The sequence below is a fragment of the Gossypium hirsutum genome, chromosome D06 (assembly GCF_007990345.1).
Source record: "Gossypium hirsutum isolate 1008001.06 chromosome D06, Gossypium_hirsutum_v2.1, whole genome shotgun sequence".
NCBI classification, from domain to species: Eukaryota; Viridiplantae; Streptophyta; class Magnoliopsida; order Malvales; family Malvaceae; genus Gossypium; species Gossypium hirsutum.
Window position 1 is genome coordinate 23,340,328 of NC_053442.1, and position 72,089 is coordinate 23,412,416.

General features: G+C 31.4%; 4 protein-coding genes across 11 annotated transcripts; 1 reads left to right on the forward strand and 3 right to left on the reverse strand.

The window, feature by feature from the left end:
• The first annotated feature begins 18,879 nt into the window (after nt 1-18,879).
• Nucleotides 18,880-24,422, forward strand: LOC107900351 (uncharacterized). Its single transcript, XM_016825980.2, has 3 exons — nt 18,880-19,490; nt 19,894-20,066; nt 24,031-24,422. Exons 1-3 carry the CDS (start codon nt 19,065-19,067, stop codon nt 24,206-24,208), a joined length of 777 nt encoding a protein of 258 aa, XP_016681469.1. The 5' UTR covers nt 18,880-19,064; the 3' UTR covers nt 24,209-24,422.
• Nucleotides 24,423-28,241: 3,819 nt separating this feature from the next.
• On the reverse strand, nt 28,242-32,760 carry LOC107901611 (protein WVD2-like 6). Its single transcript, XM_041095385.1, has 9 exons — nt 32,652-32,760; nt 31,712-31,954; nt 31,203-31,448; nt 31,049-31,089; nt 30,773-30,841; nt 30,525-30,624; nt 30,364-30,435; nt 30,174-30,284; nt 28,242-29,084 (listed from the first exon to the last, which is right to left on the reverse strand). Exons 1-9 carry the CDS (start codon nt 32,724-32,726, stop codon nt 28,587-28,589), a joined length of 1,455 nt encoding a protein of 484 aa, XP_040951319.1. The 5' UTR covers nt 32,727-32,760; the 3' UTR covers nt 28,242-28,586.
• Nucleotides 32,761-47,329: 14,569 nt separating this feature from the next.
• Nucleotides 47,330-50,778, reverse strand: LOC107900057 (putative L-ascorbate peroxidase 6). 7 transcript variants are annotated; one of them, XR_005914558.1, is made up of 11 exons: nt 50,547-50,771; nt 50,339-50,453; nt 49,727-49,860; nt 49,505-49,596; nt 49,392-49,434; nt 49,196-49,292; nt 48,832-48,915; nt 48,519-48,664; nt 48,119-48,185; nt 47,681-47,885; nt 47,330-47,578 (listed from the first exon to the last, which is right to left on the reverse strand). XR_005914558.1 is itself a non-coding variant. In XM_041095388.1 (10 exons), exons 1-10 carry the CDS (start codon nt 50,713-50,715, stop codon nt 47,738-47,740), a joined length of 1,050 nt encoding a protein of 349 aa, XP_040951322.1. In that variant the 5' UTR covers nt 50,716-50,778; the 3' UTR covers nt 47,626-47,737. The 7 variants fall into 7 exon arrangements, 6 of the variants coding, with proteins under 6 accessions (XP_040951322.1, XP_040951321.1, XP_040951323.1 ...); XM_041095388.1 differs by lacking the exon at nt 47,330-47,578 and having other exon boundaries at nt 47,626-47,885; nt 48,519-48,640; nt 49,526-49,596; nt 50,547-50,778; XM_041095387.1 differs by lacking the exon at nt 47,330-47,578 and having other exon boundaries at nt 47,626-47,885; nt 49,526-49,596; nt 50,547-50,778.
• Nucleotides 50,779-61,131: 10,353 nt separating this feature from the next.
• LOC107901613 (uncharacterized) lies at nt 61,132-62,965 on the reverse strand. Of its 2 annotated transcripts, none has more exons than XM_016827684.2 (4): nt 62,701-62,965; nt 62,478-62,592; nt 62,248-62,362; nt 61,132-62,132 (listed from the first exon to the last, which is right to left on the reverse strand). In XM_016827684.2, exons 1-4 carry the CDS (start codon nt 62,799-62,801, stop codon nt 61,312-61,314), a joined length of 1,152 nt encoding a protein of 383 aa, XP_016683173.1. In that variant the 5' UTR covers nt 62,802-62,965; the 3' UTR covers nt 61,132-61,311. The 2 variants fall into 2 exon arrangements, with proteins under 2 accessions (XP_016683173.1, XP_016683172.1); XM_016827683.2 differs by having other exon boundaries at nt 61,132-62,147.
• Nucleotides 62,966-72,089: the final 9,124 nt, after the last annotated feature.

A 72,089-nucleotide genomic window follows, 5' to 3' on the forward strand; every position in this document is an offset into this window, starting at 1 on the left:
CAGGGTTACAGATTATTATTGAAGTTTACAATTTAAACAAACGAAAAATTCAAAAATTTCATAACATATAGCATTCATGTTAGAAACCAATCATAATCATGCATATTGTCCCTAATACGAGCCCTTGAGGCCCAAACTACACCTTAGAAACAAATCGGGCCTAAATCAGAAATTTAAAGAATTTTTCGGAAACTTATAAAATTTTCAAAACTATAGCGACACAAGGCCTTGTCCCAGCCGGTGTCCGTGCCTGTGTAACTCACTGATTTGGGTCACACGACCAAGCCACACACTTATGTGCCAGGCCATGTGAGCATACTGACTTGCATTCTTTAAATGATACAGGGGATACACGACCGTGTCACCTAGCCGTGTGTCACACACGGTTGAGACACACGCCCGTGTCTCAGCCCGTGTGGATGAAAATAGGTCATTTTCCAAGCCACATTTCTCACCCAATTTGGTACCAACCTAAACACACAATTTGCATATAACCAAGTCATAAATAGGCATCCAAAACCAGCTAAAATCAAGCTTAAAACATGTAATATCATCACATACAACCAATATTCCCTTAGGCACCTTAAATGACAACTTATCATATGAATTTTCATGTATTCAATATATTCAAATGTATAACTCACTTATATGCATATTTGCATCCAAAGTTTATCAAGTAAATTTACATCATTTCTTACCCAATTACTTACCTTTCAAAACAAATCATTTGGTGCCAAAATGTATTTCACATACCAAGATATTTAACTTATATGCCTTACATATCAAGACACCAATTCATGATCAATTCTTCACATTCCAAAACACATATATGAAATGCACATTAGGCTACCTTTTTACCACTCTTCATTCAATCATAAACCAAACCACACATCAACCATAATAAGCAAAATATGCACATATCCAAAATTCCATAACACTAACCAAACAAGTGGCTAATCTCAACAAAACACATATAAGCCAACATTGGCCAAATTAACCTATACATTCCATTATAACCGAAATTAAACAACCGAATGTACCAAAAGAGCCGATGGATAGTGTGATATAGCTACGACAAGCTTCCAACCTGAACGAGCTTCCAAATCACTATAAACACAAAAAATAATACAGGGTAAGCATTTAAGCTTCGTAAGTTCGTATAACATAGAATTTAACTTACCATTTAGTCACATTTAAGGTAAGCATACAAATCATATCCAAACTCAATTTGGCCAAAAGCCTAAACACATATCCTCATCAACCATGTTAGTCATGTAATTCATATAAATATCAAAAAACATGAATGAGCTCAACAATAATCAAACTTCCATGTACATATAATTTCCACATCATGTATCTATATATCATGTACAAATCATTTTCATATATCTCATGTAAATACCTGTAATAGTTTGTATTGAACTCATGTAACCTCGTAACAGAACATTGCCCATTGAACCATTTAGAATATTGTTGGATACGCGGGTAGTACACACAAGGTGTACTGAACTGTAATCCGTCAATTCATGTACATGTATCCTCATACGAGTTGTAAACGGTAAGCTCCTCCGAGCTAAATAACGGTAAGCTCATACAACCTGAGTATCGGTAAGCTCAGAAGAATTGAAATTGGTAACCCTAATGACATGTCATTTGTATTCTACGAATTCCTAAGGTTCAAACGAGGCTCGGTCATCGTCGTACGTTGCCGGATATGTGATTGATATTCATATATGATCATAACGCAAATAACATACATCTAATTCAATCAAAGCATATAATTACACAATTTAATTACACGAACTTACCTCGACGAGTGTACGTAGATAAAAAGGCGACTAATCTGATATTTTTCCTTTGCCCCGGTCTAACTCCGTACAAGGTCCAACCGGATCTATACAAATGAATTTAAATCAATTCAATATAATTCATATTCAATTCAGTCCAACACATTTTCTTGCAAAATTACCATTTTACCCCTATACTTTTAATTCTTTGCAATGTAGTCCTTAGCTTGAAAAATGAAATTCATTCAATTTTATCCCAAGCCTAGCCGAATTATAAACATATTTATAGCAGCCCATATATTTCTTAAATTCACAATTTTACCACACAATTTATCACTTTTTTCAATTTAATCCCTAATTGATAATTTCCTCAAAAATTCCTTTACAAAAGTTGTTTATCTAACAACAACCATTTATTTTCTATAATTAAATTTCAAAACTCTAACATGGTCATCAATGGAAAACACAAATACTTTAAAATTTTCACAAATTAGTCCCCGGGCTAGCTTGATTAAGCTACAACGATCCAGGAAACATAAAAATTATCAAAAACGGGACAAAACACATACCTAATTGATGGAAACAAGCTTGCAAAACCCTAAAGAGAAAAAATGGCCTATTTTTCTTGACTATTCAGTTGACGAAAGAACATAAAAGATTATACTTGGCTTTATTTTACTAAATTTTGTCTTTATTTACTTAATTACTTATTTAACCTTTAAAATTATTTCAATTTACAAGTTTACCAAGCCATGACCTTCCACTAACACATTTACGATTATTTACCATATAAAGACCTCTGCTTTAAATTTCTATAGCGATTTAATACATTTTCATTGAATACTATCATGCTGTAGACCATAAAATAAAAATAAATAAATTTTCTGACTTCAGATTTGTGATCCCAAAACCACTATTCTGATTTCTTTGAAAATGGGTTGTTACAAGGTATATGAAACTTTTGTTATTCATATAAATATGATATTTCTCACCATACAAATAATGTCTCTATTTCTTTGAAGCAGACACCACAACAGCTAGCTCTAAATCGTGCGTAAGGTAATTATGTTCATGCGTTTTCAACTGTCAGGATGCATTCGTAAATACTTTACCATCCTACATTAAGACACAGCCTAAGCCATTCAATAAAGCATCACTGAATATCACAAATTCTTTTCCTGATTCGGGTAAGGCCAAGGTTCAGGTCGAACCATAGTGTCCTTTGTTCTACTTCTATTGACTCTAATTGTGCCTCAAATTCCTGACCATCAGCCTCTCGTAGAAGCAACAACAGGTCTTACATTTTTATTTCTATTCAAATCAGTTCAGTTCGATTAGTTTTTCTTATAATGATCTAAAGATCCACAACCTAAATATGGCTCATCTTTCAATCCACATATCACAGAACGATTCCATCCACAATGGCTACTTTCAAGTATATTTACATTTCTGAAGCTAATCATACCGATTATTGAAGTCATCAGTGGTCTCACATTACTTTGTTCCATTCTATCATTGTCAGACAACCCTGATGGCACTGAAAATAACTACTCGATTCTTTCATTTTCTTCGATAGAGAAACATAAAACACTCTAGATGTATTTCACTTATTGAAGTCGTGAATTTTCATTTCATTCTGTTTTTTGTGGTTGTAAACTTCTTCCATTTTCTAAGCACAATCAGAAAAAATTATGAACTCTCAAATGTCCATTGCACCAATCAACATCTTGGTCTTGTCATTTAATCCATCTTCAAAATGACTACACATTTCTTCATCTGTAGATATAATTTCACAAGCATATTTACTGAGTAGAACAAGCTCACGCCCATTATCTATAACTAATTTATTTCTCTACTTTAACTCAAGGAATTCATTTTTCCTCTTGTCAAGGTATCGTTTGCTAACGTAGTTATTTCGAAACTCAGTTTTGAAATTTTCTAATTAACTCATTCTTTCAGTAAAACCATAACTAGAGTTGACCACCAATTAAAAGCCTCCACTTTTAACAATGACACTAAACATCTCAAACAATCTTCGAGAGGACACAATATTTCATCCAAAACTCTCTGTGTGTTTTCTAACCAATAATTGGCTCTAGTCGGATCATCACTCACTTTACCGCAAAATTCTTTGGCTCTCCACTTTCGAACTTTATCAATAGAAAGTTTATGAATATTTTGTCGTATAGGGCTTTGAGGACGAGAAGGTGGAGACCGTTGAGCCATGAAATTGGATCTCATACACACATTAAACATATCATTCATCATATTAAGAAAGGTATTGTGAGCCTCTTCTCTAGGCTCTTGAAATTCGGGCACATTATGAACAACCCCTAGATCAGTGGTTGGAATATAACTTTTTTCTTCGTCGCAATGTACTCGATTGGATTCAGTTGACATCTTTGATATATAAGGGAACAAGTCAAATTGATTGGGAGTCATCACACTATCATAGGTTATAAAGTGGCATGTATTTCTAGACTCAATACATGCTACATTTAGTCCTAGAATAGAAAAAATCGTAACTCTGATACCACTAAATGTAACACCCTAACCCATCTCTGATGTCGGATTAAGGTTATGGGATATTACGATAGTTAACAAGACCGATAATATAGTAACATAATTCAAAAATTAATTAAAACATCATAAATTAATAAACAATCATCATTTCTAGCATACATTAAAAAACAAGACCTAAATCGAGCATTTGGAACCCTAAAATTAGTTTAGAAATGAATATGGGCTAATCTAAAATAAAACAAAAAATATGGCAAAAACTAAAAATAGGAGTCACACAACCGTGTGGCTCAAAGATATGGTTGTGTGGAAAAACCGTATAATAACTTGTGTCCGTGTAACTTAGGGTCACACAGTTGTGTCACCAGGTTGTGTAACTCTCTAAGACCTTGTGGATGAACCTATACCAAAAATTAATAAGAAACATGGCCATGTGAAGTGACTGTCTGCACCTAAAATAACTTAAAAAATAAGCCATTTCAACAACCATTTCTTAGGTCTCAAGCCAAACAATTTCCAACCATTTTTACCTATTCAAAAAACATTTAAACATACCAAAAACATTCAACCTAAGTCCCTAACCAATATGCTCTCATTGGCACCACAATTCAAATGTTAAAACATAGATCATTCAAGCATAAACCATTAGTTAACCATACCTTCCATTCTACATTGCTAACATAACATCATCCAAACTTTACCAAGTTACCTAAAGCAAAATGACCATTTCATCACCAAAGCACAAGACAAGCATACAAATCAAATATTCCTTATACAAATCAAATATTCCTTACTTATTCAACTATCAAATTTATCATCATAATATCATGTTCACATTCATAAACTAAGTTCACCAAATGACTAAAACTTATACACTTTTCATTACCTAAATAGCATGAATAACACCGAATAGATTTACACCATTACATTCATCAACATAATCATTAAAACTTACAATTTTTTTATTGGTTCATATACCAAAAGGCTCAAAACATAACTATAGCACCCCATACCTGGCTTGGACTCCAAGTCGAATATCAAGATGCCACACCACTGTCTGACATCGCTTTCATTGTAATTATCATAATTGAAATACATGCAGTTTCATTTTAATTTAATTACTCTAGCATTTATGAGAATATCAAGTCATGCAAACTTAGTTTAGCATTTTATCATACTAACATACGACAAACAAACATAAAATGAACATATCTCAAGTCTTGGGACCACCTAGCTAATTTCCCAAAAATGTTACGTAGGTATCAATACTGCCTCTATGGTATCGATATTTCCTTTAAGTGGTATCGATACCACTTGGAAAATCAATACCAAACTAGCATTTTGTTTTTCGCCAAATTTTAAAACATCAAAAAATGTCGATACCTTTCGCAAGGTATCGATAATTACACATTGAGTATCAATACTCAGGCTAAGGTATCGATACTTGGGCCAATGTGCCATTCTATACAGAGTTATCGATATCGAAGATTCTCTCGGCATTAATTCAATAGCAAGCTCAACCTCTCTAATTGGTGGTAACCTTGGTAACAGTTTTGGAAACATATCTGTATACTAACATACTACTGGAACCAGTTTTAGCTTCAATTCTGAAACCCTGGAATCAAATATATAAGCGAGATACGCTTCATAGCCTTTTCTAACATATTTCTGTGCTGACATAGCCGAATAACATTAGATGCACTATCCAGTCTATCTGATTCAATTTGAAGTTTTTCGCCGTTCTGACATTTTAACATAATATGCTTTCATCTACAGTTCACAACAGCATCATGCAGAGTTAATCTGTCCATACCCAGAATCACATCGAATTCATCAAAGGGTAGTAACATCAAATTCGTCGTAAAGTTACAACCTCGAATCATAAAAGGATAGTTTTTACAGGCTTTATCAACTAACACATACTGACCTAAAGGGTTTGCTACTTTAACCGCAAACTTAGTAGACTCTTAAGGTATTTTCTTATCTAACACTAAAGTCATGCATACATATGAATGCATTGACCTCGGGTCAATCAAAGAATTAATATTATTATCAAAGATAGAAAATGTACCGGTGATAACATCAGGCGCTGAAGCTTTCTCTCGAGCACAGATCGTGTAAGCTCTTGCTGGCTCTCGTGCCCCAGATCTCACAGCAGAGACTTTCCTCCCACTATGGCTATTACCCATATTTCCAGTGTTTCGAGGTGGTCTACCTCTCGCAGCTTTATTACTCGGTCGATTAGTCTAAGCTTTTTCTTTCTCAAACCTTTCAGGGCAATCTCCGAGATAATGTTCATACGAACAACATTAAAAACATGATCCGTCTTTCAATCTGCATTCATCGAAGCGTCGTCTATTACATTGTTCATTCGGGATTGTTGTTTTTGACACTGTCCATGCTCACTACAAACGTAGCCTGAGGTTTCAAGCTCATATGTTGTTTACCCTTATCTTTCCCGGAATAACCCATTGAAGCTGATGAACGACCATGATATTCTTTTGACTTCTTTGACGGCGATGAGTATGACTTTCCCACAGGTCAATTTCTCGAGTCACTAACCTCAGAATCGACTTTTCTTTTTGCTTTGCTAAGTTCCTTAGCTTTATACGCTCTGTCAACCAGAACTACAAATTCTTTCAACTCAAGGATCCTGACTAATAGCTTGATGTCTTCGTTTAACCCATCTTCCAACCGAGTGCACATAGCAACCTCTGTCGGCATACATTCTTGGGCATACTTGCTGAGTCAAACAAATTCTCTCTCATATTCAACTACTGTCATACGGCCTTGTTTCAGCTTCAGGAATTCTTTACACTTCTTGTCTAGAAATCTCTAACTCACATATTTCTTTTAGAATTCAGTCTGAAAGAATTCCCAGTTTACCCGATCTCTCGGTACAACCGCAACTAAGGTGTTCCACCACTAATAAGTCGAATCTTTCAACAATGATACAACACATTTCAAGCATTTTGTTGGTGTACATGATAATTCCTCAAAAACTCTAATGGTGTTTTCTAACAAGAATTCAGCTCTTTCAGGATCATTTTCGACTATACCTAGCAACTCTTCAGCCCCATACTTACGAATTTCATCGACTAGAGGCTTGCTTGCTCGTACTAGTTCCAAATGTTGAGGAACTACTAGACTAGTTGAGGTACAGGTGGGGGTAGAGGTTGTTGAGCCATTGGGTTCATTCGCACGAACTCAGAAAACCATTCAAACATCATCTAGAAGAAGGCTTCCTTAGCCTCTCCTCCCCGGCCCTCAAATACGGGTCTACTACCGCTAGACGTTGCTCTGTGAACAGACGCTTGAACATTGTTTTCAACTTCATCAGAATCAGCTCGGTCGGATAACATTTTATCTATATAAAAACATAGTTCAATTTGAGACAAGAGTTATTACACTATTGCAGGTTATATAATGGCATGTATTTCTAGACTCATACATGCTACATTCAGTCTGAGAACCAACTAAATCGTACTCTGATATACCACTAAATATAACACCCTTAACCCTTATTTGTCGCCAAAATAGGGTTACAAAAAATTATCGTACTAACAGAACATTACAATATATACTTCATACATTAATATAAACACAACATCAATCATTCATCTACATACACATCGTCCCTAAATCGATCCCTCAATGCTCTAGAAATACATTAGAAACAATCAGGAATAAATTAGAAACATTTAGAAAGTTTAAGAAAAAGTTTAAAAATTTTGAATGTAGGGGTCACACGGTCGTGTGCCTCACACACGCCCATGTCTCAAGCCGTGTAAAAATCGAAATAGGGACATACAGCTGTGTCCTAGTCCGTGTCCTCACTTGTGTAACTCTCTGAGTTGGGTCACACGGCCGTGTCATACGCCCGTGTGCCAAGCCGTATGTTAGGTCGTGTAACTGCCTGACTTGAATGCAATAAAACCTACAAGGGACACACGACTGTGTCGTTAGGCCGTGTGTCACACACGGCTGAATCACACACCCATGTCTCAGACTGTGGGGACATGAATTTGCCCAAAAACAAGCCTTTTCCTACACCAACTCATGCATTCACCTAAAGACCTTTAGTGTACGTTATCAAAGCATCAAAACCTTACCAAAAAATATATAAATGACCAATTCAGTAGTCCATGATCAATCAACCAATATGCCATACAAGGCACCACAAATGCATTCATTCACAACATACTTAAACATGCATATGTTTGATCACATTTCTGTCATTAAACATAATTCAACTTCTAACAAATCATGCCATAAATATGACCATAAACTCTTCATCACAAACATACTATTTGAGCCATACATTCATGCATTACAAGTGCCCAAAATGACATAATTTGGCAAGCATCAAGAGATACCAAAACCAAAACAACTTATACATGCCAAAATCATCAACTAACATTCAACTAGATACCAATACAAGTCCACGTATACATGCCATTATAACCTTGGCCAAACCATCAAAAACTATTGATATTTATGTTGAATAGTGTGATAGATCTCTAACGATCTTCCAAACTGATAGAGCTTCCGATTATCTATAAAACATAGTAAAAAAACTACGTAAGCACATAATGCTTAGTAAGTTCGTAAAACATGAAACATAACATACCATTTCATTTCATTTAAATAACATAAGTATAAGCATAATGTAATCTAACCATAAGATTGGCACAAGCCTAAGCATCGCCATCAATACACAAGTTAGTGCATTTAAACGTAATTCACTTGAATTAAACATAAGGTAAGTCATTTCCACATAAACATACATCATTGGATCCATTCTTCATTTTCATGAAAATAAGCATCCTTCCATTTGAAACACTACCATTTCAATCTGTTTCATTACCCGTTGAACCATTTAGAATATCTTTGGATACTCGAAAAAGCTCACACTAAGTGTGCTTAAACATATAGCCGTAACCTTTCTTTTACGTCATTGCTCACACGAGCTGTGAAATGGGCATACTCACACGAGATGTGGGTCAAAATGTGAGCTGCACGATACTGTTAACACGAGCTGTGGGTCAAAATGTAAGCTACATGATGCTACTCACATGAGCTATTGAGTATCCACAACAAATGCAGGACCTCATCCATCGGTAGGACATTCAAGACCAGCACCCGAAACATGAAATCTGTAATAACATGTCATTTGTATCCTACAAACTCCTAAGGTTCAAACGGGACTCGATAGCCATCATAGCATTGTCCTGGATGTACATTATATATTCGTAATAACACATAATTGAATAGCATCAATATAATAATTCATTCATACGAACTTACCTCGATGATTAGAGCGTAAAAATGAAGTCGATTAATCTAAGGCTTTATCTTTTCTTCGATCTAAATTCGTACGTGGTCTATCTTTATCTAAATAGAAAAATTCAATCCATTTAATACTTCTATCATTCAATTCAGTCCATATTTCATTTTTGACAAATTACTACTTTTCCCCTAACATTTTAACTTTTCACAATTTATTCATTAAGCTCATAAATTGAAATTTAAACATTTTAAACCTCTTCTCATGCTAGTATAATTCTCTAGGGACCTAATCAATCTATACAAACCATCATTTCAAAAATTTACCATGAAATTTTATAATTTTTACAAATAAGTCCCTAAACACAATCTTCATCAAAATTCATTTTACAAAACTTGTTTATTTATCAATAAGGACTCATAATCTACCATTAAACATCAAGAACCACACAAGAGTATTCATGGAACAACCTGAAATCTTTAAATATTTTGCAGATTGATCCCTGGGATAGCTAGGTTAAGCTACAACGACTTCAAAAACATTAAAAACATTAAAAACGGGATTGGAAAACATACCATGCAAGCAAGAAGAAGTGACCAAATACCCTAGCTATCTTTAATGGTAAAATTTTGGTTGGTTTAACAAATGAAGAATATGATACCATTTTCTTTTCTTTTTGTTTTAACATTAATTTACCTAATTACCATTTTAACCTTTAAAAACTTTAAATATTTCAATAAAACCATGTCCATAAATATCCACTATCACCTTAATTGGTCTAATTACCATCCAAGTCCTTTAGTTTAAAGTTTCATAGCCATTTGACCCCTTTAACTAATAGAACTCTACTTTTATACTTTTTTATAATTTAGTCCTTTTCACTTAATTAAGCATGGAAACATCGAAATTTTTTCACGAAATTTTAATAAAAGCCTTCTAACATCCCGGAAACATTAAAATAATAATTTACTCTTCAGATTTGTGACTCCAAAGCCACTGTTCCGATTTCACTAAAAACGGGTTGTTACGTTAGGTAACAGATGCGAACTAGATGACTCAGCTTGCTTCCCAAAGGCTTGGGCGAGCTTAGTTCTCATGTCTAGGCTCATGGCCTATTCCACCATCTTAATTCGTTCAGTTAGGTTAGCAATTTCTTTTATTCTATGTGAGACTAACTAAACTTTAAACTAATAACACAATCCCCGAAAGAATCGCTTACAACTTTCCTTTTCTATCGGCACTAATTTCGAAGCGTATTTGTCGAGCTGTAAAAATTCACGCTCATAATTTACTACTAATGTGTCTCCTTGTCTCAACATAATAAACTACTACTTCTGATCTTCCAGATATAATTCGTCGACACACTTTTTTAAAAATTTTGAATGAAAGGAAGCCTGATTAATTCGACCAATGACACGTGTCAGGCAACTGTCAACCACCATTGATACGCCTTATTTTTTAGAAGGGATACAATGTATGTAACGCACTAGTGTGAAGTTCAATACTAATGTAGCATCCGATCCGTCGATTCTAACCAAGCCCCGACTAACGAGGGATCAACTCCTTTCAACCATTTAAATTCAGTGGGACCATACTTTTGTAATTCTTGTATCATAGCTAGCTAGGTTGCAGGTACTAAAGATTCTCTTGCCACTCGCTGAAAGGCTTCCGCTATAATGCAAAATAAATTTTTATCTTCCCTAACTTCACGTCGAGTTCCAACAACCCTATCTTGATGAGCACCAGCTAGATTAATACCTGGTGCCTTTATCCCGATTCTATTTTCACTCTAAGTAGAGCAAACAGTACAATAAACATCATCACCAACGTTATTTCTCACTATTATAAACAAAGGAATTTTATAATCAACATCTAAATCTCGAATCAGGCTCAACTTAACTTTGACATGTACCTCTAAACTCAATTTTGAGCTCGATTTAGCTTGAGAATTAGCAAAACCTATAGCTCTAATACCACTAAATGTAATGCCACAATACCCGATTCGATCATCAGACCTAAGGTACAAAGTTTCACATTCGTTGCTGGAGCAACTACGATCAAACTACATTCGACTTATACCATTAAATAATAAATTTCAAGTAATACATGCATACGATACAATATACATTCATTTTCGGGTCTTATATGAGCTTACAAAATCTCTATTGCTAACTTGAGGTCGAATTAGAACCAAATTGTAAAGCTTTCAAAATATCAGGTTGACGTTGCAACTTCGGGGGTTCCTCGTCGCGACACAACATACTAACTTTGTCTCATCGTGACATTAAGGGATCGATGTCGTGACGTGACCCCTATTTTACAAAAAAAAATCCAATTTGGTACCTATTCGATCGATCAACACAATTCAAACATACTCAATACCAAATCTCAAAACCATTGGTGCCATTTCCAACATTCATTTTCAATATATCTCATCATATATATATATATATACATTACTTAAACATACCTTTTAACTTAGGCATTTATGCAATTCACCATCCATTTACCAAGTTGGCATATATATACATTCACATATAAGTCTCAAATATGGAAACCTTTCGTACAATTCATTAAGGTGCCAAATTCAAATATACAAACCAATTATTTGACCATTTCCGTGTTACCATTTCAAGCTTCAAATATAAACATGACCACATATTATGCCAACACTGGTTCAACCTATGTACATGTCATATAACAAAAAAAAAGATATTTTACAAACATTGATGAATCGGGGATCTCTAGCTAGATGCTTGATCTACCATAATTTTTTGTGGAAAATTTAGCTCTTCTCAATAATTAATGAGCTTGTATTCGCGTAATTTGAGGTCTTTTTCTTCATTTCATACACTTAGTTTTGAATTTGAATTCAATAAAATGAGCTTTTTAGTGTGTTTTATGACCTATTAGGTCAATCTGGGCCTAAGAAAGAACAAATGTGTTGATTAAGTGTGCAAGATAATATAGTAGGCCGATGAGTCGGTGGACTACCCCGGATGTCGTAACATTCATAGGGAATGTTGCGACACCCAACTTCGAAACTAAAGGGGGAACATTTAGCCATCATGTCGTGACAACGACCACTCAATGTCATGACAACAAACTTTGAACCAATAGGGCGAACATTCAATGTTTAATGTCGCGACAACAGCCATAGGATGTCACGACACCGATCTGATGAGGCCCATTTATCAGTCAAGGGTGTTTTTCATCCGCACAATGATAATTAACATGTCTAGCAGCTTGTAGTTGACCTAATTTGATCATCTAACCTAAATACTATAAATATTATTGCTCAGAACTCAATAAGGGGAGTTAGACCTTAGTTTCTTAGTTTAATTTTATGTTTTTGTTCTTAGGGTTTAGATTTAGTTATTAATTTTTGTTTAGTTGTAAGTATTCATTCGATTTCAATTTTAGTTTTACTTTTACTTTTTTTATACTTTTTTTTTGTTAATCTTTACTTTCCCAATTTCATCAATCGAAAAATCATTCAAGGGTTTAAATATCCAAGAACATGACAACATCTGCAAATTCTAATAATCTCTTCTCTACTCTTTATTTTATATTTTCTGAATGTTCAATAAACTATTAGGGAATCTTGCATTTAGAATGAGACATAACTAAAACCTTAGGACTGGATGATGAACTAAAGTGAGATTGGATGATGAACTAAAGTGAGATTGGTTAACTTAGGAATTAGGGTTTTGCATTTAGTTATGTGGATTAAATTAAGCGGAGTAAACCCTATAATTGACGACTCTAAGGAGTTATTTAGGTAGATGAGGCTGAAAAGATAATCTACTGGGAATCAACTTAATCTAACCCGGTTTAATTTATCCGATAGAAAGATAAGTAGACTAAGTCAATCAATTAATCTAGTTATAGGCTGAAAGTTATTAATTAGGTTAATCATTAGCTAATTAATTAAAACCCTAGACTCAGGTTAATCATGAACATGGAAGTGATTCACCTCTTTGCCTATTTAATTGATTATTGATTTTGGTATTTCGTTTTTTTTATTTTATGATTCAATCCACTTCTTTTGATTCTATAGTACTTTGATTTGATGCTAATAATATTTAGACATGTATAGTGTGTAATTCAATATTAATAATTTAGTTTAAACAGACCTCCTTGGGTACGACCATCAGAATACTTCCTAAGTATTTCGTTGTAATTAAACTATATTAAAATTTGATTTATACACTTGCAAACACCACAAATATCATATTTATTGAATTGCAAAATTCTAAGCCTCGATGCAACAAGCTGGGGCGCAATCAATGCTAGAGTCACTACTCAAGATCTCGAGATGTACGTATACTTATGCACTAGAAACAAACCATACACTGAACAATAAAGCTCAATGGTATTTTAATGATTCAAGTTAATATAATAGAGGTTATGATCAATTGCACACAATCTATTTGATTTTTTTAATGTCAACCAATTTATACACATCTCATGCCAAATATCATCCAATGCATCAACATATACATATGTCACAAATATACCAAATGTATTATATGAATCACCTACACATTACTTCAAATAGCCAAACTAAATGAACATATTATACTAACATCTCAATGCCATTGATATTTGCATATCTATTCAGTTTACAACATTTTATCATATCATATTTCATTTCCAAATCAAATCAATTCATTCGTTATCTTTCCATATCGTCCATCATGCTCATTTAACCGGTTCGCATGGTCTTTCACATGCTATCGATAACCATGTATCGTATAAACGCACCCACAGTACAATTTCATAACATTTATTAAATTTTGAGCAACATTCAACCAATTCACAATTTAACTCCCCTATTAACATGACTCAGACTCTAACGGATATACATATCCCAACCAACACACCAATTTGGCACCCACTGTCTCATCAGAACGTCCAAAGTAAATAGATTGTGTCCAACACTCTTCGATTTAACTGAAGTAAAAGTTGTGCCCAGCACTCATTGGAATGTCCGAAGAAAAATGTGTCTGGATCTCATTGATATATATATCAACATATAGTTGAAGTAACCCATACTCAATCTATCCCATGACATGCCAACTATATCCAACTTCGCCCGAACAATTATAGGATAACCAATTATTCAATTCATCATATAGTTCAATTCACAATCCATCATTTTCAATTCATCAATTATTTCACCATTTCATCATATAACATAACATGTTGCAACTCAATTCAATATCAATATCATATATCCATCAAGTTATGTTATTTTCTATTTTATTCAATTTAGTCCTCTATCTCGACAATAAATCTCAATCTTAACAATTCAATTCAAATCATCATTATTAACTCACATCAATGTCAAATTATACAAATATCACAAATATGAAACAATTAAATTTATCTTGAATCATAGAAATAAAAACCAAAAGTTCGTGTCACTCGTTGTTGGCTCTCGTTTTTCCTTTCCCTCGATAGCCCTACGTCATCTTTAGCTGTGAATATTAATTCAACAATGACACAATATTAAATTCCATATCAAATCACATTCAAATTCAAAGTCATACATATTTTGCAATTTATTCAATTTAGTCTCTAAACTCAACACAAGCATAACTTTCAATCTAAAGCTTCTAATTAAAATTCGATTTCACTTTTTTCTCATTAAGGACCTTCTACTTTCTATTCCTACTAAAATTTCATAACAATTTTTCATTTTATTCAATTTGGTCCCTAATGTACAAAACTAACAATTAAGCTTTACAAGTTAGTCCTTTTTCATAAATCAAGCTTCATTTCTAATAATTTCACACCTAATTCTTCAAGAAATCAATAATGGTAACTTTCTAAAACTTTCATAGCTTTACAAATTGGTACATGGGTAGCTAAATCAAGCTCTCATGACCTTAAATCTATAAAAACTACAAGAAAATGGCTTGAATTCACCTAGCAATTTGTGGGCGAAAGGTTTGAAAAGCTTGGAGAATTTTCTTTTAATTTCAACAATTGTGGATAGCCAAATGGATGAAGATGATGGATTTCTCATCATTTTATACTATCTAAATATATATAGTATGATTAGATTAATTAATTTTTATTAATTAACTTAACTAAGGTTTATTTTAATTTAATCACTTATTAACCAACTTAATGATTTCTATCAATACCGCCCACTATCTAATGTTTATTATTAGTTTATTAATCATTTTATCCCTTTAAATAATTACTATTTAGGTCCCCAAACTTTTTCCTAGTTCAAAATCTATAGTGATTAAAATTTTCCATTTTAGTCCCTAGATCTTAATTAACACAATTTCAGCTAAATTATCTAACCAAATTTCAATTCATTTATACGCTAACTTTGTAAGTATCTCTATTTAATATTTATTGACTCAATTTACAGAAACAGGGTTCCAAAACTATATTTTTTAACACCACTAAAAATTAGGTCATTAAATTAGGTATATATCAAGTTGCAGCCATATCGTTAAATCTCAATTCGACTCTAGTGCCACCACAAGTTAGAGAGGTGATATTTCGATCCTTATATAGTTCTTAAATGTATTGGTATTCCTGCTTACAAGTTGGAGCTTCCCAATTCGGCCAATATACATTCAGTTTTCCATGTTTCATTACTTCACAAGTGTATTGGTACTCCAGATCAACGAGTTACACCTTTGCACTTGGTCAATTCTACTTTGAATCTTACTTTACAACCTATGGAATTGTTGGCAAAAAAGGGTGATCAATCATTCGATACATTTCGTTGAACAATGACTTGTTGGTTGGGAAGGGTTTCCTCAAAATGCACCTACTTAGGAAGGCAAGGATCAATTACTCAAGAGCTTGCTCGATTGTAACCTTGCGAACAAAGTTCTTTCCAATAGAAGAGTATTGTTATCAACAAAAAGGACACCGTGTTAATGGATCAGTAGGATACAACATATACTTAGACTGAGCGATTGGGCCAAAGAAATCCAAAGAGAAGCGCATGTACAAAGAGGCCTCCCAACAAATATGTTGACTTTGTAATGGGATCCACATCAATACTGACTTAATAGTTTTGTTGTATATGTTTTGTGAATAGGATAAAAGAGAGTAAATTATTGTACTAAAAAACCACACTGGGTTCAATTCCCAAGAAAGATTAGAGGGGTCACAAATAGTCTCACTTAAAGCCTAACCTCCTAGATACAATCTCCCTACAATGTAATTTTATAGCACAATATATCACTACAATTGTACCTTACAAATATTGAAACATAGATAAAACAATAAAGAAAACCAAAAATTTAACGAGGTTCGGCAAATTACGCTTACATCCTCAGACACTACCAAATATATTTCACTACAAAAGATACAAGTGAAAAATTACAAATAGGAAAAGAGAAAACTTTCCTTACGAAGAAAATGAAAAATTTTGGGATGATTTAAAGGTGGAGAAATCACCTCTATTTATAATAGCACAACACTCCGCAACCTTGTAAATTTTAGATGTGAGATTCTGCTATTTCAACAGTATGAGAAGAGTGAATATAGGTTGCAGGAAAAGGAAGGAACAGGGCATGTGTATTTTGTTGCAAACTGTCTTTTTTCTCATATCCTTCTATAATTTTCTATCTTCTTAAGTTTTCTTTCAATTTTCCAGTGAGGGAACATATCTAGCAATAAAACTTTAGTTACTCTTGGTTTTCTTCTTAATCTAGTGTTTATTTAGTTGGTAATTGTTACAGTATAGCCTTTTCTTGGATAAATCGATGACTTTATAGTATTTTCTACACATAATATATCATTTGCTATTTAAATTTGATAATTTTTTTTAATGTTTTTTATATTTTTTTTCTAATGTGGTACTTATATTTGATAAAAGTTATACATTTTGGCACCCAAAGGTAATGATATTAAATTTTCAATGTTTAATTCAAGTTTTAGGTTGATTTGATGAAAGTTAATTGCTAATATTATTAGATTTACATTTTCATGATTTTTTTAATAGAATAATTTTTTGTGTTAATTGTGAATTTTTTTAATTTGTTAAAAAGAGTCTTATGGCTGTGATTTTTCTAGGTTGATTTGATGGAGGCTAATTATAAATTTTCATCAAATCAAACTTAAAATCCGAATTAAACACTAAAAAATTAACATGTTTGCCTTTAAGTACTAAAATATATAAATTTTGTCAAATACATGTATCATATTGGACAAAAAAATAAATGTACCACATTATAAAATAAGTGTCACATTAACTTGAGTGCCAAATGATGTATTAAAGCCTATTTCTTACCACTTATAAAAAATGAATATGTTAAATACGAAAATTTCTAGAAAAAAAACTTCTTAAAATGTGTTTACTATAAGTTCAAAAGAGTTTTATAAGAGATTCGATATTATCTAGTTATGAGTAATTTGCACGAGATTTAATAATTTTGTAAGAATTTTAGTACATTATATTGTAAGAAATTCAAGAATTTGCTGAAAATATTACAATATTATAACAATTTTAGTAATTTTTAGTAACTAAAGACTTAAAAGTGTTTATTTTCACTAATATGATAATGTCACTTTTTAGAACTGTGGTTTAGGATATTCATAAATGGTAGAAGAAAATGTGAAAGTATGTGTCAAGTTAAATTAATCAATTTAATTTATATACAACTAAAAAAAACTAATAATGCTAAATTGTAGCAAATTTAACATTTATCATTTAAAAATTATATGAAATTTATTGTTTTCATTTATAATTCAACACCAAGAATCCATTTGTAAAATCATAAAAAAAAAATTTGTGCCATGAAGGTATTAGCAATAAGCCATTAAGGATAGAAAGCTTTCATTAGAGTGGGTGAGCATGCCATGGTCATAAAGAGAAATCATGAATCTCACATAGATTGCGTACTAAAGTTATCTTAAAATATAAGTGTTTATATCACCTTTAATTTTTGAGGCATCTTTTTAAACAAAAACTAAATCAAAAAGTCCATATATCAAACTATCATATTTTTTGTACAAAATTTGAGCAGTCCATGATAATTTTTTGAAACGGCTTCATTTGAAGATAAAAGAAAAAACATACATACACTAAAAACAGACAACAAATGATGTGAGAACAATTGGAATCATCCAAGTTGTTAAGGTAAATAAAGCATGAAGAAGAGAAAATTAGGGTACATACATGGAGGGATCAAGTGCCCAAAAAAATAGGCTACACTATAGCCAAAAGACATCCCTTGTTTCTAGTTTTGTTTCTCAATCTTATACCATGAAAAATGTTATATATGAGACAGTAAAAAAAACATAATTCTACGTTGCTTTCTTGTGTGTTTCATCATCACCTTGTAAAATAAAAATAAAATTCATTTTCTTTCTTTCCATGAATTCCTTTTGTTTCATTCTCTAAAAACCCTAAGGGTTCTAGGAGAAACATAAAAACAATTGCTTCATCTTTCATCAAAACAAGAGGAAAATAAAAAAAAGGAGTAAATATGCTTCTACGAAGCTCATCAACACCAATCCTTTACATCCCTCAAAGCTCACCGGTGGTCGATTCTTGTCATCGAAGCTCACCTAAGCCGATCTCAATGACGGCCTCGCGACATGACAAGATCCAAAGGACGCCCTCAGATAGCAACATGAGGCAGACTGCGGTCCCAAAAAAGCCAAGGCCGCCACCACTTATGAATATTCGTTCCATAGGTTCTCAAGATTCACTTAAAGATGAAGGGGTCGATAATATCGACTTGTCCATGCTTTCACTTGCCGGTGGTGATGTAGGAAGCAAAAGTGGAGCCCAAGGTTTTGGAGATCACGGTGAAGGGAAACAAATGATGGATGATTATTACCAAAATATGATCAAAACTTACCCTGGAGAAACCCTTCTTCTTGCAAACTATGCTAAATTCCTCAAAGAGGTGAAGGGGTTTTTTAAATTATTAATTACACAATACATACTCGAAGTATGGTCCGGATTTTAAATTTGACTACATAAAATTCAAAACATTCTAATTAAGTCTTTAAAGTATCAATATCAATCAAGTCCTTTAATCAACATAACAAGAAAATTTAAAATACATGGATCATATTTAAAATTTATATGTGTACTTACAGAGCCAATAAAATTCAAGAGGACATATTTTTTTAATACGTTAGATCAAAATTGTTTGTGTAGTAAACACGAATTTACAATATGATCCACATGTTTCAAATATACTTCACGTCATATTTGATCTAACATTCAACATAAGGATTAAAAAAACCTAATTGATACAATATCAATACTTATTTTCTGATACTTAATTCGGTTTGATGGAATAGGTTCGAGGTGATCTGGTGAAAGCTGAGGAGTATTGTGAGAGAGCGGTTTTGGTGAAACCAGATGATGGGGAAGTGTTATCAATGTATGGAGATTTAATATGGACTAACCATAAAGATGAAGCTAGGGCTCAATCTTTCTTCGATCGAGCTGTACAAGCTTCTCCTAACGATTGGTAACCCCTTTTTTTATTCATTTTTTTTAAAGATGCACTTATCCAAACTCAAAAGTTCATATGATATTTAGGATGATTTGGATAAAACTATAAGGGTCAAATATGGATTTGGGCAAAACAATGAAATCGGTTTAAAATTATGGATTAGTAGTGGTGAATCCTTACATTAAGTTTTATGGGTCTAATTAAAATTTTTAAAAATTTTAAGCCACTTAAATAAGAATTTACAAAAATTTTAAGATGTCTAATTAAAATATTTAATAGGCTTAATGAGAATTTTCAAAATTTGGGAGACTAATAAAATTTTCAAAAATTTTGAATGGATTAATGTAACACCACTATACCTAACCCGACTGTCGGGTCAAGATATAAGAATGTCACATTTGATGCCACAGTAACTATCGCCACATACTGATAAACCTACCCTTTAACGGAGAATATTTTGTTATCATTATCGTGTTATTCTCCTATTAAAGTTTTCTTGAATCAATTAGAGTAAAACTTTTAGCAACCTTTCATTTCATCATTACATATGTACAAAACAAGGCTTCGGTATCGATACTGGCAATAAGGTATAGGCACCTTGGCTTAAGTATTGATACCTCTGTCCTGGTAACGATACTGATTTAAGCTTCGATGTTTCAGAAAATCAAATAAAATTCATATGTATGAATACCCTGAATGAAGTATCGATACTTTGGCTGAAGTATCGATGCCTTGACTGAAGCATCAATACATTTCTCAAGGTATTGGTACTATGTCTCTGGTATTGGTGCCAAAGTATGATTTGTTATTCTAAAATAAGAGAAAATTTACTTTGGGTCAAATTGTAATTTATACCCTAGCCTCTCATATTTATTATAAAATAACCCAATATGTTCAAGATACAGATTTATTCTCAAAGATTTTTATCCAACCACTCAGTTCGAATCATATGATGTTTCCTTAATGAATCCCATATACATGCTTTTAATACTAAAGTTTATCAAAATTAATACAGTTATTACAGATTTATAAACAAATCCATTAAGGGTCATGTACTTTCAAAAATTAGATTACCCTTTTACATACTATATCTATTATCAAAATTTACCAATTTTATCAATTAGGACTTTCTCATTTTATCTTATATCAATTACTCACTTAATGTCTCAAAAATATTTTTGAAATTCATTTATGTATTAGTAAAAATCCTTCATTTGCAATAATTTCCTTGCATTATAAACTCCCCTATTATTTCTCCTTTTCCTCCTCTCCAATCCATATCTTTATTGTGCCTATATAAAATTCTTTAGTTTTTAGTATAACATGCTTTCATGTAACATTAATTATAATTACAAGAATCACATGTATACTCTTAGTAAAATTGTTCATTCAAGTAGTAGTCACTAAATTATTTTTATCTTTTTCTAAAGAAATTGAAATTTGGATCAGCTTTTTTTTTTCCAAAACTAGACTCAATTAAATTTTACCATAAAAATTTCAGAGTATCCACATAAGCCAATTAATACAGTTTATTCCTCAAATTTTCTCTTGTTCTACTGCTTGACAACTTCGCCCTTCTCCACTAAATATTAATTATCTTTTAGTTCGGGATCTGTATTATGTCACTGTTTGTTTCTCTTGAAAATAGACTCATTAAGAAATTAAAAATATAAATTTCATCGCCTAATCATTTTTGTACCATTTATGATGATTTTTCAAAGTTAGAACAGGAGAACCCGAATCTATTCTGACAGTGTCCACAAAAACTAATATATCTTAAAATATACAACTCCGTTGCTTACACCGTTCTTCTATAATAAAATAGGCTCAATAAGGTTTAATTTCATATTTAATTAAATCTCTAAATAAATTTCTATGATTTTTTTGTGAATTTTCAAATTAAAACATTGTTGCTGTCCAAACTGTTTTAATGAAAATATTTTCTTTTCCATGGTTCTTTGCACTATCTTTCATTCAATCATACATAATCATCATACTTTTGATTGCTATTCAATTTAATCACTTATGTTTATGTGTGGATTACATATTCATTTCTTAATTTTAGTACTTTTCATAATACAAATCGCATCCTCTCTTACTTACCAATTTAGTGTTTTAAGTCTCTATACTTCATCAAATACTTTCTATTTATAGTATTTAGATTAAGATGCATGCTCCATACATATCATTCACAACATATTTAACTCAATCTATTGAAATACAAGTAGGGTTAGTAATAAACTTATCTCCTTTGTTAAGAGTTTCTTCATTTCTTCTTCATTTCCATGCCTTTCTCATATTCACCACTTTCATTCCCTTTTCTTCTCATTTTCTTCACTTTCATCTACTATTTTATTGCTTCTAAAATTGATTAACATATTCTTTAGAATATGTACTTCGTCTTTTATCTTTGTTGTCTAAGGAAATTTTCAAGAATTTTGGGAAAAAAGGTAGGTTTTCATAGGAAATGACTAAATTGCCTAATAAGCAAAACTATCCCCCCATATATATAGAAATGATGGATAGTTTGTGTAGGAGAATGAAGAATTTTCTTTATTTTTTTACAAAAATATCTTTAATAAAATATCATCAATTAATATAATAATCTAACTTTTAATGATTTTCATCCGATGGTCATAATTTTTTCTTACTTTTTAATTTTATCTAATGGTCCAAATTTGTCCATAACCAAAGATATTTTCTCATAATTATCTTATTTAAGAAATGACTATTTTACCCTTGTATTTTCTCTACAATTCCATCCTTTTTATGGCATCTTCTTGGTAAAATTTACATTTAGTCATTCTCATTTCTTCATTCGTTTAATTTGGTCCTCTAGACCCTTCCACCCTTAAGATATTTGCACTATTAGCCCTTCAACTTTTCTATATTTATACATTAACTCCTCACATTTTAAGTATTTACACTTAGACCATAGAACTTTTCATATTTTTATGATTTAGTCGCTGGCTCAAATTAATATTTCACAACATACTTTTTATTTCAATTTTCTCTTAACATCCTTTATCTGTTACTTTCTTTATATCTTATTTCATTAAAAATATATCTCATATTATTTTCAACCAAGAGGATTTTGAAAATGTTACAATTAATGGCAATTTCTTTTTGGGGCTCTTATAAGGATCCACTTTTGTAGATCAGGATTAGCTCAAATATTCAATGGTAAATTATAATTTTTCTATTTTATTAACTTTTAACTTTATAATTTTATAAGACTAAACCACATTTTTACTATTTTGGGTGGATCAAAGTCCTTGCCTACCCCTTAAGGGTGGGGCTAACTAAGGGAACAAGGTCGTTGGCTCCCCTTGGCTAAAAAGTATAGGCATAATAATTTTTTTGGCTCTTCAACTTTACAAAAAAATTATTTTAGCCTTTCACTTATTTTTCCGCCTCTTTTAATCTTTAAACTTGCATTATTTATCAAATCACCCCAAAATGGATGGAAAAGTTAACATTTGTTAACTTTGCTAACTTGGCATACACATGTATTCCATGTCAACAATTAATTAATTATTGAAAATTTTAAATTATTTAAATAAATATTTTTTTATAATTTTCTATCACTTTTAATACTTTTTAATTTTTAAATAATTTTTTATTTTTTAAAAATTTAAAAATTAATTAATTAATAACATGTCATCCACATAACAATCCACGCTAATAAAGTTAACAAACATTAAGCTTTTCATCTGTTTTGAGATGATTTAACAAATAATGCAAGTTGAAAAGCTAAAAAGGATGAAAAATTAAATTGAGGGTTAAAATGACCTTTTTTTATAAAATTAAAAGGCCAAATAAATCATTATACCAAAAGTCTAATATGTTTTTAACCCTTTTGTAATTTAATTATTCAATTTAGATAATAATATTATTATTATTAAAAAATAACCATATAAAATATTTGGATATGGTGGACTTAGCTGGAAAATAATATAAAAATTTTATAAAAATGCAGCCATGTGATAGCATCTTATGCACGGTATCTGTGGGATGCTGAAGAAGAGGAGGAGAAAAAAGGAAAAGGAGAAGAACATCAAATGAACGGTGGTAATAGTTGCACACCCCAACCATCGCCACATGGCCATGGGCCATTTCCTCACCGACCACCCTGGTTCACTGCTACTGCTTATTAGCCTTTCTTCATCATCTCTCCCATTATGGGGATAAAAAAAAAATGTGTTAATATATATCCATATATATATATATATGCTATTCGTTCAACGAAATTTTGAACTGAATTTTGTATTATATTTTATTTTTATAATAAAATATGAAACAATATATAACACCCGGTTGATTAACAGTGGTGATTGAAATAACTTTTTATTTATATATCCTCTTATAATCTACTTACATTTCTTTTCTTTTCTCCTTTTCCAAAATTGTATCTGCATTAGTTATTACTATTCTTTTTGAATGGAACGTGATTGTCTGGAAAGTTTAGTATACATTAGAAGATATTTGATTAAAATCTCAACAATATTACATTGTCATGTTTGGTTAGTTTTTTTTTAGAAATATAATAATAAGTCCTTATTAAGTAAAAGATAATGTTCATGTATATAATTTTATAATAAATTTTATTCTTAACGAATATTTAACTTAAATATTTATTACTTTTTTAATTTTTTTTATTTATAATATTAATTGAAAGTTAAATTGTTTCAAATTTCTCCTATATATATTCTCTAAATATAATAATGCATTTCATATATATATAACACTTGTTTTGGAATAAATTTAAAAAATTACGTATATATAATGTTTGCAAAAAATTCATAGAAATAAAAAAAAATATCAAGTAGTAGGACAAAGGAAGAAAGCAATAACTTTTTTTTTTATGTTTATTAATAGATTAATAGCCTAAACTAATAGAAGATAGAGTTACTTTTATTTTAATATTTTTTAACTTTCTAATCTTCCAACATTTTATTAGAGAATCACATTGACATGCCAATGAAAAAGTAACTCTCAAAGGAAAGTTAGATTCTAATAAAAGTAAATTAAATTTGACATACCAAATGCTGCAATCACTTTTCAACTGATTAAATTTCAAAAACAATAACTACTTTCCATCATATCAAACGCTAACATAGGGTAAACTACACCTAATGTCACTCTAAAATACGATTTGTTCTTTTTTTTTCTCTCAATTTAGTCACTACCGTTAAAATAATTGTTCAAATTAGTTACTTCCATCAAAATAACTCATTTTGCATTAACGAATTACTAACATGACATATTAATTCATTGAGTGACCACGCACAACACTTTCTTGTTAACTTTTGACTAAAACTTCAAATCTCTTTATAATTAGTCTACAAGTTAAAAACAAATAAAATCATCCAAATTTTGAAAATTAAAATTAGTTTCAAAAAATTTCCATCTACAAACATAACAAATCTTTACCTATCAAAATTTGCATGGCACTATCGTCGAATCTAGGAATGAACCATTTTCAACTAATATTTGAGATGAAAAAGAAAAACAAAATATTGTAGAGCTAGAAAGTCCGAACACCAAGCGAATGAAAATACGCACGTCCCGATCTGTCTCCGACACTCCCACCACTCAAATAACACTCTGCGCAAGAATTCCCAGCAGTGGCCGCCACTTCCGTTTCTTCTTCTCCGGCATCCCTACGCGTGTGCCTGAAAGCGCATTCTTTGGTTTGATACGGCATCAACTCATTTCGGTCTATCATATTCGGAGAATTGTGGAGAAAGTTAAGCTTATCCAAATTCCCGCACAGATAAAATCGCAGCGTTTTAAGCCCTTAATCAATCATTTTGTAATATGTGACACTTTTAAATTAAAAAAATTAAATTAAATTAAAATTTTTCTGTTTTTTTATACCTAGCTCCCTCCCATGATTTTTTCTTCCTTTTAATGCACTTTTTTTCTAATAATTAGATTACTTTTCATAAAAATCATCTTACCATTTATTAACTTAACATTAGTTATTTTATGCAAAAAAAAATTTTAATAGTATATGAATTTTGAATTGGCGTGAAAAAAAAATCAAAATCGAGATTTATAAAATAGAAAAGAAACTCATCAAAGTCTAAGTTTCGTTGTCAAAATTAGGTTTAGATAAGTTGTTTAATAGGTTTTTGAATTTTTGGTCACCAAATTTTTTAGGTGAAGATAAAATAAATGGATATGTTTGTAATTTTTTTTGTTTAAGGGTTTAAAACGCCCTCAAATTTTTTCAAAAAAAGTAATTAAACCGCTCCTCTTTTTTTTTTTTGCACTCAATTGAGCACTTAAACTTTCAAAATGTATCAAAAAGGCCCTTAAACCTTTTCAAAAAAAGCAATTAAGCCCCTACTTTTTTTGCATTCAATTGGGTACTTGAACTTTCAAAATATATCAAAAAGACCCTCAAACTTTTTTCAAAAAAAAATAATTAAGCCCCTACTTTTATTAAAAATTAGAAAAAATATATAAAAATATTAAAAAATATAAAAATATAAAAATTTGTAAAATTTTATAAAAATCATAAAATATTATAAAATATATAGAAATATAAAAAATTATAAAATTTATAGTCATTAGAAAATTATAAAAAAATGTAAAGAAATATAAATTTCGTAAAAAAAAGTTATAAAAATTATCGTAGCAAAAGAAGCATTTTATATTTTTTTCTATAACTTTTATTGATTTTTATTTTTTTTATCATTTTCCGCCACATGTAGCACTATGTTGCAACATGTGATGACTTTGATTGAAAAAACTAGGGATCGTTAATTTTTTTTCTAATTTTTATAAAATTTTATAAAATTTTATTTTTTATTTTTATAAAAAAATTCTAATTTTTAATAAATTTTAAATTTTTTATATTTTTATTAAAATTTAATAATTTTTCTAAAATTTATTATTTTTTATTTTTATAAAAAAAATTCTAATTTTTAATAAAAGTAGGGGCTTAATTGGTTTTTTGAAAAATATTGAGGATTTTTTTTATATATTTTGAAAGCTCAATTACCCAATTGAGTAAAAAAAACAAGGGATTAATTGCTTTTTTTTATTAAGTTTGAGAGCCTTTTTTATGCATTTTGAAATCAAGTACTCAATTGAGTGCAAAAAAAAAAAGATGGACTTAATTGTTTTTTTTTTTTGAAAAAATTTGAGGACTTTTTACACCCTTAAGCTTAATTTTTAAAAAAAAAAAGCTTAAGTAAATAATATTTAACTTTATTTGGACTTTTTAGTTACAAAGTACCACATAACAAAATGATTGGATAAAAAAAATTAGTAAAATAGATAATAGAGTATAATTTAGATACCACTTTGGATAACAAAATATAGTTTTGCCACCACTTGTAATAAAAAAAATAGTGAACAACTTGAGAAAAAAGATATAGTTAAGTATCATTTTATCATTTTATATGGTTTAAGTCATTTTTAAGCTATCCATAATGTGCTTAACTCGTTCAAGATATTGCAACAAGTATAGTGCCCAACTAAACTAAAATTCAACCAAGAATTTCTTAACTAATTCAATGGCGCTAAACTCATTTAAATATTAATATATAAGTTTCAATTATAAAAAAAATTCAATGCAATTTTATTATTTTTGGAACAATATAGTATAGTTATTTTATGACCGAATAATGCTAGTATTGAAATTAAATAATTTGATTCTGAATTTCAATACCATACATTATGTCGGATTAGATTTTGAATATTATTATTTGAAATCAAAACTATCCATTGAATATCAAATCAGTTAAATACTCGAATTTCGTAAATAAAATATTAAAAATAAATTTAAAAAAAACAAAACAAATAATGAGTTCGAATATTCAAATAAGATAATACTTGAATTTAATAGATACAAATTTAAAAAAATATATTGAATTCGAATATTCGAATCCACATTTATTAATTGCACAACTAAAGCTTTTTTTGAATATCCTGTGGTAGTATACCAATGTTCTTTCTGAAACTGCTACAAATGGTAATCAGAATATTTGACTCCAAAATATTTCCCAAATTCGTAAAAAATCAACTCAGATATCCATGAATATTCAAATTCGTACTATCAATTGCCATCCGCTAGGTATAACCTAAAAGTCACTTGCGGCACAATCTAGAGACTGAAAAATAATCTACAAGCTATTTCATGGAATGAACGGAAAGCATTTACACACAGTAGCAAACTTCAAAGAAATTTAAAAAGGACTTTTAATTCACAAAACCAAGTTATTCAGCAGCCAAGGAGAAACCCTAATCATGGATTTATCTAAACAACAACAAAAGAAAAACTCCTAAAACTTTCCAAAATATATTCAATAAAGCCCATCCTTAAACCACATACATTAGGACAACTCGGTAAAAGATAGACACAGAGTCCTGCAAGCAACGACCGAAACAACCAAAGCTGCCAAATATCAGAGAAGACATCATAAGCTAATGTAGAAGTTTTTCATACCTTGATCATCGAGTAATTCAGTCTTAGACTTCCTTATTTAGGCAAAATGAGGTCAACAGCTTTGTATATGAACATCATGGTGCAATAGGCTCCTGTACAAAGTCCAGCTGTCCTTGCTCTCCAATCACTGGCTGTTGATCAATGTCAGGCTGACTTTCTCCTGAATCAACTGTAGGAACCGCCTCCTGCTGTTGAATTGGAGATAACTCTTCATTTGTCACATTGGATAAGGTTGTATTCTCCTCAGTTGTTGCTTTGGATGAAGCTACTTTCCCCTCAGAAGTTGCTTTGGATGCAGTTACCTTTTTCTGATTCAATGCCTTAGATGCTTTTTCCTCATTTGTTGCACCGGCCAAACTAGTCTTCTGAGAAGGCAGTTTGGGAAGGGATTTACGCTGTGGCTTCTTTGCATGAACCGGAGAAATTAATTTGGCAGAGATGCTCTGAGATGCTTTCTCATCCAGACTTCGCCGACCTGATTGGTGACTGCTATTGCTAATAGCATCAGACTCTAAAGGAACTGAGCCTTTTTTTCGACCAAGCTTTGGAGATTTAGCTCTTGTAGTTGGTATCTGCATCCAGTCAATAGCAAAAAAAAAAAAATTATAGTCGTGCCATGGTTAATAAATTTGTGAACTCAATTGTAGATGTGCGAAATATAGTATGAAATTATAAAACAATGCATGTCTCACTCTAAAGGAGACACAAATATGGTCTGTGCATTGAGGAATAGACCAAGGCAACTTAAAACAATTGAATTCAAAGTTTCCCTTCAAGAGGTTTAAACAAAGAAGATAAATACTAGTCCAGAAGAAAAATTGCTTGCTGTCGGTAAAATTTAAGTTTGACTTCCCACCAAAATAAATGGCATCAACAACTGAAACCGTCATTCCAAAACAAGGATATTATTTGGCTACAATGTTTAAAGCAAAATAGGTTTGACATTACACGGCACTGTTAAAAGGCATGGACCACATGGTGACTACTAGAAGGTACTTGAAGGAAAAATGCTGTAAAAGACATGGCTGAATCTAACAGGGATTGACCAATTTCAGCACACCCAATGGAAATCTAGGTTCGCATCTTACAGCATAGTACATGAGTCAGAAAGACGAGAAAATTATCCATTAAAATTTCAATCTCACATGAACCCCAGGTTGTGGCCTATTGGCCACGTGTTCACCTTCCTCACAAATAACATGGGTTCAAATCATCGTTGTACCAAAAAACAAAAAAACAGTTCAATCTCACATCTGGAATGCATCAAATGTATGCTCTCAGGTTCATTCAGAAGGGCTTTTACTAATTATGACAACATCGATTTCATTGTTAATCAGTTCAAGTCGTTATAAGTTAAGCTACAGCTGATGCCAAACTCAATCATCTGACAGCATCTTACAGGGAAGAAAATGGCTCCGGTGGGATGATGTGCAAATGCCTGAATAATATAATGATAAAACCTTCAAAAGTAACCTTCACGCCTATAGGTATTGTTCAGCATTTCAGTCCTCTCATCCTCCGATCTCAAAAGAGAGGAGAAAGATATGATGGTAATAAGCATGCTGTTAAGAGTTAAAATTGAATTGAACTTCATTTGCCTATGCAAATTTCAATATTCAAAGGATTCTCAAGCTTTTTATACGTCAGAACATTCAACTAACCTTCTTTAATTCCACCTTAGGAGGTGCAGGTTCCTGATAGAAGCTTGGCATTGGAGTTGCTTTGAAGTTTAAACTCTTCCTAAACTTCTTAATCTCAGCTTCTTGAGTTTCCTGGCAGAAAAATGACGTGTCACTATGATAGGAAAGAAACAATTCAAGGCCTTAAGTCATCACATTCAAAAAATAAGACCTTGGATTTTGCTTGCAAATTGCTCTGTTCTACTTCCTTTGCATGAATTTTTTCCTCAAGTTTAGTGTAGAACTGTGCAACACAATGGAGATAAAAGTTAAATAAAAGAGCTGCCAGAATAGACAATGTAAAATCTTCAGAATATAAAATAAAACACCAACCTCTCTCCTTTTCTCAGCCCGTTCATCACACTTGAAACTGAAACCATAATTTGGAAGAGTACCAACCCTAAGAGGTTTGGCATCGGCTGCCATGGGGCTTCTATGAAGCAATTAAGGAAAACAGATATATATCAGTTAAAAACAGAAACTTCTGGACAAGAGTGAGAAGGAAGCTCAAATAGCAAACAATTTCAACCCATAGTCCCAGACAGGAGGTAATAATGAAAAGTCCAAACTGCAAAGGATACAACAATTCTGTGTCTACTTCAGTTTTATGAATAGGTCCTTTGTTCAAAGGCTTCAGCTTGGGTTTCTCCCTGTAATAAACAATAGAACAGCTAAGATATGGAAGGAGAAAGTATCCCACATCATCTCGAACATAAAGTAATTTCAAGGGAAAATGAATAGATGAAATGTGAACATAAGAGTTTCCCCTCTAAGTTGGTTAATAACATCAATAACATGGGCAGAAGGCAGCATGATGAAAGAGAAGAAATTCAAACATAAGCATAAGTAGTACATACATAGTGCCTTCAGTGAAGGCTGCACCAGATTTCTCAGAATGCTGTCAGAAGCAGAGAGGGAAAACAATTATCAGAAAGGCGGTAATAGTTACAAAATTTAAATAACAATAATAATAATAATAATAATAATAATAATAATACTATCAACTCCAACCTTGGATGCATTGCCATGTTTTTCATTAAATGATCTACTACTTTGAAGAGGTTGTTTTGGACGTGAATTTTTAGCTAGAGAACCACCCTTTGAAGCTGTCAAAGTCGCCTCTGCACTTTTTCCATCTTTACTTTTCTTCACTAAAGCTGAAGAAACATTTCTAGGACCTGAGGGCTTCTCATTCTTGGTCTTCCCTTGAACCTTCTGAGATTTGGATTGCTTCACAGTATCTTTAACTTCCCCTTCCTATGAAGACAGACACACTCATAAAAAATGAAAATCAGACTAATGGTAATTAATAAAAAGGATATATATTTGATGCACTAACCGTGTATAACTTTGTGAATAAACCAGATGATACCACATCACCACAAAATTTTAAAATAAATCTACTTAACTTCATTTTCAATAAAGTGTCATCATCGAGCTTATTGGTAGTTGACACATTTTCAATGCGTCAAATATGAACACTAAATAAAAACACCCAAACAGAATGTAAGGCCTACTACCTTAGAATCAATCAATCCATTGCTATCCACGAAGCCACTCATTCCTTCTCTATCTTCCTTAGTTATTCCATTATCATCCATTTCATTCTGCAAACAAGTCTCCAAAGTTTTCTCAACATTCCCATTCACATTATCTGAAAAACCATCGTCGTCCTCAGACACCTGAAGTTTCCTATTAACACCATTTTGAAGGGCAACCTCAAGCCCCTCAACAAGCAAGACATCTTCCGAATCCATCATACACTGTAAAACGAACAAAACAAACAAGTATAAGCGCAATTAGAAAACAATGAAAGGGAATTAACACTTTAACAAGTTTAAATTCCTCAAACCTTCACAACAAGAATAAACTATATATACTAATTTCCAATGGTCTCCTTCTATCCACGTTCATCTCTTACAACCTCAAAAAGAGATCAATTTTGGATTTCCAGAAATACTAATCGCATCTATAATATTCATTGTTGCTACAAGAAGCACTAAATTAGATCTTATACTTGCACACCAAAAATCAACAAAAATCTAACAGTAAACATCAGAAGTAGCTCAGTAGAAAAAGGCGGAACCAAATTAGTGAAAAAAATTAAGTAACAATAGAATATTTAAGTAGAGCAAATCTGCAATTAGAACAGAGATCTTCAACATCAACTAAACAGCTTATGCATTTTCTCTTCACATTGATCTACTCTTTCCTAAAATCAAACATGAAATTCTCACTCTTTCTCAGGAAACAAACAAACAATAAACACTAACCAAATTAGTGAAAAGAAACGAGTAAGACTAGAAGATTTAAGTAGAGCACATCTGCAACGAGAACAGAGATCTTCAACATCAACTAAACAGCTTAACGCATTTCTTTTCACATTGATCTACTATTACCTAAAATCAAACATGAAATTCCCACTCTTTCTCAGGAAACAAACAAACACTAAACACTAACCAAAGTAGTGAAAAAAACGAGTAATAGATTATTTAAGTAGAGCAAATCTGCAATGAGAACAGAGATCTTCAACATCAACTAAGCAGCTTAATGCATTTCTCTTCACATTGATCTACTCTTACCTAAAATCAAACATGAAATTCTCACTCTTTCTCAGGAAACAGACAAGCAACAATTTATTTTCCAAAAAAAAAAAAAAAGTAAACTAATTTACTTCCTTACCTCGTAAAGCGTGCGAAAAATCAAAACTTCATGAATCCGTGAATGAAGAGAATTTAAGTAAAGGAAAATCGAAAGGATCTGAAAGATAATAAATTAAACAGTGTAGATTAAAGCCTCTAGGGTACTCAACGGTAAGGATCATAAAAAAAAAGCAAAATAAATAAAAATAAAATAATTTGGGAATATGATTTTTTTTTTTTTGGTTCTATTTTTCTTTGAAGGCTGTAAGGGATTTTATAGTAGCGGATTTCAAATCCATTTCCAAGGCCACTCTCTTTCACAGAGAAAATGATTTGATGTACTGTCCCAATAAAATACGGTTACTAAAATACGGTTTTCTTAATTAAAATACGGTTTTTGTACGTTACTTTTTTATTTATTTTCCTTTTACCGGAATTTCAGAGAGTTTACATATGGTTAATTAACTAACACTGGTTTCATTCTATCTATTATCGCTACTAAAAAACAATTTTTTTTACTTTTTATTTATTTATTTTTCTAACTTTTTTCCTAACTTTTCTCGTTGGAGGTTTTATTTTGTTTAAAGTAAATTGTAACTTAAAATTAATTAACCTTATTTTCACCTTAGTTACTCTAAAATTAGATTAAATCACCCATCACTCATTTTAAATACGGATCATATTTATTTTAGGTTTCTTATAAACACATTATTCATCTTCCATTACCATTTAATGGTAGAATAGCTGATTGTATAACAAAAACTTATCCTAAGAATGCTTTAGAGCATATTTGAGTTACCTATGAATAATATTAGGAAGATGTTATTAGATCATAAAACTGGAAATTCTTATACAAGGACTAATAGGTCCTAAGGCCTCTGATGGTCTTCTTCTATCAAAAACATATTCATCAAAATATTTTTTGAATGACTAAAATAAGAACTAACCTATATTTAGAATGACTAGCAGTGTAATTTTTCCTTTTGTTTTTAATTCTCTTATTTCCATTTTTTGTTTTTTAACTAAGCAAAGTATATCTCTACTATTAATAAAGCTTATGATTGAGTAGGTGTCACGAGTTAAGTGGGCACCAACTTAATTAGGAAAAGAATGAAGACATCTTTTCGTAATTAAAATATATTATATTATTTTAGGGTTATTTAGTCTTTTTATTTAAATAAAAATATACTTATGATGGGATTTAAACCCACATCAATTGATTTAGTAAAATTTTAAATTCACCATTCAACCAAAAATTCATTTTAATCAATAACATACATTTTTATTTTAATATGTACAATTTATTACATTCATCAGTTGTATATATCTATACTTACTATTAATAAAACCTATGGCTGAGTTGGTGTCATAAGTTAATCTGGTACTAACTCATATACGAAATGACTAATATACCCTTTTAGTGAATGATTGTTATTATTATTTTGATGATCTTTTTGTCTTTTCATACTTTTATATAGTTTTTAAATAAAAAAACTAAAATTAACGTGTCTAAGAATTGAACTCATGTTTAATAAATTTATAAACAAATTCTTTTATCACTATTCCATTAATAATTTTTTTAGTAAACTTTTAAAAAACTAATTTTTAATATAAAATGTTTTCTACGAAATTTGTGTATCTATACTATTAATTAAGTCCCTGACTAAGTTGGTATCACGAGTCAGCTGGACACCAACTTGGTTAAAAAAATTATGGAAATGTCCTTCCGTAATTAAAATAAGTTATATTATTTGAAGGTACTTTAATTTTTTTTTAACAAAAGCCAATAAAAATGCGCTTATAATGGGATTCAAACCTGCACCAATTAAATTGATAAAACCCTAAATTTACCACTAAACTAAAACTTCATTTTCATGTGTTTTATACATTTTTATTTTAATATGCACATTTTATTACCTTAAATTTACCATAAGTTTCATTATTTATTGGATATTATTTTAAACACACATTTATGTTTTAAATATATAATTTAGCGTGATAGGATTACTAGTTATAAATAATGTTTGTTCTTCTTTCTCTTAAAGAAGTAACGATATCAATGCGTTACTCGGTTATTAATTGATTACTCAGCTTTTTCTAAAAGTTGTGATCCATTTTGCTTTTTTTTGAAAGCCATGGTGGTATTATTTAGTTGTAACTTTAATGTCTATTTTTTCTTAGTAGGTACTTTAGTTTCCGTTTTCGAGAAATTATGAAGGAGGTGAGGTCATTTGGAGATTGTTTCTATGCATCACCAATGTGGAAGGAATTTTTTTGGGACCTCTAGCATTGTCACAAATGTTTATTGGAATTAACTATCAACAAAATTTGACAATGATAAAATTAAGATACTGTTATCAACAATTGATTAAAGTGGTGCATCTCTAATAGTTTTTTTGGCATTATAAATATAGCAGTCATGACTGGTTATATATCTCCTCCACTGGTTTTTTTTAAGATGGGAAGAGAAGAGAATGCAACAATTTAATTAAAATCTTTTACCTTCCTATAGTGTTTTACTCTTGATGAGTGTATATGATTAGAAACAAAAGATTAGTATGAATGACATTTCCAATTTGATTTTCTTTGATCTTTTGTCTTTTCTTGTTTGTAATTAACTTAAACTTACTTTGCTAGTGTTGTTATTATGGTATGTTACACTCCTCTCAACTTATAAGTTGTGTTATGGTTTTGACTATTGATAGAATCACTATTTTATTTCACCAAAAAACAAAATTTTGAAGCTGTGATAATGTTTTTAAAATAATATTAGGCTTTAATTAATATTGACCTGGTAAATATTGACTCAAATCTAAAAATTTCATTCGATTTCATATTTGACCTAATTTGATTTAATGATAAAAAGTGAATAATTCAAATTTATTCAAATTTATTCAAACCAAATATATAATAACTCAATCTCAAGTGACAAGAATTAGAAACAATACAAGATTCGAAAAAACTCAATCCTAAAAACATATCTCGAATCCAAAACAAGACTAACATAAAATAACTCAAAACCCAATTTTGATCTAAACTTAAATTAATCTAAACTTAGATAAGTGTTAATCTAAATAGGGTTCATGCATGGTGAGTTTAACTTCAAAATAAATATGGATAGAGAATTTCCACTTCATATTTAGCATAAGAATACTCCAACCTAAAACATCAAAACTTCCAATGTCTCAATATTATCATTTCAACTAAAACCTTACTAGCTTCTATCAACTATCTTTTAATCCATTAAAAATTTTATTTTCTATTTTAGTATAGTATATTTCAACTACTTTATAGAGTGTATTTGGATGAAGGATATGTAAAAGAGACTTCATTTATATCAAAATTTTCAAAATTTTAAAAATGAATTTGTTTGTTTGAGTAAATATATTAGAAAATTCTAAAATTTGTTAGAAATTTCAAAATATGATTTTAATAGCTCGCCTAAAGTGGTAGTTTTTTCAAAATTCCTTGTAAATTGAAAAAAGCTAAACTTCAAAATCATTTTTATTGAATTTTAATAAATTTTTTTAAATTTTATTTTATTCATACTATTTATGGTTTTTTTTACATAATGTATCCAATTAAATTTTTTATATTGTTTATTAATATAATAATTTTTATTTTATAATTGTTTTTTAATTTATAAAATTCCAATAATTATTTTTTTTCTAAATCAATTATTTATTCAAACAAATCAATTGCAAATGTTAACATTTAAATTAATAATTCTAAAATATTAGCATTTTAAGAATCTAAAAAAATAATTTTTTTCATCCAAACACTTGAAATTTTATATGATAGTTTTAAAATTAATATCAAACATTATAGCAAAGTCCTTTTGAATTTTCCCCAAAGAAAGGTAAAAATAATAAAATGAAAGTTATTAATACATTGATTTGGAAGAGATATCTTCACCTTGAATCAATTTGTTTGCCCTTTTTATTTTAAAATTAGTAAGATTCAATATCCTATTTAGTTAAAAATTTACAAAATGTTAAAACTTAGGAATTTTTTAAGCATAAATTGTTTGTTGTTGCTTTTTAGTTAGATAAATTATTGATAAAAAGAAAATTGATTATGAATTATTGTATTTTATAAGCATAAAAAAACATTTAAAGAAGTAGATTAAGCTTCAAATTATCTGACAAAATAAGGTAAATTAATAAGAGGAGATCATGATAGTGTAGTAAAAAGACACCAAACCGTCTTGCCTCTAGCTTTTTTTTTTTTTTTTTTGGCTTTTGAGTGTAAGTTTTTCATGCCTAGTGTGTATGTTTAGTATTGCTTAGTCAAGTTATTTTTATAATTTTCTTTTCCTTTGTTTTTGTTTATGGTGTCAGTTTTGATGGAGGTAGAGTTTCGAAGACTAACGGTTCTAGACAAGAGGTGGAGTTTGTTCTAGCTCCAAATAAGGCTCAGGTAGATGAAATCAACAATGATCTTTGTATGGTGGAAAATTTCTTAGGAGAGAGGGTCATTACCTTTTCTACCAGGGAGAGTACTCTTTTATCTCTTTGGAGACCAATTCAAGCAGCACATATCAAGCCTATTGGAGATAATGGGTCCTATATTATTCACTTTTTTCATCCAGTTGATCTGAAGAAGATGCCATCAGGTGGACTGTGGTATTTAATTTTTTTTTTTTGTTCAACAATTGACCAAATAAGAGAATTCAAAAGACATTTATTTCCATTTTATGGACTTCTGGGTTCAGGTGCTTGACTTGCTGCCTGGATTTGCATCTGAAGCCTTAGTGAAGAGTCTTGGTAATGTGATAAGGTCCTTTATAGATTACTTTAGTTAGTTAGCCTTATATGTTGATTACTTTAGTTGTCATATTGGTCTGAGTTTTATTGAAAATGTAATATTTGTTGTTTCTATTGTTAATGATACTAACGAAGATGAATGGCTTACGAATGGGTGTATGGAGTAAGCTTATCAACCTGGGGTAAATTGTCTTTCTTTTATTGGGTTTTCTATATGATGTTTTAATAATATTTGATCTTTTCCTTCAAAAAAAAAGAGGAGAGAGAAAATGTCACTTATTTGAGACGATAATTCTAATTATGGATTCGAATATCCACAGATTTCTTATCCTTTTTTATGTAGATTCGAATAATTTCCAAATTCAGATTTTAAAATTACTATCCACTACGAATTTGGAGCGAATGAGGATAAATACCTCAGGTATCCATTATCCAAATTTGCATTATTTTTTCAAATAATTTATGCAGATTTGAATTCAGATAATTGAATCCACTAATTACAAATTGTTTATAATTTTGATTTTATATATAGTCAACCCTTTTTATAGCAATCCCATTTGTCTGTCAAAATTTTAGATGTTATAGAGGTGGTTATTATACACCTAAAACTGCATGTGAGATTTAGTTATATTGGGACCTAAAATCATTAATTGCTTCAACTGCCTAAGTTGAATGTAAGTGCCTGATTATAGTGACCACTATAGTTGGCACTACGAAAACTATGTAAACAAAACAACAAAGAACACAAAGGTTTGTTTATGTAATTTAGTTTCCCTACATTTTCGAAGTCTCGTTCTTGTATCTAAATGATAGAACACAATTGATTTACCCTTCAATTTTATTCACATAATAAGTTCTGTAACGAACAGATAAATGGCTCTCAATATGCTCTTACATAAGACCTATACAAGTCTCGTAATATATAGAAGTTTTGAGACTTGTTAACATACTAAAGATTGATTACAATGCAACCCCTTAAAGTCAACATCTACAAAATAATAAAAGAAATATACCAATAAAGTCCAATAAAATATGATCTAATGGAGATTAGTCTTCAAGGTAGACTCCAATTTAATATTGAATGGTTCCCTATAATACAAAGGCTGTAATTGTTCAATTTGATCCAATCCAATCTTCACAAGGCAACAGATTAGTTTCGGAAGTTGGGCCTCCGTATTTGTAACATCCTAATTTAAGGCATAGTCGGAACAATAATTCCGGGACCACAAATTCGATGAGGAAAAATTTATTTTTACTATATTTTTATGGCCTACAATTTCACGGAAAGATTTTGTGAAAATTTCGTTCAAAAATTTTGACGTTTGGGCACTCAATTTAGTAAAAAGAACTAAATTGTAAAAAGTGCAAAAGTTGAGTTTTATATGTTAAAGGTATTTAATTGTTATGGAAATATAAATTAGGGGTCCTTATATGGTAATTAGACCATTAGTTAGTGATGGACAAAAATGGACATGAGATAAGTGAAATAGGATTTTTTTAAGTAAAGGCATTTTAGTCATTTAGTAAATAAATAGAATTAAAAGGGAAAAAGATGTAAAAATTGTGTTCATCATCCTTGCTTGCTGCCAAAGCTTGAAGGAAGCCATATCTAGGGTTTCTTCACTTTCTCAAGCTCATAGTAAGTGATTCCAAGCCCCGTTTTTAATGTTCTTTACGTTTTTGGAATCCCGATAGCTTAATTTAGCTTATTTTAGCAATAATTTAACCTAGGGTTCATATTTGGAAAAATAACCATTGGTGAAATAATGTTTTATGGTATAATATGAAGCTAGGAATTATGTTAAACAACTTTTGCTAGTCGATTTTAAGTGAAAACGAGTATATTGACATAATCGGCAAAAATACCTAATGTTCATAAGTAAGTGTTAGAGTAAGAATTTGATGTTGTCATAGAAGAGAAAAATGTTCAGCATGTTATAAAACATAATAATAAGAGATGAAGTTTAATTTCCGAGCTTTGGGGCAAAAGTGTAAATATGTAAAAGTTTAGGGGCAAAACTGTAATTTTGCCAAAATTGAGTCAAGGACTGTTTTGATGAATGTGAGTATTAAATAAGCTAAATTTTCTATTATAGATCAAGAAGAATGAAATTTGGAGCTAGACCAGGGAAAGAAAAAGATTGATGACTAAAGTGTTAGATTTGATCACATTTTTGTACCGAGGTAAGTTTACGTTAAATAAATGCAATATTTTAATAATTATTATTAATTTTATTATTTTACAGGAATTATATATTTATTTCATGAATTTATTTAATGTTGACTCAAGTATGAGATGACAGAGAATCAGTGTTAAAAAGTTCCGTTGAAACATAAGGAATGTATCGGATACAAATGTCATGACATTTGGGTAAAGAGGTCCCATGTAAGACCATGTCTGGGACATGGCGTTGGCACCGAGATGAGAGGTCCCCCATAAGACCATGTCTGAGACATGGCATGGGCACCGATAAGAGAACTCCCATGTAAGACCATATCTGGGATATGGCATTGGCAGTACAGAAAACATCTCATGTAAGATCATGTCTGGGACATAGCTTTGGCATGTTATTATCGAAAAGAGACCCAAGTATCCTTATTATTCCAATGTGGCTCAATGGGCTAGTAAACAAATTATGTTTCATGAAAGTTCAGGTAAGAGCATAAATAGCAAATTCAGGTGAGTTATAAGAGTTAAAAACATATTATGTTATCAATTGAGAACCAATATTTCAGTAAGAGAAGAGTAAGTTGTAATCTTAAGCTATCTAAATTGGTAAGTAAATAAACAAGTAAATGAGAGTAAGTAAAGAGGAAACTTAAGAACATGATACTTGCATATCATTATTTGTGTTAAATATTGTTATTTATTTACTTGTAAACGTACTAAGCTTTATGCTTACTTCTTTTATTTCTTTTTCTTTCATGTAGTATTATCAAGCATAGTCGGGATCTTAAAGACGTCGGAGAGCGTTCGCACTATCAACCACCACAACTTGGTATTTTAAGACGATAAATGTTTCGAGCTATGACATGTATAGGGACTTAGTCATTTCGATTGTATATTATTAAATTATGACCAAAAGATGATATGTAAATATTTGATGATGAATAGTTATTAAAATGGCTAAGTATGAAGGTGATTGTTGTTATAAATATCTAGGTGATAAAATATGCATAGAAATCATGAAAAAGTAAAAATTGGTAGTGGAAACAGTTTTGGGACAGCATCAGTGACGTGACTTTAAAAAATCACCAAGGATAGTATAAAATGAATTAGAGAGTGAATGATATATATAATTAAATCTTATTGAGTCTATTTTCATAGAAAAATAACAGTGTAGACAAAGGAATTATGTATTCTAAGATATTTTCCTTTTAGTTAGACAAGGTCAAAGTGGTTTTCGGAATCCTCTATTTTGACTTTGGAAAATCATTAAAAATTGTAAGAAAATATTTATGAGTTTTAACTTATATTTCTAGATTCCTTATTGAGTCTATTTTCTTTAGAAACAAGTGAGAACACCATATGAAGTCTGTACAATGATATAATTAAATTTTAGTGACGAGAGGTCAGGATAGTCAATCAGTGAAACAGGGAAGAATTTAACTAATAAACAGTACTAATTGGATGAACCAAAAATTTTGAAAAATTTATGGTAAAAAGATATATGAGTCTAGTTTTAGGAAAAATTTACAGATCTAAATTTTGAGTTTCGTAACTCGATTTATAATTAATTTAGTAACTGTTGCGCAGGTGGATAGCTTTGTTGTGAATAGTAAAATTAATTTCAAAAGTAAAATTTTATGCCCAAACTTTTAAGTTAAGTCAAGTAACGCCTCATGCTCGACTCCGGCAATAATTTTGGGTAAGGGGTGTTACAGTATTATTAAAATATCAATACAAGTAATAACCCAAAGACTTTGTTATAATAAATTATTAACAACAAATATGACAAGTTTTGTTACGTTGTCGCAAGGATGATGGTAGTAGCCACTATTGAGTGATACTTAGAATGCTACTCCACAACTTGCTTCAACAAGTTCATATTTGATTTTTTTTTAATTTCAAATTAAAAAATTATAATATTTTAATAATTTTATTAATTAATGAGATTTAGATTATATCTTTAATGAAATTTACAAATATAATTCCATTTATTAAAGATTATTTTTCATCTAATAAACTATTATTAATATTTTTATACATAAAATTTTAACATTTTATTGAAATAATATATTAACTAAAATTTATTATTTTTCTTTCACTTAGGAATAAAACTAATTTTACTAAAATTTGAGATAATGGATTGTTATAGAGAACTAATTTAGTAATGAGTGTACCTCATTTTTATGATTGTTGTTATAGATGAAAAGTTGTTAATAGAGGATAATAATAAAATTAAAAAAATGATTCTATAGTAAACTTGGTTGTTATAATAAATGCTATTATAGAGGATGGTTGTTCTAAAAAGGGTTTATCCGTATATAAAAAAAAGAATTTTTTGCATGTTCGAATTTAATTTTTTTGCGGATTTGGATATCCAACAAATAATAATATTTAATTAAGATTCTGATTGGGATAGTAATACTTGGATAATTCAAAAAGGCATAATGACAAATTTAGCTCTTAACGTTTATATCTTTTTTCAATTTGACCCTTGTTTTTTTTTTTGGAGCTAAATTTGGTCCTCAACCTTTTAAAAAGAGTCAAATGATTTTTTTAAATAAAAATATTAACTAAAATGTTAAATTTTTAAATATTGCATTTTGCATGGTAATCCATATGTATTTCATACTATTTTTTGAAATTTTTTATAATTTTTATTTTTAAAATATTTTTATAAATTTAATATTTTTTGTTGACAGTACATAAAAGACAAACAAAGTTATGTTAGTATAGTATACATAGACTGTCACTCGATTGCCACATCAACATGGTTAAAAAATCATATTTTACTCAATATTTTCGTTAAAAAATATAATTTAATTTTTTTTAAAAGATTAATAATCAAATTTAACAAAAAAAAAAGGTAAGTTTGAAATTTAAAAAAAAAGGTAAACTTCCATAACTAAAATTATTATTAGAATTTCAAAAATGCATATACCTAACTCGTTGTTATCCTAGGTCAGTGATGAATGATGATTTTTGCCACAAAATTCTATTTAATTTGATAAATAATTTGAAAGTCAATATGTTACTTTAATATTCTTTTTTGGATATATACGTTTAAAAATAATAATTTATAAACTAACACTTATAAAAATTTATTTTCATTGTACGATATATTTTAGGTAAGGGTTATTTCACGTGAAAGCTAAGGGCTTAACAAAACAAAGAAAAGGATGCTATAAACAACTTTACCTACAAATTGCAAAATTTTAATTTTAGGAAGCCGGCTGTCTTTGAATATCTCATAATTTGATAGCCTAGTCTTGATGTGTTTTTATCTTAATTTTTGTCTTTTTTAAGTGTCGACGGATTTTAGTATTGTTTAGTATTGTTTTCCATTGATTTCGTTAAAAGTTTGAGAGTTTGAGAATACGATTTAAAAATGGGTACATAAAGTGAGAGTAGAGGTGTTCATGGCCGGGTCGGGTTCAACTAAAAATTCAGGCCTATTTACTAGGCCTGGGCTCGGCCCAAAAAATGGGCTTAAAATTTTGTCTAAGTCCAACCTGGATAAAATGCTAAAACCCGGGTCCGACTCAACCCACACGTATTAATTTTTTATATTATTTTTATATAATTTTAAAATATATATAATACATCAAAATAAATATTTCCTAACAAATTGAAAATAAATTTTAAAAAATATGTAGACTTAAATAACATTAAGATAAATGCAACTTAACAAGTAAATGTCTCTAAAATAATAACAAAATTAATAAATGCCTTTAAAATAATAATAAAATTAACAATAAAATAAATTTTATACAATATCCAAACAATAACAATAAAATAGTAGCAACATAATAGTAAAATGGTAGCAAAATAGGGAGAAAACAACAAGAAAATAACATTTAAAAAAAAGCAGATTTTTTTTGTCATTTAGTGAATTCGGGCCAGGTCGGGACCAGGCCAAAAATGCCTTACCCGAGGCTCGACCTGTTTTTTAAACGGATCTTATTTTTTTTGTTCAATCTCATTTTTTGTACCTATATTTTTCCCCAATCCCTTTCACATTTTGGGCGAACCTTCGAGCTAGGCCAAGTGACCTGACCTATGATTAGGTCTAAGTGAGAGTATCTTTTAGCTAAGATTAAGTGGTAGTATCATTATCTAAAAATGTCTTGTATGCTATAGGGCATGGATTCGAGTCCAACCTTCTTAGGCACTTGACAAGGCACTGTTACTCTATGAACTCATCTCCTCTTTAGGCACTTGGGCTTTTAGCAAATTTGAAAAAAAAATTTACCATTGGGAATAATACTAAACTTGTTTAGAAGTCCACTAGCTCTTAATAAAGGGTAATACATAGAATTCTCATAGAAATCCCTCGACAAAAAAAAAATCATAAATTATAATAAACTAAATCAATGATATGATGAAAAACTATTTGAACTGATATTTAATCCCAAATTCAAACCTTGAACAACTTCTTCTATATCCCTATTAAAAAGAATGTATTTAATTTTTATATTAAAAAAATTGAGTCTATTTTTAGCAATACTCTAGAGTTCGAAATCAACAACATATGGTCAAACCTCAGGAATTGCTTTGTTTAATAAACGACATTACCTAAAAGATAAGACATAAAAAATGAAATGCTTTTAAGCCAAGTTGGGTATAAGATTTTGTGGTTTAAGTGTAGGTTTTTGTCAACCTTGTAAATTATTAATTTCATAATTTCTCATTTGAAATAGTGGCAATATTTTATTAGAAAAAATTCTTACTTTTTTTAAGTTAACATTTTCAATCACCATTTACAACCACCCAATTTTGTAGACATTTCATTAAGTATGCTTCAATTGTATATTGAATTGTAGTTTTTTTAATTTAAAAAAAACACAATTATTGGATTATGAATTTGATTTTATCAAGATTTTCAAGGATAAATTTACTTATTTATCGATTAAGTCTTAGTTTAATTAGTTTGAATGCAGAAGGGTATAGGTTTGAGTGCGTTTAAACATATTATCCTCTTATTTAAGGGTTGAGGAGGGGTTATGGGTAATTCTACACATTGTATTAAAAAGAACAGATATGATAAGAATTTATAATTAAATTAATGTTAAAAAAATTTACTTATTTAAATAAAAATAATAGAGAGCTTCAAAATTTGTAAGAAATTTAAATACGGATTTTTGAATAACTTAAATCCCTTGTTCAAATTTCACCTAAAAAATGGTTTCTCAATATTAAAAATATTTATATACTTTTACATATTCATATTTTTTATTTTTTTATATTCATATTTTTGCAATTATTTTTAACCTATAAAATTCCAAAAATCTAATTTTTTTAAAATAATTTATTCAAACAAAATAATTAAAAATACTAATATTTTGAAATGATGCTTTATAAAATACTAGAATTTTAAAAGTCTCCAATATGTTTAAATTTTTTATCCAAGACTTTACCAAATTTTTTATCCGAACATATTCTAAGACTTTACTTGGTACTTGGTAAAGTGGAAAAAAATTTTTAAAAATAGAAAATTGAAGGGGTGAAAAATTAAAAAAAATATATAATTTTTTTATAAACTTGTTTAGTAGAAAAATTAAAAAATATATTTTTAACAAAATTTATTTAAAACATAAATAACTATTCGAATTCAACCATAAATTCATATTATATATGTTTTGATTTTTTAAATAAATGTTTTGTTTTTTTATGTATACTGAAATTTTTATTTAATTATATTTGTAATTGGCACATGAATTTGTAACTTCACTTAAAAACATAGGATGAAATATAATTTCTAGATAATTGTCACATATTTTTTTACCGGAATGTCGGAAATTTATTTTATTATTTTTCAAGCTAGGTTTCTTTTTCAAAGTAATATTTTAGGATAATTTTTTATAGTATGATATTTCGACACCAATGAGCGTTAAGTTTAGTATAAAGTTTTGCCTACTAAACTTCTTCGGGAATAAGGAAGAGAAAAGGAAATAGAATTTTGATTGACAATTCTAATTTAGGACTTTGATATTTATTAATGTCAAGTTTCGTTTATTTATTTAAATTCAACTCCGGATCTTGACTCTATTGGTATTGAGATTGGTTTAATATTTTGACTCTTTTTTAAAAGTGAACTCAGATGGATAATCAAGAACTTTGGTCCTCAAAATGAAAAAAAAAATATTGTCTTTTAATTTATTATTAAAAAGCAAATTAGAAGTTAATACATAGTATGTACAAATTGCACTTTGACCTAAAAAAATTTTGTTCTTTCAAAAATGATGAAATCATAAGTTAATATAACATAAAATTGTATTTTAACCTCACAAAAAATTATAATTTAATTCTAACCTTTTTAAAAAATTTTCTTGCTTCACCCTTCATCTCCCTCCCAGATCTCAAAGAAGTTTAATGATCGAAACCTTATATTAAACTCGACACTCATAGATGTCAAAAAAAAAATTAACCAGTTATTTAATACTTATTTAGAGAAATAATAAAAATATTTAAATAAAAAGGGAGAAAATGTGGGAAGACACTAAGTTGAAGGGATAAAGCTCGTGCAAATGGGAAGAAGAACGTGAGTGAGGTAGATATGCATAACTAATTGTAAGGTAAGAAGTATTCAAATTTCTTGATGTTTAAAAAATACCTGCTTACCTATTTCAAGTTTAATAAAGAAATACACTCATTTCTTAAAAGTTTTTATTAAATAAATTTTAAATAAATTTACCCTTTATTAATTAATTATTGGATGTGCTAAACGATAAACATTTTCATTTAGCTAAGGGGAGGCCAGAGCCTTTGTTTGCCTCGTAGCTATATTCAAAATTTAAATGTTTAATTCATAATTTTACTCTTAAAGTATATATATTTTCTCACTTTGATGTTAATTTTTTTATCTCAATTTAATATCTAAAGTATGTATAAGTTATGTTTTTTAGCTCTTATGTTAGCAAATGTTAAAATTAATTTTTAAATTGTTGTCGCCTGTCAGTCAGTGGCTATTTTTTTTGTTCAACAACTTTGTTTTTTGTCAACCATTATTTTTGAAAAATTAAAATAATTTCACCGATGTGTCAGATGGCATCAATAATTTTTTTTTATTTTAAAACCACAGTGTATGCAATTGAAAATATAAATATTTTTAAAGAATACATACCGATACCATCACTATGTTAAATGACACCAATAAAAATTTATTTTTTTAAAACATTATGATTAGGGAAAAAGTAAGGCGGCACAGTAAAAAAAATCCCATTTTTGTAATTAATATTTTTTCCATACTATTTTTGTATTAAATTATTTTTTAGTATTATTTTTATAAAAAACCCAAAATATTACAGCCGTCTCATTCTAGAATTATTTATGTGCTGGCTCATCATTTAAATAGTCAGCTTCATAATTTATTACTGTCAGCTTGGCTTCTTTGGCTCCTCAGCTACATATATCAGCTCAATAGTAGCTCATTCAGTTTTGTTAGCTTGCTCATAGCTTCATTAAGTAATTTCCACTTTTCTTTCTGTATCTACAATTCGAGATGTAATGGTTCTGGTGAGGAAAAGGAAACAAGCAAAGGCAAAGAAGGTGAAGATAGTGATGTATGCTACCTATAAGTATTTATACCAGATCTTTGGGTTGCCCGAAAGTTACTGGCCAGTTTTTGGCCCAACAACCTCGACAACTCCATGTATCTCTTAAAAGTGAAACATACTCTTGACATCTATTTACCATGTCACGTGGACTGCTCTTAGATTCACATTTGGTCATGCTAATTGCTCAAGGTCTTCTGGGCTCGAGTTTTCTTTGAGCTATAGCGTACTAGATGTTTGGGGTTGGTTACAAAGCGACCTGTCAAAGACCGAAAACCAACCAACCTGAAAGACATTAGCAAGGTCTTGAAAAATTCCCCCAAACCAGATATATTAACTGCTCTCAGATCTTAATGTATACATAAATCCTCCTTTTATTCATCTGTTACACAACAGTTTCCTGCTGAGTCTTGACCAATCAAGGAGACAAGACATGAAGAGAAGGAGACAAAACATGAAGAGAATGTTTGCTCTTCCACTTTGCACCACAATTGACTAGTTTCATATATGCATTCTTAAAATCTTCAAAGAACATATTCTGGTCGTCTGCATATTTTGTGATCCACCTGCGGTGATCAAATAAGCTCTCCCGTTAGTCTGTTATTTGAGTATGCGGATGAAAGCCTTTTCATGCATGCAAGTGTTCATTCTCAAATAACCATACTTCATTTGTCCCGCTATATCAGTTTGCCAGTGAGAATTGCATTAAATGTTGTTTAACAGAGAACCCTTAAACCCAAACTAGGCTTGGTAATGAACTCCATTGAAAGAAAAATTTAAGCGGATTTTCAACACGAACCTTAAGCATTCGTCATCCTCTACAATGGCACGGTCTGAAGGAAGTCCGATCATGCTTGTCATACCAGCTACATGAGAACAATCAGTACATAAATGTGTCAGCAGTTCACTAGCTCAAATATAAAGCAAACGACGGCCAACCCAAAATACACGTTAGGTATCACTTAGTGCTCTTATTTTTGTGAATAAGGTCGGTCCATAAGGGCTAGAAATGCCTTCATAGTTCATAATTATAGATGGTATTCGTATTAATTGGCAACTAACATTAGGATCATCTCTATCATCAAGCACTTTTCAGAGCCAAGGATTGAAAAGATATTCAATCCGTTGATTAAAAACAAGAAAATAATTAAAGAAATAAAAGATATCGTATTATTATGAGTTGAGTTGATTTGTGTTACCAGAAGAATTCCATGGCTTCTCCAGAAGAATTTTGAAGTACGAGTTATCGAAAGCAACCGGACTTCCGAAACCTTTACTGCCAAGAGTATGAGCCCCAGACAGAGCAACTAGTTCTTGTGTTCTGCAAAAATGAGAACAACATGCCCTGTATTTCTTTAAACATGATGTTTAAAGCTAAGTTCAAAACTAAGCTTTATTGACAATGATTCTATATCTGGGTATTAAACCATCGAATATTGATAAATGGAGATCAAAACAGCTGTGAACACAGATCAAGAAAATGAAAAAGGATGCTTGCAAGAAAAAACTCACGAGAAGCCCTTTCGTCGAAAACACTGCTTCAAGCCAGAAGCATCCAGAGACTCTTCAGGCATCTTACCTTCAGGGTCTGGCTCCCTACATTGAATTTTCAGCAAAAATCTCAAGTAGATGCCACAAAAATGTAATAGAAATAAACCAGCACTCCAAGTTAAAGCTAGAGTGAACTTATATTTGACATATTTCAAACCGGAAAAGAAGCAAAAAACAAAGTCTGCTACATCGTATAATAGTTACCGTATCTGCAAATAACTATACACTCATTTGGCCATTCTCGAATTTCAATTGAAGTGTCTAGATATCAAGTTCTGTATTATTTAAGCTGCGTCATTCTAAATGGTCAAAGCTAGGTGCTCACCCAGAATCTAGTCGGCCTAATGTAACTGGGATTTTCGGACCTCCGCAAATGGAAACAGCTTCAGCTCCACCAACAGCAATCATGTCTGCCCATGATACTAATAATGGAAAAGAAAATCCACATCTTAGCGTGACGATATACCATTCATTTCCATCAAAATCCTTTTCATCCAATATTGCAGAAAGAAAAAAAAAACCTGATTGTATAGCTTCGATTTCTTTCTTGGCTTTCTCTAGAACCTAAAAAGACCAATGCATCCAATTCAAGTGTGACAACTTAAGAGCAAAGCAAAAAAAAGCCGAAAAGTACATATAAATACATAGACGGTGCCTTCAGAGATTTCTTGAGGCCCACATTTTCAGGTCTTTCGAGTTCATAAACTATGGAACCATTCATACCACCTGCCAATAGGTAAAAATAGCAATTTAGCATGCAGCAAAATCGGAGTTCAATTCGATTCAATAATGTTAAAACAAGCTTACATCCTTGCTAAATTTCTATCAATGCATAATGTGGCAAGTGATGGGGTACCTGAATTTTCATCCATTTCATAGGTTCCAGCATCATGAAATACCAAACGAAGAACACCAGCAGCCTTTCCCTTTGTTACTACTTTAATTATCTCTTCCTTTATACGCAGATACTCGCTTTGACCCGAACCTGACCTTTATCAATAAAGAATGTCGATTCACGTTTGATAATATAACATTTTGTTAAGGAAGGCCGACTTCTTCAAGATAAGTCCTCGAAGTGTCGTCTGTCCAGAGCCAATGAACCTCTCAACAAGACGGTATTATATGCGGTTAAGGTTTTATCTAAAGAGGTGGCAGGTTCAACAGGGTGAAAGTGTCTTGTCAGGATGAATCGATACATGACCACCTATCAATAAAATATGAACATTTGCATCTAGTTGGATTTGACCTTAACCCTACACAGCACATAGGATATTTATGAGCAAGTATGCTACTCTTCTTCAAGCAGATTAGGAGACAAAACACTAAACAAGAACAATACTAACCCGAGGAGGGGTTTAACAGCTTCTAGCGGATGACACTTCGAAAACTTTTCCGAAGGAATCCGTCTTCACTCAACATGCTCAAATCAAAACCCCAATTAAGAAGAATTCGTTTATTAATTGCTTACTCAACTGCCTTAGCGGCAACAGAGTCTACAAATTCATGCAGAGGAAGAAGAAACGGTAGCGTTGCAGTAAAAGCCAGCCCTCTCCTCCTACTCAAACTGCAATGGCGAATTTCTCCTGTAAATCAAAACAATTTTTTAAAAAGTAAAACTGGTGAAAAGAAGATTAAAACTTTGAATACTGATCGGGTTTTCTTTGAAATTACAGTACCTGAGATGTTGTGGGTGGTGGTGGAAGAAGAAGCGGTGAATGGCTTGGCGCGAGATGAGAGAGAGGAGGTTCGTGAAAAGGAGGGAAATTTGAATCTGAATTTAGATGAAGATAGGGCTGAGGTTGAAGAAAATGAAGAGGAGCTTAAGGTTGCTGATGAACTCGTCATCTTCTTCTATTGAAGGTTTCAAAATGGGTGGTTCACACACAATGATACCAATATAAAATCAATCAATCATCGATTTTAATATGGCAGTTGGATTAAGTTGATTTATCAAATTTTGTATATAAGTTCCGGACTCGATTTTAATTAAATTTAAGCTTAATTATAAATTTAGCCACTAATTTTTACATATTTTGTTAAAATATTTTTAATTGCATTTTTTATTTTTTTTAACCATCAACCTCTGTTTTTTTTTCAAATTATTTTTTCTAACAGATTTGATAAAAGTTCGTTAAAAAAATTAACGAGGATGATGTGAAATAGTTTTAATAAGATGTAATTTATTACTTAGGCAACCTAATAAGAAAATTATATGTCAAAAATAATAAAATAATAAGCCTTAAATTTATATTAATTTAAGCTCAAACTTAAATTCGACTCAATAATAAAAGTAGAATTAACAATAATATATATTCAAGATAATAAAATAATTTAATAATATAAAAACAATTAAAATATATATTAAAAATAAAAAAGTTTGATTATGCTCACAAGTGTATTATTAAGCTCTAATTAATCCCGATAGCTTGAGTTGCTTAAGCTTAAGCTCAGCTTGATAATTATTGATTCGAGTTGGAGTTTTTTCCAAGTCGAATTCAAACTCGAATAACTTGCCAACACTACTATCTCATTTATACCTTTACTATTAACAACTTACAATGATTCAAACTCAATAAAATTTTTGATACGAACCGGCTCGGTGATGTGAGTCAGGTCGTTGATGTGCCCGATCATTTAAACAAAGAAGTATCGTTCTTGCTTGGAGTTTGAACTTGGTTGGCTGATTATAGACTTAACGAAGGTTTGCAAAGTGTCTTGAGAGTAGGATAGGTGATGGTTCGGCTAAGAAGTGTTTAGGGATAGGATAGGTGATGGCTCAGCTAAGGAAAGTAACAAGTAAGGCAATGAAGATAGCAAGAAAGGATAGGTAAACTTAAGTTCAAGAATGAACCAATACTATTAGTGAGTATTGACCCGAGACATATTAACACTTAAGGTGATGGATAGTTGATAGAAATGACCTTGACCCACTATCTATTAAGAGATAGGAACCAAAGGTATCGGGGTAGAATGCCACACTCGGGATTGAGTGATAAGGTCAAAGAAACAAGACAGACGCCACTAGCAAGCTAGATAAGTCTACTTGAGTCTTAAACGAATTTAGAGAGTTGAATAAACTCACAAATGAATTAAAATTCATAAAATATACAGGTATGTTGTCTAACCCTTAAAATGATTACAAAATAAACTATTAATAGCTAAATTCCTAGGCTAGTTGAATGGACACTTGAGCAACTAAATGGACAGCTGATTTCAACTTTTAATAAGCTGAAAAATTCCAGAATAAATCCAAATAAATTCCAAGTCTATATTCAGCTCTTTAGAACGCCATTGGACAACTTCTAGATGAAGGAGAGTCAGCTGAATGTATTTGGAAGAGTTGGGGGTTGATTAGCCATGTCTAATTTCGGCCAAGTGCTTAAATGAGCTCCTTAAATCCTGTCTTGAGAAGCTGAACGTGCAGCAACATTTTAATGGGAGTTTTGGAGCATGAACATCCCAAATAGTGTGAATTGATGAACTCCAACAGCCTCTAAGTGTGAAGGGACGAAATTGATCAGCCACCAATGTGAAAAAAACCTCTAGCAATGTGAACATCTTAAGTTGCTGCCTTGAAGAGATAAATGATCAGCTAAAAAAAATGAAAAGTGCAGCTCCAAGGTTCATGTATGACCGAATACATGCTGCTCATTAAAGGAGTTCAATGAATGTGCAAATGCATGCATATCCAGCAACCATCTTCAATGAATCAACAAATGCATGCAAGGGCTGCCAATGTCCATGTCGTCCCCATACAAGTACCTGTACAAATTAAATTGAACAATTAATTAGTTTTAAACATCATAAATTTGGCTGGAACAAGGACAGCTTAAATAAGGCTGCAGCTAAGACAACTTGAATAGATCATTCGGTTGGACAAATTAATTATCAACAAATGATAAATTTGTCCTAAACTTGACACATTAAAATTATGCACTAACTAGAACACATTTAAGCTTAGTTAAACAAATGTCCAGAATTTATACACATTAAAATTAAAATTAAATTATTTGAGCTAGAATTTAACTAATTAACTAACTCAATAAATTTATTCCAGCAACTTAAATGCATGCAATTAAATAAATTGAAATCAAGCTCAAGGAGCTAGCATTAAGCCGAATTGAGCTCCATTGGATGGGTCAAGCTAAGAACAAGCAGAGAAAACTAAGATTGAGCTCATTGAGCTGAAGTTTAAGCTTCATCTTGCACTTGGGGCCCTCGTGTTTTGACCATTCTCAATGGCGTCGAGTGGTATCGAAACATGATGCGGTCGGGATCGTATCAACTTTAACTCAAAAATCACAAAATCTAAAATAAAATGTATCCAAATTAACCCATATTTAGAATTATTCATGGAATTATTCAAAATTTGTAATATCGAAATTGATTGGATGCTAATTTAAAATTGACTCGATGTAGCAACGCCACTAGGCTAAACTGGATGGTCTATGCCAATCTAATGAGGAAGCTCTCAGAAAGTATCAGGAAGACACCAAAAAGAATTTAACTAAAGCTCTACCCAAGTTTAAGTCTAATTTGGTTCTTCATACTCAAGTGGCTGCTGGCCTTCTTGATCTTAGTATAGTAGACTTTAACTACCTTAAGGATTTCTCTACCGAGTCGCTAAACTTCAATGTCTACCACCCTGAGGGTGATGATTTGGAATCTTTTCAAAGAGAATGGAAACAATAAGCTAACTTTTTAATTCCCACTACACCCGAAGCTGAAGACAATGAAGACAACTTAACAAACATGGAGCAAAACCCTGAAGATTATCGCCAAACAGAAAAGTTCCCTATTGAATCCACAAACTAGCCCACTAAAGGAGGAAACTAAAATTTTAAATTTGTTTTCTCCTTTGCTTTTTCTTTCTCTTATTAAAGTTCTATTTTCCTAATTTTATTAATGAAACTATCATTTGTTCCTTTCATGTCTTTCTTATCACAATATTATTATAACAAAACATCTTTCGCACAAACAAAAGTTTTAACATACTTGAGAGAGAATGTCAAGTTCAGCATATTATGCGTACAGGGCTATCTCCCACATTGACTTCCAGAGGACCAGCTAAACCAGTCTTTGATACCAACTTTCAACACCCTAAACCTAACCCAAATCATCGGGTCTGGATTTCAGGTGTTACTACAAAAAACATAGCAAAAATTCAAAATAGTTGATGATTACTTCTTATTTAAAACATTTTTCTTATTAATTTATTTAAAGGTTCAATATCAAAGAAAGAAATAAATAAAAGTATTTAAAAATAAAATAAAGTAATACATTAGTTTGGTTACAACTTATTATAGCACCAAAAGTATGCTAAGGACAAACTCTCAAGTTGTAATCCTGTAATATGCCACTATCCAAAGATGTCCACTGTATGCATAATGCAACACCCATAACTCGTACTTGTCGTCAGGTTAAGGTTATAGAGTATTATCGAAAAATACAGATCAATCAATAACAAATAGTATCAAGTTTAACAAATTTAACTAACAAATTCATAAAAAAAACTAGACTTGAATAAATCATACATTTATGGGTCTTAAATTGAGCCTACGAGGCCTTAAAAATAGTTTAGGAACAATCAGAGACCAATTCAAAACAAATCAGAAGGTTCTAGGAAAATATGAAAATTTTCACTACAGGGGTCACACATTCGTGTGTCTAGGCCGTGTGACAGAGCTTGGACCGTGTGGCTCCAGACATGGGCCTGTGACTATCCCACACGCCCGTGTGCCTCCTATGTAACTCACTGATTTGGGTTACACGGCCATGTCGCAGGCCGTGTGCCAGCTCGTGTGAACTTGGCACCTAACACGTTTGGGGTACACGCCCGTGTGGGTTGCTCGTATGAGACACAAAGTTGTGTGAAAGCTCGTGTCTCAGGCCGTGTATGCCCAAAAATGACCCAAAACATGCTCATTTTTCATCCAATTTCATAGGTACTTAAACCATCTTATAATACATTATTGCAAGCCTCAAAACACACCCAAGAACCACCATAACATTACAAAACAATCAATCAAAAATACTATCCAAAGTCATTAAAGTCACCACATCTTAATCAACTAACAAATCATTACCTTGGCTAGACTTCCATGCTATCACACTTGACCACATCTAGCGCATATATAAGTTAAAAAACTTACCACTTGATTCACATGTCTATATTACTTGTGCCTAGGTTGATACCATACATGCATGCTTCAAAAGCTATAAAATACAACCAAAGCATAGGCAGTTCAAGTTATACAACAAAAACCATTATACATCACTACATTCAACTTTAACTCCTATTACATGCCATATAAGCCAATATGTATACATAATCTACCGAAAGGATCCTTGGATGGTGTGATCCTTCGAGTTGATCCGATCTCCCGACTTTCGCAAAACGTAATCTACAAAGAAAGAGACAGGACTTGAGTAAGCTTACATAAAACTTAGTAAGTTCGTCGATTAAATGATAAAACTTATCGAATTAAAATAATAACTCATACAACAAGATTATTAAACGAGTTCCTGTAGATCATAGCTCACATCGGTGAGTCATGTTCAACAATAGTACAAATCAATTCTCTACATTTCAATAACATTCAGAGATCAATAAACAATACCCGATAAACGATGTACGGATACGAATACACGGTTAACCAAACAGAACACATGAGATGCTTATACGATCCAATCCAACTGATGACACACCTCGGCACTAAGTGCCTAGCCCGTAGGCTGACATCCACCCCCGTAACACACCAGAAACACTATAATATAACTCGATAGTTAGCAAAAATTATGTTATGTTTTGGCATGAAAACAAGTTAAGTGATAATTGTTTAAATATGCACATGTATAGGTGTTTTGGTTGATATTATAGCCATTATGTTTTGGCTTGTAATTAGGGTATTTTGAGTGATTGAAATGGTTGTTAGGTTGATATATATATATGTGGCCTTATGATGGTTGATTTTGTAGTCTTTATGATGCTTAAATGATGGAAGTTGAAATAGTATTTAAAATTTATGTAATGGTATGTTCTTTGACATGGTTAAATGTGGTCATTTTGGTATATGGAATGTAATTAACATATATGGCTAATGGTGCTAAATGTTAAATGGTCAATTTGGTAGTATGAGTGTGGATTTGATATGTTAACAAAATGGTAAGTTTTGGCTAAACTATGAATATGGTTATACATATTTAATTGTTGTGATTGAGGTGCCTTTTGGGCATATTAATTGTATGAACATATACTTTATTTGGATAGCTTGTTGTTGCATGGTTTGATGCACTTTGGAATGCTTGATTATATGTGAGAAAATTGGGCTGGAAATGGTCTTTTCTTATCCACAAAGCCAGAGACACGAGCGTATGTCTTAGCCGTATGTGACACACGGCTATATGACACGGCCATGTGTCCCCTGTAGGTTTTTAAAGGTTGCATTTTGAGAGTTACATGGCTGGCACACGGGCGTATGGCTTTGCCGTGTGACCCAAGTCAGAGAGTTAGACGGGCACGGACAGGGGCTAGGACACGGCCGTGCGTCCCTATTTCGAATGCCCATTCGACCTAAGACACGAGCGTGTGTCTCAACCGTGTAACCCCTGCATTTTAAAAATTTTCTTTTCCCTAAAAATTCTATATGTTTTCGATTAGTCCCTACTTGTTTCTAATGTGATTTTAATGCCTCGAGGGCTCGTATAAGGGACAATATGTATGTTATTGTTTGATTTTGCTATGATTGATGTTGTGAATTAAATGTTTTAAAATTTTTGATAGTTTTGAAACGTAAACTCCAGTAATACTCTATAACCCTATTTTGGCGACGGATACGAGTTTGAGGTGTTACACGGACATCCATCTCGACCTAGCAGCAACAACTGATTAAAGAATACAAATCCACCATTAAAACCCATTTTCATACAAAGTGCTAACATCTCAATCATAGATAACCTCCATGTAAAGTCTTGTATTCATAACTTTTTGCTCATATAAATCTTAACATCTTTACTCCTTCAAAAACTTATCATGCAGAATTATAATACTTACCAAGAGATGGAACAACCACTATCAAGAACCCTAGCTTCCATCTTACTGAGGAAGAGATAACACTTATATTTAAGAAAAAGAAATATATAATAATATTGAAGAAAGAAGAAAAACTCCCTCACAAACCTTTCTCACCCAAATATATATAACCAACTTCTCTTATTGGAACTTAACAAGTGTCACTTGAACCAAGAATTTGCCTTTCTTAATGGCGTTCAGATTCTAAGAGAAACATAAATAAGGATCCTGTATAATTGATATTTGACCAGTCAATCCAATTGACCCCTAACCAAATCACATTACAAAACCCAACTAACATAGTACTCAGGCAAACTAGGCGTACTATGCATATGGTGGTAACTCCCTTGGTTTATACCTCACTTGATATACACTCCTCTTAGATAACATAATTAGAATAACGTAAAACCTTTATTCACTTTTATGGCGATTACTATACGCCATATTCCAATTCTCCAGAAGACCGTAACGTGGCGATGACATTACGACAAACATATAACTTTAAAACTCTACGCCTTAAACTCAGATCTGCCAGACTCGGGGTGTGACACTATCTTTTCACCTTGGACGACTTTTCAGCTTATAAGGGTGAATAGTTCCAAATTGACTCTTGCTATTTTATCTGCAACAACTACCACTCGCAAAAACAATTTACAGATGGTCTCGAAGCAAGGTCACTTTATAACCAACCTCTCGACTGGGAAGGCTATTATTTTATCCCTACTTCAAATTGGACTTGATTGGACCTTCCATTGGGCCACCTAAGGTCCAATAAGTAGTATAATTAGATAGGAACCCTCACTTACCTATAAATACTCCAAAGTGCAACATATAGGGAGATTATTCTCCTCTGCCAAAACTCTAATACGCCAAACTTTCACCCTTCTCTACCTAACTCCCTCTACATTTTCAACTCCCGACACTAGAATAGGTGAACTGACCTTTTTGGTACTGCCCCATCTTCCTCATCTCCACCTTTGTTGATACAGGGTATCAACAAAAAAAATATCAAATTAAAATATAAAAATAAATATTAAATTTTAACATAATTCACTAATAATTAGTCAAAAATTTATATATATCAAATTAAAATATAAAAAATAAATATTAAAATTTAACATAATCCACTAATAATAACCCAAAAGCTAATCTTTTATCAACAATCCTTTCATGAAAAGCAATGGGTAGAAAGTTTTCTACAAATTGCCCACCATTCACCTTTCCTTGTTTGTTTTGTTAGTTGGGGAAACCCCATTAATCTTGTCAACATCAAACCTTCAAAAGATGCCTAAAGTTATTCAGTTGCAGACTTACATAAATGAAGCAACAAGACATTGTCATTTTAGTGTGATGCCGAGAACCTCCTTACATACTTTTGGAAGATCTCTCTCACTAAGCTTTTTTTTAAGACCAAATTGAGAAAAGTTATATATATTCCCCACCACAATGGTGATTAAAACTCAGTAAAGATTAGAATATGATATTATTAGAATATTGATAGCAATATGTCGGTATGGGGTTTTCTTGTTAACCTTAACCCGATTTAAATTAACTCCACCTTAATTTAAATTCGAATTAAATATTGATTTATTCATCTTAATTTTGTTTTGAAAAATTAAAGTTATACCCAAACTAACCCGATATGTCTTAATTTTATTCCTTTTTTCTTTTAAATTTCTATCAAAATAGGACAATAACTTTTAAGTTTTTAGTTTAATCTTAATGATATTATTAATTGATTTCCAAGTATAATTATTTTAAATGAAATATTAACATAAATTGTATTATTATATTTTTTAAACTAATATTATATATAAAAGGCATTTTGATAACTATCATAAGGTAAGGTAGATTTTCTCTAAGCCTTGTCCTGATTCAACCCGACTAATTTTAGAATTAGATTCATCTCATCTCGCACCGAAATTTTTTTTTATTTAAAAACCAATCCTATTAAATCAAGTTTGGGATTTTTTGCATTCCGTATACTAGATTTGATAAATGAATAAAGTAGATTAATTTTGAATCGAATTAATCTGGGTAAAAAACATTCAAATTTTCAAATTTTTAAATATCTCAAATTCAAGTCAGCTTTAAATTTGAACCATTTTAAATTCAAATAAATTATCAATAAGGTCCTGTTTGTCGATCTCTCTTGACTAACAATGAAAGAATGGTTAATGACTTGTGGGACCAGGGTCAAAAGCGGTGGAAAAGGAATAGGATCATTGAGCTTTATGGTATTGAGATGGGGGAGTGCATTTGCAAATTACCCATTCCTCCTATTGATGTTAATGATAGCAGAACGTGGTTACATAACCCCCATGGTGTCTACACGTCGAAGTTCGCCTACTCTTGGCTTTCTCAGAAGAGGATTGGCTTTGGCCCTCACAGGCGTTTTTGGAGAATTATTTGGAAGCTAAAAATGCTTCCCAAGATTAAAGTTTTCAGCTGGAGAATCGGCCATAATATCTTGCCCACGTACGCCAATATCGCTCGCATCCATCATAATTTCTCTACGAATTGTCCGAGATGTAAGAACAATGAGGATAATCTTATCCATGCTCTGAAAGAGTGCCTGAAGGTTCGTGAAACCCTTATTATCGGAGGCTTAAACAATAGGCTTCTAGACGGAAACTATGTTCGCTGCATTGACTGGTTGGAAGATATCTTGCGCGAGCTCGATTCCAAGGCTGCTGCTGACTTCTTCACGCTCCTATGGAATTGCTGGAACAACAGGAACAAGATGGTTTTCCAGGGCAAGGACAATCCAGCTATGGTGATGTGGGAAAGGGCACAGACCCTTAGTAATGATTTTAGAATCTTTAATTTGAATGAACCCCCTGTGATTCCACCTACTCCGGTAAGTAAAGGCTGGATGAAACCCCCCAAAGACTATTAAAATCAATGTGGATGTAGCGGTTTTAAATGGGTATGTCGGCTTCGGGGCTATTGCGAGAGACGCTGATGGGTTCGCGCTTGCTGGCTGCTATGGTTTCGCAAATAAGGCCATCGATGCTGTTTGGGCGGACCTGAAGGCATTGACTTTGGGATTGAAGTTGGCCTCAAATTTAAAATTGTCCAAGATGATTATGGAGTCTGACAACGCTACTCTCATTAATACAATAAAAAACTGCGATAAGGATGTCACTATTTTGGGCTGCTTCGTGAAACAAGAATGCAGGGCTATTAGAAATTTTGAAACGGTCCATTTTAATTGGATTGATAGGAACAGTAATGAAGTTGTGGACATGCTTTGTAAAATTGCTATTAAGAATAGATGTGATTTGATTTTAATATGAATTATCCTTTGAAAATTCACAATCTTATTATTTGAGATGCAATAAAATGAGGTTGAGCTCCAGGTCGTTTTTCTGTCAAAATTTTTTTTATCAATAAGGTCATCTAAATTTATCAATCAAGTTTTATTTAAATCAAATTACCTAAAATTGAAATCATTTCCAATTATTTATTCCAATCATAAAATTATGAGATAATATTGAATTATTAACTTTTACAACCAAATCGAATTTAAGGAAGTTTGAACTCAAATAAAGCAAAAGCACCCACTCCTCCCCTCCAAAGTCATTCATTACTTATTTCGACCCTTCCTAATTTGACCAAATATATGGGACCCACATAAGAAACCTCAAGAACATTGACTCTAAAAGTAATAATGGTTAGATTTGTTTTCTTGTAAGGTGACCTTTGTCCCCCATACAAACAAAAGCCTTTTCTCCCTTTAGATTTTCGTTCATTAAATATTAGCTTTAGCCCTACTTAATCAAACAAATCAGACAAGTTATCCACTTGTGAGATATAGTTTGTCCATTGATGAGATTAAATATCTTCTAATGGATAAGTTTTAAGGCTGGATAAAGGGGAAATAAACCACTTTTCCACATGGACAATAGGTTAATATAAAAGTTAAAACTGTACAAGTGTCAACACTACAACTAACGAGAACTTGTCACACAAAAGCCTATTTTAAATACACTTTCTTATGCTTTTACCACTTTGTAGTTTTCAAGGGTGCTTTTATCAAATAAAAGTATAATAATTTTATAACAATTAAAAATAGATGTACTAATTTATAATTATTATTATTTTGGAAGAGATCAAATAATTTTTTATTTAAACGAAACAAAATAAAACTTTACCATGCATCACATTATCTGTCTGATTGGCTCATCTAATCGAAACTCACTCGAAATATTTACAATACACATTCTTGCAAACATTGTCAACACATTGATCACCAACACATAGCTATCCAACTACAAAAAGATAACAGAAAAAAAAAAAAAAGGAAAGAGCTTCAGCAGCACATGTATACTCACCAAGGCCATGTTAAGGGGTCTTTTAAGGACAATCTAGGAACCAGCACTTTCCATTCTTCCACTTAAATGACTGTAAGGAAGGTTTGATGGCAAACAAAATTGCTGATCCACTGCCGGACAGTAACCCGTCTTTCCCTTTCTCATTGTCACATCTTCACCCTCAATGCTACACCCATTTGAAGACGATTTCAAGGGATCGTCTTTTTTGCTCCTAAGAAAAGAAGATTTAGTTTTATCGATTTCTGGTGTCAGATCAAAGGTGGAACCGGTTTTTCCTATTTCATGAGGCTGACTGGTTCCAACACTCGGGGAAGATGTTGAAAGAGGGCCCAATCGCAACGATAGATCGCAGGCAAGTTCGTGCGGCTTAGAAGTATTCGTTACACCTGTGTGTTTCATCTTATTTGAAGAGTCCACATTGGGAAACAGGAGGTTATGAATGTAACCCGTCTTAGAAGGCTCTACAGTATTAGAAACTAACTTAGGGAAGACATTGAGATCATGCTGCATCTCTTCGTATCTAAGGCGGTTTCCATAGAAAAGAGGAAACACTGAATATAAACTAGGAGGATACTTCTCTATAGGTAAGCATGGCTTATTAATAGGAAGGGAACCATTCTCAAACACAAAAGGAAACTTGTCAGTGGTATAGTTAGTATGTTTCTGATATTCAAACCCCAAATGAGTCACATTCACGGTTTCGGGTTTCATGAAACCGGAACAACGAGTCATGCTACGCGAGTTAGCCAGGGGATTTCCTCGAGCAATGTCGTCGACTTCTCGAGTGCTCGGATTAAGGTAACACCTCGGGTTACAATTTCGTTGGCTCCTCAATGTTCTCCTTGGTGTGCAGCCTAAATTGAGAGCAGCTAACCGACAAAACAAAGTAAATAAATTGTAAATGCAACAAAAAGACCCCATTGCAAATGCACATATTTTTGCTTCAATTAAAAAAAAAAAAAACAGTACCTTCAATGCAAGGTTGAAGAAGCTCTCCAGTTTCATTACTCTCATCACGTCTAATGATTGTGTTAATGGCATCATTTGTTCTATCCCAAAGTGTTTTAAGGTCCATGTACTCAGCCTATGCAATAAGTGCCAACCCCTCATCATTAAAAAAACCCTCTTAAAAGCCTTTAAAATACTATCAAAGTTCATTCTTTTCATTTAAAAGAGGAGGAAACTTCATATTTTCTTACCTCAGAATTTGCTTTGGAGTACATTATTTCTTCAGCTTTCAACACAACAATAGGGAGCTTCTCTTGCCATTCCTTGTTCTTCTTAGTTGCTGAGCAATGAATCTCATTCACAACTCTAAAGAAACACCAAAAATGCATTATATATATATATATATATAAAAAGACTACAGTGAATGAAAGAAATAGAAAGTAAAGGGAAGGGGGAGGGGGAGGGGGAGGGGACCTGAAAATTTCTTGAATGAGGGAACCTCGAATGGGTTGGTTTCTATCACTGTGCCAAGCTCTTCTCTCACATACATAAGGTCTTGGACCTGGTCTAGGCATCTTCAATGGCTGTTCTTCAGTGAAGAAGAGAGGAAAAAAAGGCGGGGGGTTCTTTTCTGTGTTTCTTCAAAGGGAAACAAAAGGCCAGGTCTTCAGTGGCTGCTTTTTTGGGTTTTCTTTATTCATAAATTAAAGAAGAAAAACTGATGGACTGAAGACTGAATAAAACAAATGCGGTACTGTACCAACGAAGGGATATGATATAAGCAGTGAAAATGAAAATGGGGGGGGGGGTGGCTTTCTTTCTTTTTCTGTTCCTTTTTCTGTCACAAAACTCAAATAATTTCAAAGGCGGGTTAATTGTGGAGTTTGGTCTGTAGCTCCCCACTCATCCACATGCCTGCTTCCCTAGTCTATACTTTACAAAAAAATTAATTCTTTGATAATTTTGTTTAAATTTAATTGTTAAAGTTTTTTTTTCTACATCAACTTTAGAATTTGGTAACTTCCAATTTGATTTATTTCTTCAATTTGGTAATTATATTTATTTTACTAATGTATTTTTTATCCGTTTTGATATTTAAACTTAACTAGGTCTATTTTGACCCTATACTAGGAAAATATAAATATTTAATAAAAATACAATTTGTATCACATCATTAAATCTTACCGAAATTCAAGTGTAAGAATTAAAATGGACATAGTTACCAAATTCAAATGCTAAAGTGAACCCAAAACAAATACATGTATCAAAATGAACATAGTTGCTAAGTTCAAAGGTCAAAAATTACCTTGACTAAATATATATAGGGTTAATTTCATCAACAATACTTTAATTGTTATCCAATTTTCAAATCAAATCACTAAACTTCAAAATGTTATATATTTTGGGATGATTTTGACCCTCAACTTTTAAAATTTAGTCAAACTGTAATTTTTTATCAGGAAAGCTGACTAAACTGTTAAAATTTTAACTGACACTAATGTGACAAATTGCATAGCAATCTACTTGTACTTCATTGTTAACATGGATAATATTTTTAAAGAAAAATATATTTTTATTAAAATTTGTTGAACTTTTAAATAATTATTATTGAACTTTTATGAAATGCACTTGAACTATCACAGAGACAATTGCATTATTCCAGTAAAAAATTTAACCATTCAATCAACTTTTTGTCCAAAAAAAATGTGAAAGTTTTGGGTCAAAGTGATAAACAAGAATTAGAGCCAAAGTGATAAAAGAGATAAGCATTAGGGGCTAAATTAATCATTATACCATGAATAAATACTTCAACTTGAGTTGATGAATGAACTAGAAAAAAACCAACAAGTGTTAAGTCAAATGGTAAGACCTAGAGAGAACTGAGGTTCCAATATTGAAGATAACATTGTTAGTAAAGACAACCATGACCTCTAAATGATCAATTTCTATGGATTGTAAAATTAATATAAAAAAATATTTTGATTTTTTTAAAAAAAATTGAATGAATAATAATTTGAATATAAGTAAATATTGAATTGGTTGGTAGAGGGATTGATGGGTAACTTTTAGGCCGTTTTACCATAGCATTTGAGTGTAGTAGAAATTGAAAACATTGTCATTGTCGGTGGCATCTATGATACCCTAACCTTTTACTAAGCTATTTGTCCCCAGTTCTCCCCTATGCCTCAACCTTACACTTGCCAATCTTGTTCATATTTCACAACACCCCCACCTTGCCCTAGATCTAAATTGTTGGACCCAACAAGATGGTGGCCTTGAAAGCAATGTTTAGCGTCACGGTTCATATTGATATATAAGGTATTGTTCGCTTCGGTTCATTGTCTTTTACGATTTTATTTTCACTATACTAGAATTGGTATTAACATATAATTGTTCACATCACCTTTAGCATGTGAGATTCATGGCTTCTCTCCAAGATCATAACATCTTTTTCTATTCCAATGAGAGCTCATTGTTTATGTTAGCATATTGCTAGTATTCGAGAGATTACTCTAGTACCAAATATCATGATTTACACTAATCAACATGATATTGTCCACTTTGGACCTTTAGGCATCATGAATTGTTTATAAAATACACCTCATATGTTAAAAATGGTGTGAACACTTATATTTCAATATAATTTTTTTTTGTATAACCACAAGCGTCCTCATCTATTTTATGGTTTGAAGTCATGTTTAGGCTGGAGTTGGTATTCAAGTAAAGTCCTCCCAATAATAACAACTTTAGGATTCAAACATGGTTCAGATACTTGGAAAAGAAGTCTACTTCCACATCTTCCAACCATATATTAATCCCAAGACCGATTTTAGTACATAAAAAATATGAGACTTATGACTAGTCTCTAAGATCATAACACTTAAAGCAGAGCACAAGTATGTTGATAATACAATACCGAACTTGTCAAGGCAAGATAATACATCAAATTATTAAGTGTTACTTAACTCTTCTTTTTCACACCAAGGCTACAAAACATGAGCTAGATATTTTAGGCCAACTAGTTTATAGCTAAAAAAAAGTATTAAAACATTTGTTTAAGTTTGCATCAATTGAGGGAGTTTGGTCACTCATATTTAGTGTTCAAAAACACTGTTTTCAAAATCAGACCAAATTGAATTGGTTGTTCAGACTAGTTAGATCAAAAATTGATTGAGGTAAATTTAATTGGTTGAACCAATTGGTTGGACCTATTGAACGGGTGGTTGAATCGATTGAACTAATTTTCTCTATTTTTTTTTAAATTTTAATGCTTTACTCAATTAAATCTATTAGAACCACCAATCTAATTCTGAAAACCTTGTTCACAAATAATAAAAAATAAAATATTATGGAGTATAGATACTATTTTTACTATTACATACAAATATTATTATATTAATATTTATAGTTTTAATTAAATTTAAATAAAATATTGTTTATTATTAAATAGTGGTTTATATAGACCCAACTTAAACCATGTTACTACAATCTTTATTCAAAATTTGATCCAAACTGAATAAATAATTGATAAACTACTTTAATAGTCGCTAAATTTTTTACGTGTTTATATTTTTATCATCGAATTATAAAAATTTTCAATTTAATTACTAAATTGTTCAAAAAAATTTTAGTCATTGTATTGTTAAAATATTAACAATATGATGATATGGATTTTTTAAATATTTTATTTAAAATAATGGCCCCGCCATATTATTATTATTATTATTATTATTTCTCTACTCTTTACTCATTTCTCATTTCTTTTTCTTCTTTATCTTTTTTTTTCATTTTTCCTTTTCCTTTCTTCTCATTTTTTTCATTCTTTCTAGTAACTTTAACAATCTCTACCTTGTACCAATGCCATAGGGAAAGGGATAGCAAAAATATGTGATTCACAATAAGAAACAAGAGTCTGGCTTGGTATGTTGATACAGAAGAAGCTGCTGGAAGAGCTTATGATGAAGCTATTGCAAGATTTAGAGGAAAGAGGAACAAGTTAAATTTCCCAGAAAATGTCAGGTTTGTTCCTTAACAAATGCAAAATTTTATTGCCACCCAACGTCGATTTCTAGTTCTCTAATAACCTATTTGTTGGCTTCTCATTCTACTCCAAAGCAAACATATCACGATTTGCAATCTCTTCAAAGCTATACAACTAATATGCTAAGAAACTATTGGTAGTACTCTCAATTGCTACAGAGTTCTGGTGATTTCCATAGACAACAAGCTACAAGCTTGCTAGAGAAAATGATTCAATGTTCTGAGTTTGCTACTATCCAACAACTAATGGTGTTGTCCTCTTTTCCATCTTTTTCGCCTTCATTTGCAACTTCTTTAGCTTCTGGTTCATTATCATCATCATCTATCTTTTCTTCTTTCCAACACAAAGAAAACTCGAATCAAGAATTAGGGTAGAGAAGTATGCAATAAGAAATGCAAACTAACAAAAAATAGTAAACAAAAATATACTACTTGTAACACCCTCAATCATTCCAAATCACTAGTGTAACACCCCAAAATCGGCCTAGATGTTACAGTCTGATTATGAAGGTTACATCCTTAAAAAAAACGTTATTGATTAGTTTACGTGGAAACTCATTTTTATTTCCAGAGTAATAGAGTTATTTAATTTATCAAAAGCATAAGTATTCAAAAGATCATGTGTGAACACTTAGATGAAAACTTGTTTCATAATTTTTTATTAAATAACCCCCGTATGCTTAACCGAATGAGTTGTAAAACATTGTACTTCATTTCAAAACTTCGCTGCGGAAAAATACTTTAAAAATTATTATCTTTTAAAATCATAGAATTCCATAAGTTACGTCGCCTTAAATGAAAATATGAATTTTTAAATAGTACGCTTGTGAAATAAATGTCAAAACCAATAATAACGTCCACGAACAAATAAAAATCCGGAAGTTCGTTAATTCCATAATTTAGTCCAAAACATACTTAAAATCACAATAATTGAATCGAGCTCTGGAGTCGCCGTCCAATCCTAAGTCTGAGGATCACCTGAAACGAAACGCGTCAAACGAGTGAGTTAGAAGCCTAGTGTGTGCCTTAGCCTATTTACAGAATTTCATTTACAGATTTCACATATGCAATTATCTAATCAGAATTTCATATTTCTAGAATGTAAATCATATTTCATAATCTTAGAACATATAACATATCAAAACAAATCCTACCCCCATCCGCTACACACCATCTCCGTCTAACCAATCACTTCAATTAGGACTACATGAATCCATCCATCCAATCACACCGAAATGTGGTGGTATACCACTCATATAAGTGCAATTGAGTTGCCAGACAGATATTGCGGTTTAACCGCCAGAATTACAGCAAAACAACCAAAATACACTTCCTCCATCATTTCAAAACCCACCCCAAATGCATATGAAATAATATATTAGCTTTCATACATATCAAATGAGTTGTATGGCATGCATACTGAAATGTATAATTTATAGAGCATACATATCACGTAACTTACACAAATCAAAGCCTATTTATCATGCTTTCTAATCATACTTATGAGAAACATACCAAATTTTACGTTTTTATAAGTTTATGAAAGGCCCATGGATCCAATTTCCGAGTCCCATAATCAGGCTTTCAAATTGGCAAAAATGGGCCTACACAGCCTAATAAGCCAGATCGTGTGGTCCACACGATCTATCTGTTCAGGCTGTGTAATCACACACAACCATGTGCTTCACACGGCCTGGCACACGGCTAACCATACAGCCATGTGGTGCACACGATCTGTCACAGGGTCATGTGATGCTGGGCAGTTTTGAAAATGGCCCCTGTTTTCGAGTTTTTTCGAGATTCAGACTAGTTTTTCGAGTTAGTTCACACACACTTGATGATAATTCTAATAACTAGTTCACACACACTTGATGATAATTCTAATAACCCACACATATATCACACCTCGAATCCTACAACAACATTAAAACGAATCGATAAACGGACAACAAACAACACCTCAACCTTGAACTCCATTAGTAGAAATTTAACAAAACAATCTCCAAAACTAATATTCAAACCCACTTACCACGAAATTAACAACCACCAAAGCCATTCCTAACTTACCAGGAGATCGTTGAGCACCGTACGATTATCTCTAAATAACACAAGAATAAACAATATCGAGATTAAATTCAAAGAATTTTCAACAAGAATTATGCTTGACTTAACCTAACTCCAAATAACTTACACACTTACCGAACCCATCACGATTTCACAACGAAAAGCGAAAGAAAAGTAGAACTAATGGTAAAATTGCAATGGGAAAATAAAGCTTTAGGTGAACAAAATAGGAATTAGAAAACCAAATAGAAGAAGAGAATTTAACAAAAGAAAATTGTGAAAAGAAAACAAAAGAGAAAAAAAAAAAAGAAAACGTGAAAACTAATGGGGTGTTGGACAGTTAGTGGGTGATGGAATTTAGGGATTTTAGTAAATTTCAAAAAATAAAATAAAAATAACTTATTTAATCCAAATCCTAACCCACTAGATTTAAGGAATTTAAATTGAACTCTACTTCCCAAATAATAACCAGAGAAAAAATATTCCAAACTTGTGCAACACAGGATTCGAACATAAGACCTAGAGGTAAGTTGACGCATTACCTCTGAACGAGTAGGTTCATCATTATCTACAACCCAATGAAAATAAAAGATAAGCCCTTAGGCTCAAGTTGAGCATAATTCAAAAATAAATAATGAAAATCCAACACAAAGGAATCAAACTTAAGGCCTAAAGCAAACATTCAAGGCACTTAACCACCAAACCAAAATAAGATTATTTGACATACTTTAACAATCCAAACTTAGGAAAATTGGGGCGTTACAACTCTCCCCTCCTTAAAGAAATTTTGGCCTCGAAATTTACCTGATTCAAAGAGATGTGGATACTGCTAACGAATTGAGTCTTCAGTGTAACACCTTTAACTCGTATCCGTTGCCGGAACAGGGTTACAGAGAATTACCAAAGTCTATAGTACAAACAAACAAAATTTTGATCATTTCATAACTTATCAATAGTCATAATAAAACTAATCAAAATCATACATACTGTCCCTTATACGATCCCTCGAGGCCCTAAGTACGGTTAGAAACAAGTCGGAACTAAATCAGAAACTGTAGAATTTTTCAGAAAGCATTGCAAATTTTCAAAGCTATAAGAGTCACACGACAGTTTTGCTAGGCCGTATGACTCACACGGCCAAGAGACATGCCCATGTTTTAGGTCGTGTGGGCATTCAAAATAGGGACACACGGCCATGTCCCAGCCCGTGTCTTTACCCGTGTAACTCACAGACTTGGGTCACACGGCCAAGCAACACACCTGAGTGCCAAGCCGTGTACCCTTCGAAGTATCCTCACACGCCCGTGTGCCAGACAGTGTAATGGCCTGACTTGTAACCCTTTAAAACTACAGGGGACACACGACCATGTTACCTAGTCGTGTGTCACATATGGCTGAGACACACGCCTATGTCTCTTCCCGTGTGGATGAAAATAGGTCATTTTACAAGCCACATTTCTCACCCAACTTGGCACCAACCTACACCCAGAAATGCACACATACACTAGCTATAATCAATAATCCAAAACAAGCATGAGCAAGCTTTAAACATGTGGTATATTCACATACAACCAATATTCCCTTAGCACCTCAAATGACAAGTATAATTATGTTCAACCATGTGATCCATGTAACCAAGTAATCAACCAACTTTTATGTATAATTGCATCAATACACAATATGTAAATTATACACCAAAACTTACCATTTGGTATCAATTGTACCACTTATTCAATAGCATCAAACACATATATGCTTACCATAGCATAGCACCAAATCACACCAAGTGATAAAACATACCTCATATGCATATTCAACTACTATTTTACCTTTCATCATTCAACCACAAATCAGTCCACACTCAACCTTATAGGGCAAATTATGCACATACCAAAATACCAAAACACAAGTCAAATAAGTGGCTAATGTCAACAAAACACATATAGGCCAACATTTAGCCAAAATAACCTATACATGCCATTATAACCAAAATGTAACCAAGTAAAAGTACCAAAAGAGCAAGCATTTCAACCCGAACGAGCTTTCGAATCATTATGAAACACATAAAATAACACAAAGTAAGCACTTAAGATTAGTAAGTTCATATAACATAGAATTTAACTTACCATTTAATCACAATTAAAGTAAGTAAACATAGCATATTCCAACCAAATTGGCCAAAAGCCTAAACACATAATCACCAACATGTTAGCCATGTAAAGCACATATAATATCCAATATTCATGGATGAACTCAACAAATATTCAAATTTCATATACATGAATCATTCATTTCATATATCAGTGTATCATGTAAAATCATTTCCATGTATTTCATGTAAATACCTGTAGTAGTTCGTATCGAACCTATATAATCTCATAACAGAATTGTGTCCATTGAACCATTTAGAATATCGTTGGATACTCGGGTAGCACACACAAGGTATACTGAACTGTAATTTGTTAATTTCTGTACATGTATGCTCATACGAGCTCTAAATTGGTATGCTCTTATTAGTTGTAAACGGTAAGCTCATACGAGTTGAATTCGAGCTGAATATCAGTAAGCTCATGTGAGCTAAATATCGGTAAGCTCTCTCGAGCTAAATATCGGTAACCTCTCTTGAGCTGAGAATCAATAACCCTAATGACATGTCATTTATGTTTTACAAATTCCTTTGGTTCAAACGAGATTTGGTAGTCATTGTATGTCGTTGGACATGCGATCGGTATTCATTTATGACAATAATGCAAATCACATACATAAAATTCAATTAAAGAATATAATTACACAATTTAATTACATGAACTTACCTCGACGAGTATACCTAGATATAGAGGCGATTAATTTGAGATTTTCTCTTTGCCTTGATCTAACTCCGTACGAGGGCTGACTGGATCTATATGAATAAATTTAATCCAATTCAATATAATTCACATTCAATTTAATCCAACATACATTTTTGGAAAAATTACCATTTTCCCTATACTTTTAATTTCTTTACAATTTAGTTCCTAGTTCATAAAAATGGAAATTTACACAATTCCACCACAACCCACTATGGTCAAATATCAAATAGGTCCTTAGCATGCACCATACTTCAATTATTTCACAATTTTACCATGTAATATTTCCTATTTTTCAATTTAGTCTCTATTTGACAATTTTAATAAAAATTACTTTACAAAAGTTGTTTATCTAACAACAACCATTCATCTTCTATCATCAAAATTCAAAAATCAAGCATGTACATCAATGGTAAAACCCTAAAGGTTTAACATTTTTGAAAATTAGTCACTGGGCTAGCTAGATTAAGCTACAACGATCCCGAAAACATAGAAATCATTAAAAAGGGGACAAAAATCACTCACCAATTGAGCTTCAAAGTAGCCGAACCCTAGATGAGCAAAAATGGCTTCTTTCCCTTCAATATACAGTTGAACATTGATGAAGAAAGATGATTGCAAATTTGATTTTATTTTAACTTATAATTTTTTATTTAATTACTAAATCAACCCTTAAAATTAATCTAAATTTCAAAATTGCCAAGCCATTATCATCCACTAACATGCTAATGGTCTAATTACCATATAATGACCTCCACTTTAAAGTTCCATAGCTATTTAATACCTTTAGCTATTAGAACTCAACTTTTACACTTTACGCAATTTAGTCCTTTTATCAAATTGAGCAAGCAAATGGTAAAATTTCTTAACGAAATTTGTATACGGTAACACTATCATGTTGTAGACCATAAA

Excerpts from the sequence above, each read along its gene's own strand:
- LOC107900351 (XM_016825980.2), top strand. The coding sequence starts at position 19,065 with ATGCTTCTACGAAGCTCATCAACACCAATCCTTTACATCCCTCAAAGC. Across the intron at positions 19,491-19,893 it reads ATGCTAAATTCCTCAAAGAG|GTTCGAGGTGATCTGGTGAA; the intron begins GTGAAGGGGTTT and ends TTGATGGAATAG. Across the intron at positions 20,067-24,030 it reads CAAGCTTCTCCTAACGATTG|CCATGTGATAGCATCTTATG; the intron begins GTAACCCCTTTT and ends ATAAAAATGCAG.
- LOC107901611 (XM_041095385.1), bottom strand. The coding sequence starts at position 32,726 with ATGTTGAAGATCTCTGTTCTCATTGCAGATTTGCTCTACTTAAATAAT. Across the intron at positions 31,090-31,202 it reads AACATGGCAATGCATCCAAG|CATTCTGAGAAATCTGGTGC; the intron begins GTTGGAGTTGAT and ends TGCTTCTGACAG. Across the intron at positions 30,625-30,772 it reads GAAGTAGACACAGAATTGTT|AAGCCCCATGGCAGCCGATG; the intron begins GTATCCTTTGCA and ends ATTGCTTCATAG.
- LOC107900057 (XM_041095386.1), bottom strand. The coding sequence starts at position 50,715 with ATGACGAGTTCATCAGCAACCTTAAGCTCCTCTTCATTTTCTTCAACC. Across the intron at positions 49,597-49,726 it reads TGAAATGGATGAAAATTCAG|GTGGTATGAATGGTTCCATA; the intron begins GTACCCCATCAC and ends ACCTATTGGCAG. Across the intron at positions 47,886-48,118 it reads GAGGATGACGAATGCTTAAG|GTGGATCACAAAATATGCAG; the intron begins GTTCGTGTTGAA and ends TGATCACCGCAG.
- LOC107901613 (XM_016827683.2), bottom strand. The coding sequence starts at position 62,801 with ATGCCTAGACCAGGTCCAAGACCTTATGTATGTGAGAGAAGAGCTTGG. Across the intron at positions 62,593-62,700 it reads CTCATTCAAGAAATTTTCAG|AGTTGTGAATGAGATTCATT; the intron begins GTCCCCTCCCCC and ends GTGTTTCTTTAG. Across the intron at positions 62,148-62,247 it reads TCTTCAACCTTGCATTGAAG|CTGCTCTCAATTTAGGCTGC; the intron begins GTACTGTTTTTT and ends TTTGTCGGTTAG.